Genomic DNA, 71,476 nt, shown 5'->3' on the forward strand with positions numbered 1-71,476 from the left:
CCTCTGCAGAGTGTATATTAAATCTATCGATAGTCGCGCCCGCGGATAAGGGCCCAGTTCGTGTCGGTCACACCATGAGTCAACAGTATTAATAATAACTTGATTAATGACAACCCCGGTTTGATGATGAGATAAGTTGGTTGTGATCGCCGGAAAGATCACCGTTTAAGACCAAGTGTTGGTCATGGTTGTGATCGCCGGAATGATCACCGTGGTATTGAGGATACCGAGTTGTTGGATATTCGTGATGTTGTGCGAGAATCATGGGTAAAGATCAAGCTCCTTATGGTCATTTGATGATTACTACAGTATTATTTATACCAAGCTTGATTTGATCCTGAGATGATCGTGTAATGTCCGAGGTTGGTAAGTGATGCATGTGATGGCTACGAGGTAACCCGAACAGAATAAATGGTGCATATAGTGTCATCATGTCGCATGCTAGTATCATCAGATTTATATGTTCATGCCATGATCATATTGTTCTAGCGATATTACGTTTATGTTATGTTATCCTGATGATCTCATGATAATTCCTGATTAACCTGTAATTGTCATGCTGTTGTTTGTCTTGAATGCTTCTAGTTATTGTGGGCTTGCAAGTACATTCAATGTACTGACCTGGCGTGTCATGCTAGTTTGCAGGTCGTGCATGGATTGCTTGCTTGTTTGGTGTTGTTCCCGTTCGTGCGAGTTAGTATCAGCGTTCCAGCCAGAGTCCCTGTAGAGTGGAGTTCACCGCCGCCGTCGTTGTTCCACTGCTAGATGATTTTCCGCTGCTTCGAGTTGTTCTGCTGCTTGCATAGAGCAACTGAGGATGACGTAGTGTCGCCGTGCCGATGTTATCCATTGTAATATCGAAGACCTTGTATTCATATTCGTATAATAATAGAAAGTTGGTTTGTTCTATGCTAAGCAGTGTCGTATTCCAGAAGACTTCTCCTCGATCTCTGGGCTGGAATACGGGGCGTTCCGGTTTCTCTGAGCCGGGGTGCCACACATGGCTAGCTTTATTATGGATTAACTGGAATTACATCGTCCATAAGTTTGGAGAAGACATGCCCGGGCCTCGTTTGTCCAATTACTAGAAGTTTTATTACAAAAATTATTGCTAGCTAGCGCATACGCCGCTTGATTACACGAACGAACACAACGATATTCCATTATTGTCAAGGAATCCGATTCCGCTTCCACCCGAGAAAACCCTAGTGAGTTTGCATCTTGCATAGCCAGAGCCTCTGTTGTAACTATATCCGCCACATGGGAAATATAAAAACATTGAGATGCTAGAAAATTCTCTTTGTTATCTCTTAGTTCTGCAACTGTAGCACCAACTCCATCAATATGGAAAGCCGCATCAACATTGAGTTTCATAAACTTAGGTTCATGTTTACTCCCTCCGTCCGGGTTTATTAGGCCTCTCAGCATCACAAGCATGTCCCCTTTTATAAGGCCCCGCATTGGAAAGGTGCATGCATGCAACCATTTCATTGGTTGTATTGAAAGCTATTGTTGTTGGTGCCATGGCTGAAAAGTTAATACACTTCATGTGTGCTTTTTCATTGGCTGCATGCATGTGAGAGAGTGCATTGGGAGTGGAATGGAATAATTAATGTGAGCAAATTACTATGTGTCTTGGTCCAAGAGAAGTTGTCTTTAGGCCTAATAAACCCGGACGGAGGGAGTACTCCTTTGTTCTTCAACATTATGCTTCTTCGGGACTAAAAACATATACGTCAAACAACGACCAAGCGACACGAGCGACTTGGGAAGCGAGCCAGCTAGCTGAGTTAATGGACCAGCCAATATGCATGCGCTTCAGGCAAGATATGGCTCTCACGCGAATCACACTCGCGGTGTGAATCATTCAATCAACGGGCAGGTGATGCAGGCTAGCGGAATGGGCCGTGAATCTATAGGGAGCTCCTATCTGTCGCGCTTTGTGGCAGAATGTCGACTGCACACACAGGTGGATTTCCTGACTGGGTCATCCCATGTGGCTAGTGACCAGTACGGAATGGAAACAGTAGCGCTCGAAAAAAAAAGATTGTGCTCCGCAGGGATCAAACCCGACACCGGGTGCTTCAGGCGTATTGCTGCTAGCCAGTTGAGCTAGCGAGCTATCTTACGTACATTGCAGCACAAAAACTTAAGAACCAAACCGAGCGCAGGTCCGAATGTTTTATAAATTTTGAATGCAATTTTTTTTCTAAAAAAATGTTACTCCCTCTAGTCCCTTATACAAGGTCATTATGAAAAATACATTTTGCATCTATACAAGGCCACTAACAGTAACCGAGGAAAAATTTAGTAATGTTTTCTCGTACTAGCAAATTGTTTAATACCAAATTGTTTAATACGTGCATGCATGTAGTCATAATGACATTGTGCTATTTTTTTCTCATTCCTTCTTTGCATGCATGTGGGCATATTAATGATCCCAGTTAACAAGAAGAAGTGTTGACTTGCAAAGTAGTCATTAAATTTTACCTAGGTACTCCCTCCTTTCCGATTTATAGGGTTTATCTCAAAATTTTAGTTTTTCCATTTTATAAGGCTCAATTTGGTTGTTCCCTATCACATGTTCAGACTTCAAGGTGCATTAAATCATTGCATGCAAGTATTAAGAGAAAACTGACCAATGCATGCACTTTATGCATGCATGCATTGCAATTAATGCATTCGTAAACATAATTTTTTGAGGAAAACAAGAGCATTAATTGGGTGTTTTTGTAAACTACAAAAAATATTCCACCACTCATCATCTACATTGGTTGGTGAGATTTTTGAATTGAGCTTTATAAACTGGAAAGGAGGGAGTACCTGTAATTTGAATTTGTGGCCTTGTATAAGGGAATGGAGGGAGTAATGTTTTACGAAACTGTGAACACTTTCAAAAATTATGAATAATAATTGGAAAAACTCAAAATTTTGAAAAATGACAAACAGTTTTTGAAAAGTGGGGATCTTTTTAAACTACCCGAAAAATTGAAAACATGATTTTTTTTTCAAAAACTGGAACATTTTTCAAATTCCAAAATAGATTTTCGGATACGCAACCATTTTTTTAAACCTGTGAACAAAATTTGGAAAAACATTTTTTAAAAAAATTTCCGAATATTTTTTAAACTTCCAAACAAAATTTAAAACATGATCATTATTTGAAATTTACAAACAATTTTTGAAAACTGGAAACATTCTTTGAAACTCCCATTTAAAAAAAAACAGAAACATTTTTTAAATTTTTTGATTTTTTTTAATTGGGAACATTTTTGGGAATGCCAAACATTTCTTGAAAAGTTTTGAAAAAATCAAACAGGAATATTCTGAACAATTTAAAAAAATAGGATCATTTTTTCAAATTTCCAAACAAATTCTAGAAAATGCAAACATTTTTGGAGTTTATTGTTAAAACATGACTTTTTTTGAAAATTTGAACATTTTTAAAAAGTGAGATTTTTTTTTAATTTTCAAACAATTTATGAAACTTGAACTTTAAAAAAGGAAAATAAACTTGAAAATAGAAAAGAAACGAAAAAGGAAAAGGAAAAGAAAAAAAGAAAGGAGGACAAGAAAGAAAAAGGACAAAAAAGGATAAACCCGTGAAAAACCAAAAGAAACAGGAAAACCGGTAAACAAAAAAGGGTCCTGAAACCAGAAAAAACCGACAGTGAAACTCTAGATGGTTCCCCAAAACCGGAGACGCTACAACACGTTAATGGGCCGGCCCATATCACCGCTCGATGTGTTGGATCGACACAATGGCGGCCACAGCGACGTCGTTGGGAGGATTTGTGTTTGGAGACACGGGTGGTTCCCAGTCGCTCTCCTCCGTTGTTCGTCGTTGTCCTGCTTGATCCTCGGTGGTGCTATGGACGCCCATCGTCGGTGCATCCAAGATGGCGTCTTTCTCGGATTGGATCGTGTCCTTCCACCCACTTACAACTTCCTCTTAGGCGATGAGAGTGGATGGTGTGTCGACAGTGAAGTTCTGCGGAAGTTTGGTCTTCTGAGGTGTCTGGCATCGGTCGAGACGTGATTTTGACGTTTTAGATTAGAACATGTTTTTTTTTTTTGCATTGTAGCTTACTTTGCGGTGTTGTCTTTTTAGTTTCCTATAACTGAAATTCTAACTTCTATGAAACTATGAAACACGTAGGCGTGCTCTCAAAAAAGTCACCGCTCGATCGTCAGCTTTTTTTAGGATCTGCTCGATCGTCAGCTGTGCAGAAGGTACAGTTGGACACAGGTCAAATAGGTCACGGCCCATCACATCACTGGTCAAACTACGGAGATATGGAGCGACAACTGGATACCGAAGGAGATGACGCCACGGCCCATCACATCACTGGTTGCTCAGCCTCCCAGGTATGTGTCGGAGTTGCTCTCCCCGGCGACAGCCTCCTGGAACGAGACCACAGTCCGGTCAGTGTTCTTGCCCACAGATGTTGATGCTATCTTGAAAATCCCAGTTTGTACACGCAATGTTGAGGACTTTTGGGCATGGTACCTGGACAAGAAAGGCAAGTTCAGTGTTAGTTCGGCTTATAAGTTTTTGCTTAAGACAAAAATGCAGAGGGAGGAGTGGCTGAACGGAAATAGCGGTTCATCTCACACCGAGAAAGACGAAAAAGCTTGGACATCCTTGTGGAGACTTAAAATCCCGTCGAAGGTGAGGATCTTTCTTTGGAGGCTAGCTCATCACTCACTCCCCACAACTGATGTCTTGAAGAGAAGAAATATGTCAGATAGAGATGTGTGCCCGCTTTGTGGCTGCGAGGACTCATGGAGACATGCGTTGGTAGCATGCACGATGTCCTGGTGCGTGTGGGCGCTGTCGGACGAAAATTTGGTGTCTCTCATGGCTGAGAACGAGGAATCCAACGCAAGAATTTGGTTATTTGATCTTAATGAGAAATTGGACCATGCTAGTTTCACAAGGATGGTCATCACGCTATGGTCAATATGGTATGTTAGGAGAAAGGCTATTTATGAATCCATATTTCAGAGCCCCCATCATACAACATCCTTTATCAATAATTACATTGACGAGTTGGAGCACAATGTTGCTGGTCGAGTGCAGCAACATACTGTTGCTGCACCACCACAACTGAACAGGTGGCTTCCTCCACCAAGTGGCATCGCGAAGATTAATGTTGATGGGGCTGTGGTACGATCGCGGAGAGGAGGCGCAGTTGCTGCCCTTTGCCGCGACCATGAGGGGCACTATTTGGGCTCTTCGGCGATGGTTTACCATGGGATCACGGACCCCCTAACCTTGGAGACGTTTGCATGCCGTGAGGCTCTTGCTTTGCCGGATGACCTGGGACAACAGAGAATTTGCGTGGCAGCGGACTACCAAGAGGCGGTTAATGATATCAATGGGGGAACAGGAGGCCCCAATGCTGCGTTGGTACATGAAATAATGAACCATTGTAATAGTTTTATCACTTGCACTTTTATTTTCGAGCGTAGGAACTTTAATTTTGAAGCTCACCATCTCGCCAAGTTTGCTTGTAATCTACATATAGGTAGACATGTTTGGTTGGGCATCTCCCATGACCCCAATCTTGTACCTATGACAATTACTTCTGAATAAATAAATCAGGCGAGATTTCTCAAAAAATAGGATATTCCGAATCTAAACCCCCGTGTCAAGGTCGGCCTTCGTGCATGGGCTGTGCCTTGCACAGCGGGGCCAGGTGCGGAACTGGCCCACCAAGGCAATACTGGGCCGGCCGGCAAGCCCTACACTCGGATGCCGGAGCCTCGTGCGTTCGCCCAAAAGGGAAAAAAAAACCGCGGCTAGCATAAACGGTGGGCGCGCGGCGGCGGCGGCGGCGGCGGTTGGCCCTCTCGAGTCATGGTGCTACCCGCCACCCTCTCGCGCGACGCCAGAGCTCACTCGTGCCCTGCACAGGACGGCCAGGGGGAAGCGGGGCCGCCGCGCCCGTGCAGACCGCCCGCGTTCTACAGCTCCGTGTTCGCGCAGGTACGCCACCCGTTCGACGAAATGCCGCACCGGGCGTGGCCGTTAGTTTTCTCGCTTTCTGCTCCCTGCGAGTGGCGTGGTAGTCTGGTAGGTGATCCCGCGTTACCGTTTCATGCTCGCAGATCGAAGAGGTCGGGTGGGGGCAGCTAGTGAGCGCCACAGGCGACGACGGCGTGTCGTGCATCACCTTCCGCGTCGTGTAAGGGATTTCTCGCCTTGCCTGGCTGACGTTTCCGTGATGCCTGAATTTTTTGCATTTGATGTTTTGATGGTCTGGAGTTAAGTATTGTTGTTCGGTGACACTATGATCATCAGACTTAGCGCACCTGTGCACGAACAACTAACCGAATTACCCCCTCCCAAAAAAAAACCTAACTGAAGTTCAGCAGTTTCATGCGTTGTTCCTTATCAGGTTGACGGGTTACCGTTTATCAAGAACTTTGAGCTGTAGCTTGGATAGGATGATACCATGAAGTTCCTTTGACAATGCATGCAGTGTTTCTGTTCTGTGATTGCATTTGCATTACATAAACTTATGGCTTGTGGCATCTCTGATTGTCAGGGATGAGCAGCGATGGCAACATTTACTGGAGATCACACTGCCCATGAACTACCCGGCATGCCCTCCTTCAATTGCTGCGGTACATTTCATCTAATTTTCAAAGCATCTCTCAGAACTGTTTTCACCGTATTGTGCAATGTCAGATATTTCGGAAGGATCACACAAGCTATATGGCTGTCTACTTCTTACAGGATGTTCCTTATCTCCCCAAATTACAGTGGTCAAAAAGCTCGAGACTGAAGGATGTTCTCTGCCAGTTCCAAGCGGTTGGGGAGATATTATTTCCCATCTTTTCATTAGTTCCACTTCTTACACTTCCACCTCATGAGCTGCATATCTATGGGTAATAACCTATCAACTTAATATGTTTTGTGTAAACAATTAGCACCTGAAGGTATTGCAAGATTACTGGTCTACAATGGATGGCATTGACAAGGCCCTTTGGGTTGTCGATCCTACAAAGCCGACATATGCTATGTCTCATCGTCGCATAGCTTTGGGTGATGATTGCTATATTTTACTACATGTTGATGCGCACAAGCCCAACTCCTTACCAGAGTAAGCTCAGATGTCAAGTCTGTACATGAAAATGCAAGCATCATTGTTGATCGTCAACAAATTTTCCAGGTGCCGCTTCCTAGGCACAGATGGGAAACTGGAAAGGCTGATAAAGAATTGGAGAAAAAATCGTAAGAGATGATGGTATATTGTCAGGTTTCCTGCATTAAGTGACCTGTTGTACCTTTTCTACTTATTTATTACTCCCTCTGTCCCTAAATATAAGACGTTTTTGCAGTTCAATTTTAACCACAAAAACGTCTTATATTTAGGGACAGAGGTAGTACTATTATATGCTATTGAAATATGTCATATTCAGATATTTTATAGCCTGTTGAAGTTAGTTCTGCATAACTCTGCTGCTCCTAGTATCTTCTTTTCTGAAATCCCCATGAGTGTGTTCTTGCGGAATAATATTAAACTAGAGAGTGTATAAATGAAATTGAAATTTCTCTAGTGTTACATTAGAGGCATGCGAGAGGTGTTACAGACATCATTTTTCTGATACTAGGAGCGCTGACGGAAAGTTCCATGAGAACCTGGCAACCGTCTTAGATTTTGCTCTGCCGCAACCCCCTTCTGTGAGTATCAAAGATGACCAGCAAGCTGATTGTGGGATATGTTACGCGACGCATCTGCCCGTCGGTGAGCCAATCTCTATTCCGCCTCTGGTCGCAACCTTTTCTGCCCATCATGTAGTTTCCTGACCATAATATCTTGCGTCTTTGCTCCTGAATGAAGATGACGAACTCGGTACTCAGAGCGGGTGCGCGGCGGACTACAAGTGCGAAAACCCTAGCTGCAGCAGAGCCTTCCACTCGGTGTGCCTGAGAGACTGGCTGCGCACCATTACTACGACAAGGCAGTACGTAGAAACGATGAAACCCTAAAGAGATTATTCCACCCACCATACGCATTGGATTGATGTGCAATGTACTCCATCTCTGATTGCTCTTGTCATCTGTTCTCTGCAGGTCGTTCGATGTTCTGTTCGGGAACTGCCCCTACTGCAGCGAGCCTGTCGCCGTGAAGAGCACCGACATCTGAACCTGCCTTCTTCGCATTTACAAATCGAGGTGCTGAAGTTGGCTTAATGTGAGCGGTTTGTCTGGATATAAACTAAGTTATGGAAACTGTGTATGCTTGTATAATAGTAGGAGTAGCATGTTTCCACCTTCCAGCGTGCGCTTTTCGATAATGACCTTCAAGCAGGTGTGGTTCCAGGTTTCGGGCGGACCAGTAAAAAGGAAGAGGGAAGAAAACAAGAAGATCTAGGTCGCTACGTGGATGAGCCGGTCGTCATGATCTAGATGTCATCAATGGAGCTGCAAGGGGTCAAAATTCCCGTTGCTTTCTACGAAATTGGCGTCCACTTCTAGAGATGAAAGAAGTGTGCCAGCCTAATTACTGAAAATTGGTGTCTCTTACGCACCCTTCTAGATTTGGGACGAATGAGGAATTGCTGACTGGTATAATTACAGTGGTTTGGATCTCTGAATGTCAATGCGCATTAGTATTTCCCTTGGTTGCTCGCCTAACGGCGACCCTTGAATTAGTTTACCAATTATTCCAAGCCGCCTGATGATAAAATAATAGTTCCAGAAAGCTGAAACGGTCAGTCAAACGGCCCAAATCCACGACGGCAAACGAACGACTATACTATTGCAGATCTAGTAGAGAAGGAAAAATTGCCATCTAGACTTGTAGTTGTCCCCTCTCTTAGAACAGTCCGATTTTATCCCGACACGGCGAACATATAACGGATTGCAGAGACAGGAGCGCATATCAGGTTCTCGTGGAAGAAAAAGGAGAGCTTTAGGAGGCATCATCGCACCAGATCCACCCATGTCGACGACGACGACGACGACGCATCACCCTGCGATTTGATCCCATCACCGGAGGGCAGGAGAAGGGGGAAAAAAGAGAGAAAAAGTAAAGGCTGCTGCCGGTGAGGCGAGCCGGTCCGCGGAGTGAAGTGGTGATCCACCACACCCACAACCACAAACAAACAGAGGCAGGAACCAGAAGCGACCCACCGGGCGGTTGAGCTCCCGCGCCGCCCCCTCGCCTCATCGGCACCCACCTCGCGCCACCGGCGTCACTGAGGAAAGTTCTGGGCGACTCCCCCAGGCGGCGGCGGCGGCGGCGGCCAAGTCAAATCCAAGTAGGATGGCGCCGGGGGAGGGCGGGGAGAAGAAGGGGAGGAGGGGGAGGAGGTGGCTGCCGGCGGCGTGCCTCCCGCGGCCCGGGTGCTTCACGGTGTCCGCCGCCGACGAGGGGCCCTCGGGCTCCGGCTCCGGCGCCGACGAGGGAGGCGGAGACGGGGCCAGCAGGCGGGCGCCCACACATCTGATCGTGACCGTCAATGGGATCGTCGGCAGGTGATTGTTTCCATCTCTTTTTTTACCCCTCCGTTTCTTACTGCTTTTCGGCGCTAACCTCGGACCACTCGCACGCAATCGGTTGGCTCCTTGACTTTTGAACTAAAGGCTATGTGGACAAAATAGTTGGCAGTTTTAGAATCGTTTTTGAATGAATCTATCGGTCAACCTAATGAACCTATGATGGAAAGGAAAACAATCCATTGCAAATCATGAGTATTCAAGGGCTAACTTTCAGTGGATGCTGTTGGAATGTTGGATCCCTGAGGAACAATATAGCTGAGTATTATTTATTTATTTATTGAAATTAGATAGCTGAGTATTTGTCACACTTTCACACTACAGAAGTTGCTCTTAATCTTGTCAAAACTTTGGTTCAAACAAATATAAACATTCGAATCTTCCCTCAAAAAAAATTAAGCATTCGAATCCACAGAAACATAATTTATTTTAATATACACTTGTAAATGTATATTAATTGATACACTTGTTCATGTGAAATGTCAGTAGACCTGCACAAATTGATACATAATTTTTCTTCTAAGTTCTTACCTTCTAATTAGGTTCCAGCGTGCAGTAGTATTACTCTATTACGTTTGTGAGTTCCAGCACGTTTGTGAGTTCCAGCTGCACTCACAAACAGAAGGGCGTGCAAGTGTTCAAGACATGTAATAATGCGCAAAATCCTATATTTTACCTTAGTTTCTTGAATGTGTTGTTAGCTAACATGCAGTTCTACAATGTGTTCTGAGGAAACATCTATTTCCATTTTACCTTAGTTTCTATCATGCAGTGCAGTTGCATTGTGAGGAGACATCTATTTCCACTTTTTTTTTCAAATGTTTGACTTTTCTACTGCAGTGCAGAAAATTGGGGTTACGCAGCAAAACATTTCATCAGAAAACACCCTGAGGATGTGGTTGTTCATTGTAAGTTCAACAGCATTAATTAAAGTATTTTATTATTTATGTGCAAGTACGTTCAACCCCAAAACTAGTACTCTTTCAGTTGGGAATGGACCACTATTTTGGACAGTGAATTAAGTAGTCACACTATCATTAATGGCACATCTCCTGTGGGAGAAAATAAATGGGAACGTTCTGTTGTGTGGTACAGGCAGTGGATGCAACTCAGCAACTCGAACTTTCGATGGTGTTGATGTGATGGGAAGGAGATTAGCGGAGGAGGTGAGTATTGGTAAATTCATGTTGGAAAATTTAATGTACAGAGCTGAGCTAGCCTCAATGATCTTTAATCTACTTTCTTTTCTACTCTTCTCTTTCATGATAAACAACCTTACTATTCCAGGTGGGGAGAGCTAGCCTCAATGATCTTTAATCTACATTTTTTTTTTCTACTCTTCTCTTTCATGATAAACAACCTTACTGTTCCAGGTGGGGAATCCCCCCACCGCTGATTACTGAAAAGCACACCCTTATATGCTTTATCATTATATCAGCTCCTATTACTCTCTGCCTCGTCTTCCTTACTTCAAATTAACCTATATTTTGTGTTTTTAGGTGATTTCAGTTGTTAAGTGTAGACCAGAACTTCAGAAGATCTCCTTTGTTGCACACTCATTGGGTGGGTTGATTGCAAGATACGCCATTGCACTACTATATGAGCCTACTACACAAACAGATTGTCATGAGGAGTATGAGAAGGATGTCAATGATGCTCGTAGCAACCAACCGATGGGTCAAGGCAAGATTGCTGGTTTGGAGCCCATGAACTTTATAACTTTTGCAACACCACACCTTGGCACAAGATCACATAAACAGGTTATTTACAAATTTTGCAGTACATTCTGCCTTTATATCAAGCCTTGGCCAGATGGCAACCTATTGTGGTTTAATTTGAGCTTGCACAACTAGATATCTTTTCTTTTTTGACAAACCAACATATCCCTGCATTATATTAAACCAGAAGGAGTATGGAAGCTCAGATACAAAGTGGATAAATTTGAGTTAATGAATTATGTATATTAATGGCAAATATGAACTTCAGTAAAGGTATTAGTTTGATGTAAATATAGTTACACCATTTTGATTTAAGTTGTTCCTTTTTTCCATTTCATTCACCTGGTTGCTACCATACCTCTCAGTGTTACTTATTTTTTTTTCGATGTATTAAATATGCACAACTTTCTTCCTCCTAATATCCATCACTGGCAATTAGTAGCTTTCTGATTCTAGTGGGTGCATCTCGTACGATGGTGTGACAAACTGGCAGATTGACTGGATATGCAGATTAATTGACTCCATTGTTGATTGCTACACGCAGATGCCCCTTCTCCGTGGTTCCTATAGATTGGAAAAGATGGCTTTTGGTATGTCCTGGCTTGCTGGGAGAAGTGGAAAACATCTTTTTCTAAAGGATGTTGAAGATGAGAAGCCACCATTACTTCTTCAGATGGTTACTGATTACGGGGATCTCCATTTCATGTATGCCATATAAATGTTGTTTTCGATGAATAACTACAAAAATAGATCTCCTTATTTCAGCGTATCTTATACTTTGTTTCTTTGTGCAGATCAGCTCTTCGTTCTTTCAGGCGCTGTGTTGCTTACTCAAATGTTTGTGGTGATTGTATCCTTGTGCCATGAATATTTGTACTTAGCAGATCAATATAAACATATTGGCTATCTATTTACCAATTCAGAATTTAAAGCACTTTGTTTTATGGCCTTGACTGAAGGGGAGCCTTGGCGCAGTGGTAAAGCTGCTGCCTTGTGACCATGAGGTCATGGGTTCAAGTCCTGGAAACAGCCTCTTACAGAAATGTAGGGAAAGGCTGCGTACTATAGACCCAAAGTGGTCGGACCCTTCCCTGGACCCTGCGCAAGCGGGAGCTACATGCACCAGGTTGCCTTTTTTGTTTTTTTTTGTTTTATGGCCTTGACTAAAAGTTCAGTCGTTGTTGGCTGGAAGACATCTTCAATACGCCGTCAACATGAGCTTCCCAAGGTAATGATCTATTTATTATCAGCCCATATTTGGTCTGTAACAGGGTTCTTATGTTTCAAAATCCTCTGGCATCAGAAAGAAGATTTTGTGGATGATGTAAGATATCCACATGTTGTATATGTGGAAAAACCAAAGGCTCGGGATGTTGATTTTTCGGATGAAATGATTTATCAGGCAAAAACTACAAGTGAAATGGAAGGTAAGATACTGAGTTGGAGTTATAGTAGTACCAGGCTTTCCATGATGATGTGCTGTTTATTGTCAAAGGACTTGATAAACCAGCAGAAACCATAGATGCCGAGTTTCTAATGACGAAGTCTTTACGCTGGTTAATGTTTGCATTGGAGCTAAAGTTTTGTTTTTATTTAGCGTGTTTTGTATTATATCCAATACCATTCCATACTTCCATTTCTCCAGGATGATTAAGATCATATGTTCTGTAACTGAATTAACCTGTCTTCAATTTCAGAGGTAATGCTGAAAAGCCTAAATAGAATTCCCTGGGAAAGGGTAGATGTTAGCTTCAAGAGAAGTAGACAAAGGATTTTTGCCCATAGCACCATTCAGGTTTGTTATAAACCCCATGGCCTTCTGGTTCTTATTCTTCATGTCTGTTGGATAAAAGTTTCTACACTGTGATTACTTTACATGTTGGCACCAAAAAAGAGCCCCCCTTTGAAAGGCTACATTTTGAAGTTTCATTAGCATCTGTCTACTGAAAGCTCTTGGCTACATTAATTTTCTTTAAGCATTGCCATTTGTTCTAGAATTATTTTACCAGTCAATAGAATTTGCTTATGTCTAGGACAAGAATGTCAGTGCAAGACATTAGAAGAATGGTCACACTTTAATGATTAACTGCAAGACTGTCAGTGCTTGCACTGCTGATTTTAGGAATGCTGCAGATTCTTACCCGATGATATCGTAGTAGTTGATCATGTGGGGCGTATGGCTCCAACGACACAAGAGCTAGAAAAGGCTACCATTTAAGTTGGTAGGTAGGTTATCATGGACCAAATACGGATGCAGTCCTTGCTGTCAAAAACAGCAGGCCCTCTCTCCATTTTATGCCTATTCAGGATAGCTTTGCTACCTATGCGTTATAAGTTGCTGCAAGCTCAGGAACACAAGGTTTAGCCCAACTTGCATGGCTGGCTAGCAGGGTAGCTCTATCCACTTTGTTTCTTGAAAACAAAAAGGGAAAAAAAAAACAGAGCTATCCTTGTCCGTATGAGTTGATGCTTGTGTAATAAGCTGCAATGCCAAAACTGAAATGTGATATGCAATGCACAAGTCAGTTATTGATAAGTGTGTCGATGAAGCAAATTTACCAAGTTGTCACCGTCTGAAAAAACTCATGCATTCTTTCTCATTTCTTTCGTGTCGCAGGTGAAGACATATTTCTTCAACTCTGATGGGGCTGATGTGGTCTTCCACATGATCGACCATTTTCTCTACTAACATGGAGCGATAACGTGGTGGCGGTGCCGATTTCTTTCTCTTCTTCTATCTGGATACCAATTTCTTTCTCTTCTTCTATTTGGATTATTGGGTACCAATTTCAATTGGATAGGAAAAGGATAGGGGCAAAAAGTGTTGGAGATATACTACAGTGGAACAGGCAGAACCACCCGCTGGGCCTATGTAGGCTTCCTGTAAAGTCTGTCTGGGGCTCGGTAGGTTCTTTTCTTTTCTCTCTTGCATCCATGCTTCAGTGTGCATGCATGCATGTAAATGTTTAATGGACCACAGGCTGTTGATTCATCAGTGTAATAAAATAAGATAAGATCCGCTGTGTGTTTGCGTCTCGAGCAGAGAACTCGTAGCGAGAATTACGGGTATTGACCTCTCTTGCCGTCAGTGCATGCATGTCTCCAGCTTGACCTGAAAACCTCTTTAATTTCCCAAGCACTTTGACTGGCTACACCAGTATATTATATACCACCAGCAGAAAAAAAAACAGTATTATATACCACTACTATACTGAAGCTACGATTATTGCTTGTGACATTATTGGGATGCACAGTGTATGGCTGCGCTAATGGGGATTCAAGCCGTGTCGTCCGGTTTAGAAACACCTTAACTCGTGTGAGTTAAAAGAGATCCCATCTTCAAAACATGAGATTTACGTACTTGGAGCAATGGTCAGAGCGAGCGTGCTTTGTGACATGGAGTTTGGTTCTCAAATCATTCACTCCCCCTCGTCCTCTCTGATCACCGCCCGCTTTTGCTCGCTAATGAAAATGGCATCAAGCGCTCCAAATGCTTCCGCATTGAGAACTTTTAGATTAATATGCCCGGTTTTCAGGAGACGTGGAATGAGGATCACAACCATGTTGAGCCCTACCAGGTGCTACACCACAAGCTCAAGAAGACTAGCATCAGACTAAATGCTCTTTTCTCCAATGCGGAAGTTCAACTCCATATGGCCCTGAAGATAATTCTTTGCCTTGACATTGGACAAGAATCTCGAACCTTGAGCCCGGCAGAGCTTGACCTTCGAAGGAGGCTCAAGCGGCGGGTGGTTGGCTTGGTTATGTTTGAGAAGGCTAGAAATGGGCAAAACTCAAGAATCACAAATATCAAAGGAGGAGATGCAAATACAAGATTCTTCCACCTAAGAGTTAATCGTTGCGAGAGAAAAAAATATTCACCGCCCAAAGCATAATGTGGGATGGGTGGCGATCACAGTCACAAGAAGGTCATTGTCCACCGTCACTTCTCCTCTATCGTCAAGAAGGGGCCTCGTCGACATAAGTACCTAAATTGGAATAGCATATTCCCGTCCCAGCTTGTGATCTCAATGACATCGGAGCTCTTTTTACCATGGACGAGGCTAGGCATGCGGTATTTGATTCTGCAAGTGATAAGACGCCGGGGCCTAACGGATTCTTGACGTCCATGGCCTACAAGATGCAATTCGAGGGGCTCTTCATCACGCCTCTGCTAAAGACCGCTTGAAAGGCGTGGGCTACTCCAAAATGCAAGTTATCTGCTTGGTTGATCATTCACAATAGAGTTTGAACGGCCGATTGACTTCATCTTAGGGGATGGCCAAATTTCGGTATGTGCCCCCTCTGCAACCAAATTCAAGAAACGATGGCCCATCTCCTTTTCCAATGCTAATATTCCGACTGCGGTTTGGAATGCAGTCAAGGCACGGATCGGCTTGGGCGATATTAGGACAAGTGATTGGCCGACTATATATGGTCGTTGTCAAAGATTGGTGGAACAAGATCGTCGTCCTCGCGATGAATAGCCCCCCTCCTTATGCTTATTTCCTCGGAGCTTTGCAAGGAGAGGAACGCTATGGTCTTCTGGAACATCTCCACTCCTTCGATGATCATTGTGCATAGGGTCCTTGAGGAGGCTAGGTTGCGGGTAGCGACGGGTGCCAGGGGATTAGATGCCATTTTACCTCGCGGGTAACTGCTCTATTTTGGCTTGGAACTCATGAAACCATCGGTCTCTTCTTAACTAACGAAATGGCAAGTCTTTTGGCTCGTTTCAGAACAAAGAAAAAAGGCAACCGCATGAGCCTGAAATGCACCGAGAGAGAAAGAGAACGGGGCATCTGACATCACCATCATCGCCATCGGGGGTGTGGACTGAACTGAAGATCAACAAGTACTAGCATCGTTATCCATCCCAGCTATAGCTGCCTGTCCGGCTGAAATTCTTGGCCCGCCCTATTTTCCGATCCCCGTTCCGCTTGCAGTTGCAGGGAAGAAGGGCCTGCACAGGGGCACAGGCGGGTCCCCGCCATTTTGGAAACGAGCCCAGCTCCACGCAAGCGCTCTGCTCCCCGTCGCATCGCATCTCATCTCATCTCCCCTGCTTCGTCTCTCTCTCTCTCTCGAGCTGTACTCCTCTTTTCTCGCATGGCCGGAGCGAAGGACCTCGCTAATCCGTGCCCCTGCTGGCGTGCATGCAGTGCAATGTGAAGGAGGGAGGGAGGGAGGGAGGGAGGGAGGGAGGTTAGGCAGGCATGCGTCGCTGTCTCTGCCCCCAGCCCTTGTGCCCTCCTGCCGCCTCTCTCTCCTCCCAACTCTTGTGCTCCCCCCTCTCCCTCCCGCTGGCTCTGACGCCGCTGCACGAAGCCTTTAATGGCTTCAGAGCTCAGCCACATTCAATGGCCATCGTCCGTGCTGGTGCTGCCACACCACACCGCTGTAGATAGACAGGGCCAACCCCTCTCCCTCTCTCTCTCTGTGGACCATTTATTCCCAGCGCCACAGCTACAAGGAACGCCTGCCCATGTGAGCGCGATCCCTGATATAAGTAGCAGGCTAGCAGCGGTACCCTACTCCCCGGCTGCTTCCCTCATTCATTCATCAGTGAGTGCTTAACTACCTCCAAGCTCCAGTCGAGCCGATCGAGCTGAGGGAACTCCCGCCCTCCCCCATGAAGCTCCTGCTACTTTACTCCTCGCTCCTGCTTCTCCTTTTGCTACTATCCTCCCAGGGCCTAGCCTCTACTACTCAAGGTGCGTGCGTGCCAAGATCTTCTTACCGTCTCCACTACTCCACACCGCCGCATCTTCCTCGCTTTCTCTGCCTCTAGCTGATGTATCATGTTGCCGTCGCGCGCTTTGTTGCAGGTAGAGGGCCGCTGCATTACCAGCTCAAGGAGGCAGCTCCAAAGGTGGCGGAGGGCGCGGAGGCGATGTCGGCGGTGAGGATCGGGTCGAGGCCGCCGCGGTGCGAGGGGCGGTGCGCCCTCTGCGGCCGGTGCGAGGCGGTGCAGGTGCCGGTGGCGCCGCGGCGCAAGGGGGGGAGCCACTTCCGCCTGTCCGGAGCCTTGGGCGGCGGGGACGACGACGAGGGCTCCACCAACTACAAGCCGCTTAACTGGAAGTGCCGGTGCGCCGACAGGAGGCCGATCCTCAACCCGTGACGGCCGACGCCTGCTCAAGAAGAAGATGCTTGACGAGCCTCCGGCATCTTTGGTCCATCCCATCACAGATCACATGGCTGCTGTAAGTTGTTGGGAGAGGCTGCATGCGCTAAGATCAACTACACTACTGTACATGGCTGTGCAAGGAGTGGTTGTTGGGACAAGTTTTGGTCAGTTTGTTTAGGTATAGAGTTTATGATGATGATGATGATGATGCTGGATGATCAACTACATGCTGCTAGTAATTTGGAGGTGTTGCACTAACTGATCAGCTGCTTCTGAGTTCCCCTATATTGTACTATAAGCTTGGTGGTGTAATTAAGAGACTGATATCACTTCGTGTTGTCGCTCTGATGGACTAACAAGGTCCTGTCAACACATTGGTACTACTAAACATACGCGACCTTTTCTGGATCGTCTGGAAAAACAAAAAAGATGAATGTCGGATGTAAATCGAGTTTTATTTACAAGAAAAATGGTACGTGTCCTTTTTTTTGTTTGGAGATGATAAAGGCTCTGAAAAGGGGGGGCCAAACAGCGAGACAAGAGCTTTTTTGGAGCCCTTGGAGCTACGCTCATCATTGCTGTGGCCTTGTCTTTTCCTCCGAAGAACTTGTGCCCGTAAGCAAAAGCATGTGATTCGCTCCCAGGACATGTCCTCCAGGCCCAGGGATTCGCCACCATCTCCTTGCACACAGACAGGCCCTAGCAGAGGACTCCAATAAGAAGATTACCTACTCGCGTCAGCCAACAAGATACGTGGTTTGATCGTGTGATTTCTCTCTTCTGCTCCCGGTTAGGGTAATGAAGTGGAGTTCGTTTTTGCCCATTGATGATCTCTTATTTTTACAGAATTTCAAGTTCAGTGAGAGAGTACAAGCGGATATTGCCTCTATAGCCTGTGATGTGGTGTGGTGTGCATGCATGGCTAACTCAAGCCTTGAGCAAAGGTTACTAGAGTAGTAACTTGGCGTCTGCATTCAACCAAGAGCCCTGACTGTCACGTGCAGATATGCAAAATCCTGCCTACCAACCTGAGTGCGAGAAAAGGACAGTGCTGAGCCAACATTCAATACTCTACTTTGCTCCAGTGAGTGAATGTATGACTGTGCGCGAGCTAGTCCTCCTCTCCTCTCGGCGAGGTCTAGCGAGTGACAAGTCATGTCTCGTGTCCATGGGCATTCAAGCGTCTGTCTCCTCTGCCCCCATTTTTTACTCTTCCTTTCCTTTTCTTTCTTTTTTCACACAAGGAGAGCAGTCAGAACATTTATTACTGTATGACAAAGCGTAAGGACACAGCTTAACAGCAAGAGGGAGGCCAGGCCACGGCCACACCCACAGCAGCAGTCAAACCTCAAAACAAGTCGGCCACACAAACTATAAGCAAGAACCAAAATACAGAAGAGAGAAACCAAAAGAGACGTCAAGCTAGGGCACAACACGCGTGTTGCTTGAGTGAGGTGAATGCGCTCGACCGGCAATGGGAAATGCACAAGAGATAAACCAGAAAGACATTTCTCAAAAGAGATGAGAGAATATACAGCAGCGATCTGCCCAGCCGAGTTGGTTTCAGAGGAGAACCTCCAACCCAAGAATTACTACCTGTATATGTGTATTTACCCAATCATCTATATCCCCGACTGCCTGGGATTTCAGCAGCATCTAACCATGTATCTTACAGAGGACGTATATATGCCACCATCCACCAACCAACCACAAGAGCGACGACAAGAGAAGATCCAGGACGGCTTCGAGAGCAAAAACAAAACGAAGCACCAGGCTAACTAACATGACGTTGTCTCTTGTCTTGCCAGCTGGGAAACAACCTCACACCTGCACAAATTTCCCAGTCTGGTTTGAGGGAGCAGACTGCTTTTTTTTATGACGACCGCAATCCTGCCCTCTGGTAGGAATGGGATATGGAACATCTACGACTGGGAGTTTTCGCGCAATTTTGCCCTGGCGAAAAATACTCCTGCTAATAGCCCTGCGGGGTGATGGCATGTATGGTTTCTTTCGTTAGTGAAATGCAGTATATGTCAGCAGCCGTAAGGCAATATGGTCATAGACGAAACATACCGAACAGAATGCTGATGGAATTCTCCATGCTCGTGCGGACTTTGAAGAGAAGGATTCCGGCAATGGAAAGTGGGATCTTGTTGAGGGAACCTACAAGGCTGCAGGGCAATGTTGGCATTAGAAGCTCAACAAGAGTGAAGGGCGACGAATTTTGAGAGGCTTATCAGATTCATTTGGTACCTATATGTTGTTGCGCTTGTCTGACGAAGAAACCACATCGAAGTGAAGCTGATAGCGAGCCCCAAAACCCCGCTAGCAGTGATGACTAGCCAAAACGTAGGCATCCTCAGGAGAGGCCTGCAAATTCACTTCCCATAAGACACAAGTAGCATTTGCAATTACAACTAATTGTTCCGTCAGATGTGCTAGCTGCAGTAGTTGTATCTTTTTTTTAGAGATGCAATAGTTGTATCTTGATAGGAGCTTAAGCAATATTTTTTTACCAGCAGATAACACATTTAAGCCTATACACCACTTTCCTGTCAATAGTTGTATGTTGGAGGAGGAACCACAGTTTGCATTTAGTTATTAGGTTCATGCTAGAACATAAAACAAGTGAACGAGTGAAGTTTGAAGCTTACGTTTCCAACAGGTACTCCACTTCATTAAAACCAAGCACGAGGATAACTCCCAATGGTAGTGAAAGAATATTATTCAGTAAAACCATCGAAAGCTCATTCAAATTCCCAGATCTGGTGGCTTCCTTCGCACTATCCATTACATGCCTCAATGTAAGCTGGAAGCAAGTAGTTCATTTGTTAAAATTTATATGGAGGTACCTCACAACTGAAGATATTTGTCCTATAAACTAGAGTGTGAATCTTGGAACTGAATGTAAGAATCTAAAACATTTGGGAAGAGTAACAGTTTGATAATTGGCTGCATATTGTAAATTTTCAGTGGCATTGAGAAGAACAATACCGAATATGATGCTGTTAAAAAACAGTTTAAGATCTGCCATGTATAGCCGACTGCATGAAATGACAGATCTGTTACTCCTCCTGCAATGGCTGAGATTATCTACAGAAACAGAGAGACGAGTCAGGTCTTTAAGGGCCCAATAGTGTGTTAATTTAAGTCATGTTTCATGAACATCTATGATTAGATATATAGCAATGAATTGACTACATGCAATTATTCAGCAACAGAAGAAGAAAATAAGCCCCCTCAAGCATTCAAATCCTGCCCAAACATTCATAAATTCATGACATACCATCAACATTAGAGAAATCCAAACTTGTCTATCATGCTGCTTCTTAAAGAAGTAGGTTTCCCCAGAAGCAGTAAGAACATTGGCGACATTCTTCAATATAGTCAACATCGCAACATTGATGTACTTCAAACTGAAAGGTACAGAAAATGTTAAAATGTGCAGTGCTTATCTGGAATTTCCTTATTACAAGTTGAGGAACAATTTCTTCACAACTCATATGGAAATGCTCAACTCATAATGTTCAGAAAACTTAGAAATTTTCATAGTCTGAACAAACTAATTGAACATGAACAGAGAAAGAGCAAACGAGCCTCAGCACAACAAAATTTTACCCTTAAATGAAATCTATGGGCTATCAAACATTATTAAGCATCAATACTAATTTAAGGAGGAACAAGCTATATCCCATGTGTGTTCCTTTATGCATGGCTCTGAGAGTGGGGGCAAATGAATAGAGAGCAGTATTCATATTTTCCGAAATGGAGACTATACAATAGAAACATAAAATAATTGCTTAAATTTGATAAAAGATGCCCCGATACCGAAAGGATATAAGTACAGACCAGCATAAACTGCGCAGAAAACAGTCCTCAGATCAAAATGATTTGAAAATTTGATACATACCTAAACATGCTTGTAATTAGCATTCCGACAAATATGATGTTCACAGGCAACCAAACTTTGATTAACTTCCATGTTAGTGGTTCAGTTGAGATAACACCGGAGAGGGACAGTGTGGAAACTATGGTCACCGATACAATGTTCTGCAGCATAACATGATGAAGAAAATACTATCAGTGTTACCCACGCAGCAAATATCTATGAGAAGGAAAACAAGATTGCATAAGAAGTATATGGTCAGCCATAGCAATATACCTGGTAAAGCATCAGAAATATTCCAGCATTAAAACCATAGCCAGACAAAACAAACTTGTTAACCAAAATCATGCTGCAGGATGCTATACAGTAAGCAAGACCAGATAGAAGAGACTGATTCTGAATGTTTGGGAGCCTGAGGAAGTGTGACGGCCTATCTCTATCTTTTGAGGCCTCAACATCTTCCAAGTCAACGTCATCAACAGAGAAGGACCTCATCAAAGATCTGGAGAAAATATGAGACAAAAGCACAGTGCATTGTGTTAGCTCAGGCCATAAATGCTTCCTTGATATTTTCATTTGAGGAGGCGACAATGAGGTCCATAAATGCCTGCAAAATAACACATAGATCAAGAGAAGCTTACATGCCTGTTCCCAATCTCTCTCCTCATGGGACTTGCAAGTGCACCTTGTCCTCCAATCCGATCCCAGAGTTTACTCTTTTCTCCGTTCACGAGTGGACTAGTTGTAGTAATCTCCGGTGATTTTCTCCCGGTAGGGGTGCCAGGATCCACATGATTGCCTAAGTGTTGGATTCTACAAGGTAAAACAGTGCTCACAATCAACAATAATCCAATTATTTAATGCATGAATCTCTTATGTACTATGTTTAACAGTAGGTCCCATTTTTGTACTCTGGTCAAGCATGCATATGAAACCTATGATACTTCGAAACGCATCATAGTGGAGCAAAATTATAAGCATTAACAGTTTCCAAAAGAGTTCTGCGCATGTTCATACTATATACTTAAAAATGCATCGTAGTGGAGCAAAATTATAAGCATTTGCATTTTCCAGAAGAGTCACCACATGCCCCTACTCTACATAAAATCAAACTAAAAGGATCGGTTTCCACAAGAGTTTTCATATATCCGTACTATAAATAAAATCTGCTACAAGGGTTACTTCCAATATTTGCTCAGGATTTTCTGCCTGCGTGACACATTTTAAAATGTAGGGAGTTGAGATGAGCCCGGTTGAGACATTGAACAAGCCAATTTTCAAGCATCGTGAAATTACCCTGTGAAAATATTTTTCAGACATCACTGTGATTCAGACATTTAATTACGGGTTGCAGCATAACAGCGACATTTTGGGCGCTCTAATCACTCGTAGCACATACAGAGCACATGAACTTGGGATGCACCCTAGAACAGGGCCAAAACAAAACAAAAACTGTATACTGACATATTGCGCAGGGACAGAGCAAAATGAGTCCTCCTCGACCGAATCCACGGTTAACAATTTAACATATACACAAACTTACAGGTCCCTCCCAAACCTACCCTCAATCCATGGGAAATACACATATGTGGAAAACTAGACATGCTGGTTGGGAGGAAACCAGGCCGCGTGATTGATAGATAAAGGGGGAAAGAAAGGGAGTGATTAGGCGGAACCCTTCGCGTTACCTCATTCCGGGGGTCGCGAGCTTGGGGGTGTCCGGCGGCGACGAGCTGGAGAGGGCAGAGGTGGGATCCGGCGGTGAGGGCGCGCAGACGCTCCAGGCCCGACTTGCTCCGGCGAGAAGGCGGGCGGACAGGTGGAGGCGAGGGAGCTGGGAGGTCCGTGGTCCGTGGAGCAAGTGGGGGGAGGAAGAGGAGGAGCGGGAGCAGGAGGCGAAATGGTCGCCGCTGGCTCGGCTCGGCGGCTTGACGAGTCAGCGAGACCGAAACCCAGTGCCTCGGTTTATCCGGCCGTACGGTAGGCGGGCTGTCGCAGGGACTGCCGGCTGGCGAGGTCAACGGCGCAGCGGCAGCGGCAGCGAGCGAACACGCATCACCCCATACACTTTCCACATACCGCCGCTGGGTACGGCACGAGAGCGTCAGGTGTACCGGATGGTCATCCTGTGCGTTCGGTTTATTCGGTTTACATGGTTCGGTTTATACGGTTTTTTAATTTGTATGGTATTAATACTTCGATAAATGCGGTATAAAATTAAATACAGTTCGGTTTTAGTATATACCAAATTATTTTGGTATGGTTTCGGTATATACCATAAAAACCAAAGTTGACGCAAATTTGAAAATGACGTAATAATAATTTGCAAATTTATGACTCAAAACACATACTATTTTGCACAAATAGTATATGACTATATATATATAAGTATATATGCATGCATTAATTCGTCTGTTGATGGTTATGGACGTGCTTAGCATTTTAAAAAGAGAAAAATGACTATGTTACAAGAAAATTTTACATGCTTATTAGTGAATTTGACTCATGTATAAGAAAAATGACAACTTGTATGGTTGTTCATCTCAAAAAATATAAATTTATTTTTACTTTGGTTTATTCGGTTAACCGTTCGGTTTTTCGGTATATACCATAAAAACCAAAGTTCAAATCGGTATGAAAAGTTCATACCATACCAAAACCAGAAACCATAAAAACCATAAAATCGGTTCGGCTCGGTTTATTTTCGGTATGGTTTTTCGGTTCGGTTTTGAAATGCACAGGGTGACCGGATAGGCAGATGCCGGAGGTTTGGAGTCAAACCTCTTTAAATTTGATCGAGTTTATAAAGGCATTGCTTGTTACGCAGGGGCAGAGTATTTTTCTACATGTATTTGGTCAAACATAAGATTTTAAGTATTTTGGAACGGAGAAAGTACACCGGATCAAGATTGCTCGGTTCGTCAATATCCTCACGGATCTTAATTCTCTCACACACTTTAATCTACTTCTAAATGTTTTCCACGGCAACACCAAGTTTTTTGCTATGTTTCATCAAGAAAAGTGTGTGCAATGTGAGGCCAAAGCAATTACAACTGCTCTCCTGACATTATCACCCTCAAAATGTTTAGGGCAACTCCAGCGACGTGTATCAAATCAGACACATCAAACTGCAGACATGTCTGACGACTGTGTGTGCGGACGTTTGACTACCCGTTGCATTGTAAAAAAAAAAGACGAACCACGCGGTTCAAACATTTAGGGGGCGCTTTGATGTACCGCGTGCGTTGGAGATGCCCTTAGGTCTTGATTGGATTGTTGTTTTCCAGCGCTTTACACCTGTAAAAGATACACACCTCCATCCATCGTTTTTCTTTCTCAGTGGAAATTACATACAGCCAGTCAAATACACTTGTAGAATAAATATGGTTGTAAAAAGATCCACCGATTCGAAGCAGGGCCTTAGCCTCCGCAACACTCTGCGACTCCATCTCTCTTCCGATGTTAGCGAAGCTAATTGATGGCACGGTAGATATTTTCCGGAAGCGAGACCGTGGCCGGAAGAGCTCTTTTGATCCGAACTCACATTCTCCCTGATGAACAGTAAAATTCAAGAAAATGATAAAAAAACAGTATTTTATGATAAACATTGCTGAAAGTCTTAACTTCCTGCAAATTTTCGTGATGAAATAACATTGGTGGAGGTCTGGACCAAAAGAACAAAATCGATGCTCTAAAATGCTCCCAACAATAGTTTTTTGGAGCATCGTTTTTTTCCCAGACCTCATTTCATCACAAAAAATTCCACGAAGTAAAAACTTTCATCAATGTTTATTACAAAAGAAATTCAGATTTTTTTTACTATTTTACGGATTTTACTATTCATCAAGGAGCATGTGAGCTCGTGTTCAAATACTCCGCATCCAACCGTGGCCTTCTTCATCCTCCTCATGGTTGACCACCTCAATCCGCCAATGTTTCACGGGGTGAATTTATGCCAAGCTCCAGGATTGATATCCTAATGACCAAACCAATTGTTTACCAAACCAAACTACAACTATCTATGAAATGAGTGTCAAAATATCAAGTGCAATGAAAACAGGGGCAAATCACCGAAGTGCAAAGAAACCTATGGCAAAAGAACAATGTAGAGAACCACATGCACATTTGTGAAATATAGCTGTAGTTTAGACATGCATTCTGTGCCCCTTTTGTTGTTTTAGTACAGTTTAGATCAGTCAACATATTTGTTTCTCTCTTTTTGCAAGCAATCATCAATTGTGAATGTCTCCTTGTTCCACGAAAAAAAATTGACATGAGAACTCACTCTACATAGTGGTTACCAAAGAGGCAAATAGGTAGGGCGTATGACGCGTGAGCTCGTAAAGCAATCAATTCCAATATGTACTGTACATTGTTATGTTCCGCAGCAAGGTACAAGTTTCTTATCTACCATGTATAAACGCATAATTCTATCAGAATCGGGCTCACACACGACGAAGGTCAACCATATCAAACTTCACACTGGGGTTCATGTACACATGAGAGCAATGCTCGTAGATTGAAGTGCCATCTAGAGGCTCCTCGTGAGGATGGAAACCAGTCTCCTGGCAATCGTGGATCACCCCCATGCCACCTGGATCCGTGAGGTGAAATATGCCGTGCTTCCTGCTCAGAGAAAATATAGACCATTGTCATGAGATCGTCTAATCAGATGAACAGACAGCACCTATTGTAAATAATTTATTCAAGACAATGAAGAACAGTATGCGTATTTTCCAAGGATTTGTTTCGGGAAGGATTAAGCAACATTGCTTGGTAGTACTTGTTATTTTAGGTTCAACGGATTCACTGAAACTGAGGACCGAGGAATAACTGCAGGGGAGGAACGTAAAGCATGTGCGTGTCTACATAATCATTTGCAGATTCATGGTCTTAACTAGGAACTACTCTTTCCTCCAGCTATCAAGGAAATTATAGCATTTAGTTAATCTATGGCTAAGAAATACAGAAATGAAGGATAATAATATACAGCAATGTAAATTCAAACCACAAAATCTGCACTAATTTGCCCAAAAAACTGCATGCGAGTCCAATGTAACATATACCTTGTTGTATCGGTAGGCGCCATGACAATTGCAATTGCTTCAGGAAGCATGACCTGTTGAAGCCAACAATGCCAAACACAGGATCAAGTTAAGAATACTAATGAATTTGCTGGAGTAGTTTATGAAATATACTTGTAAGAAGCAAGCAGTTGACAAATGATATTGGCACGGTCTGCTTTTGACTGCAAGATGTATGTATGTAGATCCTCACAACATCTCCACTAACATAAAAAGCACCAGCTGTGGCTGATCCAAAACATCCTAACTGCTTGGCTATCCACATCTAAAGGTCCATATTGATTCCATCTTCAGCGCAGCACAACACAACTAATACCCCTAGGCTTGTTGTAAATTACGAATCACCCACCACTGCCTCCTGAATAGCATGCTGATGCACCCCTCCCAAACGTTCATTGCACGTGTTTAGTTACTACTAGTTTAGTGATAAGGATTTCAGAAACAATAAAGAATTTCATCAATTTTGGCTCAGCAACAACATTTCAGACTGGACCAAAAACATACAAGAAAATGCCATGACTACCGTATACAAATTCATTACCAATGCTGCAATCGTAGCCCGGTGCCAGGGAAGTTGTGCCGAAGCATAGAAATCCTTGCCCATAAAGTTAGAACTTAAGGAATTAGAGATAAGTCAGTAACAGAGACATCACAGTTAGCTGAATTCTATCTTCAGCACTAACCCTTCTACTTTAGGTGAGTAAATAATGAATAAAGGGAAAAAAAATACAAGAATCATCTCAAAGGGAGCCGCCAGCAGTCACTTGTTACACTCTCAATCTCAGGGATGTAACGTCCCAACGAACCCAGTTTCAAGATATTTGTGTCAAGCAAAATCATACAAGAAACACAACAATAATTTTTCTATTGATCGAGAAATTACAACCCAATTTCATTGCTATAGTGCATTCAAATTCCGAGACTTTGGGCCACTACTGAACAACAGCCATATATTGAGAAACCTTTTTTGGCTCAGATCAACTAGTTGCTGGACATGGCATCAGTGAGTGCAAAGCACAATACAAACAACAATTACTACAACAGAAGTATGGCACATGGGGATTACCTGATACGAATAATGATTATGAAGATCAATGGAAGATAGAAAGCAGGTCTGTGTCGGATGTGTCTGAAAAAGAACATAAAATTGTGAAAAAAGAGTTTAATTGTCAATATATCATAGGTTAGGATACAGAGACACCAAATGGTGCTTTCGGCACAACTGAGCATCACGAAACTCCCAGTGAGTATTAAACTGTAGCAATTTAGAGTACAGAATGAGTTAACAATAACCTTAGCCTCAACAAGTTCCCAATAGATAACCCCATCCGCTCAAATATATTTGATAGGACACAAATTCTTTAAGCATAGGACTGATACTTTTGAATTTGGTAGGTGTGCTCCATGTGTACTACATCCATGCAATTTCTTGGGTGCTTTTGAACAGTGCACAATGGACTTAACGCAGATGGGGACATGGGCACTAATATGCATCAACAAACAAATACTCCCTCTGTAAACAAATGTATGACGTTTTAGGTCACTACTTTAATGACCTAAAATGTCTTGCATTTGTTTATGGAGGGAGTAAAATTCAACTATGAATAGGCTTTCAAAATATATATAGTCACAATATGGACCCTTTTCACAGTACTTAATTTCACAGTACTTAAGCAGAGTAGCGACAGTCATGATAGTTAAGTGTGTTTTGCTGTCTTTAATAGTCCGAGTAGTCACAGTTAGCCATTCTAGATCACTGTCTTAAATAGACATCATTGGTAGAAACTAAAACAGGAGGACAAATTATAGTTCACATTTTGTTTAGGTACAATCATTAAAATACAGGACAAATGAACAGGACACTCAAAAGTCTGAATATAGCTTGATCAGTCAACAACAACAATTTGTCAAGTTGAACTTACATGAATCCAACCAAGGGTGAAAAGTGAGCCTTTGTCCTGAACTTCAAATATTTCCTCTTCATTCGTAGCTTGACACTGGAAAAGGAAAACAAGTTATTTCTTAAAATGCTAAATTTGGGGTACTGCACTGTAATATGTAAACTTGGAGTAAGAAGAGAAAACCATAGGCTCCTTGCATGAGCTTATAGCGGGTGCAGCATTAGCCACTAGCCACTAATCAAATCAATTTACTAAAACTCAAGCATGGACATGAAACCTCCAGTTCTCACTGCCCTCAGACTCCAAGCCATATGACAGTAAATCATAAAGAGCATCTAAATCAAAGTTACATTCCAATTTATTTTAATAAAAGGAAACTCCTTCGCTGGTCACATTTTCTTCTGATAAGGTATATAAACTTGTTAGGGTGCTCTGTAACATGTACAGTTTAGAGTTTACAATCATGAGCGTCAGTCCAAATTGTTCAAATGTTTTGCTAAGCAATCACCAGTCCCTGTGAACTATGGATACAGAATATATATGAAGAAGGTATAAGAGCAGCAAGAATTACAAAAGGCTCATCAACCTGATAAATTGCTTAGAGAAAGGACTCGATTGACTTGAGGGTTAACATCTGATGAAAGAAATAAAAAACAGAAAGAAAAACAACTTACTGAATCAGACGTTGATTCCTGCTTAGGAATTATCAGTGTCGTCACATAAAAAGTTCTCTTTTTCTACATAAGCATATAGAAATGTTAGTGATGTAAACAAATATAATATTCCTTCTATTTTCTTTGTGGGGAGGTATATACCAGGTTACCAGCAAGAATGCCACATGTTTCCAGATTTTTTGCAGTATTTGCCTCAGCAAGTCTCAGAAAAGACTCCATTAATGCCACCGGCTGTCAAGGTAAAACAACATAACGGTCAAGAGGTACAGGTCTACATTTGCTACAGATGAAATATGGATAAATAATCATGCTTAAGAACACAACGGATCTGGAAAAATACCATGACAAAGTAAAGAACCTGCAATTTGAATTTAGTTTATTTACCACATGCAAATTTTGAAAACGCCCTGTGTCACAGGGAGCAAGTCCTGGTCTTGGATCAGCTACTCTTGATGGAGAAATCGGTCTACGCTCAGGATGTACTTGTGCCAGGACTGGTGGGGGGTTAGGCTGTCTGATATTCAGCTGCGAGAATTCTTCCTCGAAACTAGCAGGAGACACAGAGGCTGGCTCTTTTACTGGTAAAGACCATTGACCATCATCAAGTGAGAGAACAGACTGCATATCACCATTGTTATTTGTCAATCCATCCAGTGATGTTGTATTAGGACCATGTGAGTCATTTTGGTTCAAGATTGCTGGAATTAAACTGCAGAAGCAATGGAACAAAAGGGGCATATAATCAGAAATAGTTATACCTACATTAGCTGTATTGGCTGGTATCTATACAAAGAAATGGAGAATAATACGAGTCCTCACCTAGGGATATTGCTTTGGTTCAGTTCGGGGTAACTTGGATACTGGACCTGTAAAACAAGCAATTATAAAACTCATAATCAATAGTTTCATGTCATTAAATAAAACATGTAAAGCAAATTGAGAACATAATAATTATACCTTGACACCACTAACAGGCCTTGTCCATTGGCCATGAAGCCCATTCGGTCCTAGTATTGAATGTCTGGATAGTGTTTCATCTTTTGGATATGGCAAACTGGCATATCTGCATAAGTTACACAGAGGAAGCAAATTATTTCTCCCTAATTATTAAACCAAAGCATTAGCCAACGACTATACAGTATGTAAACAGCTGTATATGACAGTTCATGTGCTTATAGCAGTAAAAAGAAGCAGAGGCCCATCTATTGCAAGTTGGATCAAATAACCAAAGAGATTAGATGAGTTACAGATGAATAGAAATTAGAACATGATTTTCAGTAGCTATGTAAAAAACAATTGGGACGATTTTTCATTTCATTATCGAGAACAGTTTCAGAAAAGGAAGATACATGTTAACCAAATGCAGTCAAACAAAATCTTATTTTTAAGAAATACCAAGACCAATATCAAATCACCGATTCCGGAATCAGTCACGTACAGGGCTCGACACCCTGTGGCCATTTCCGAAATAAGATTGGTCTTGGTATAACATGGACATTAATAGGATTGAATGATAAACGTACGATTTGACTAGATGCCTATCAGGTTCAACACCCTGTGGCGAAGCCTCTTGATGGTTCCACCTAGAGGATGATTTCTGCAATGGTCCTGTTGAGCTTCCAAACACTGGCTGCATGAGAAAAAAGTAAATTCCATGGAAAAAGAAATAAAACAATAGTATAAGAAAAATGCCAAGAAATATGCATTATATAACCCTTTGTTAAAAAAGGTGGCATAAAAACTTCAAGATGGGAAATAAAGGGTATACCTGCACCATATATGGACTTGCAGCAAGCTGATCTGTCCTACTGCTTGCACCATTTCCAGCATAGGTTTCATGTGGACCATTACGTTCTTCTGCAGCCCTTCTATTAAGCTCAGCAATTTGCTGTTTCACAATCGGCTTCAAAGACTCTAGCTCACTGATAACGTTCAAGAGTTTCTGCACGAAATTTGAGCTAGTCAGCATAAGCATTTGACATATTTCCATTCCAAATTCAAAAAACTCTCATACTACACTTCTACGTTACTCATTAAGCAATCTAATAAATGCTGAAGCACTAGGAGAAATATTCATTAAGCTTAGAGAGGTAATACATCGGAGTTATGCGGCCCTCTCTTCAGGAATTCCTTTTCTCTTGACTTGAAAGCATGATAATCACGATGCTTCGGGATCGTCTCAGACAACAGGCTGCCAGTAAACAGAGGTCAGCATACCATCAACACCAAGCTTAAGATATTGTAACAAGCTAATATAAGATATACCAACACAGCACACCCACCTCGAGTATCTCAGGAGGATAATGTACAGGTCGATGAGGTTCTTTTCCTCTCGATATATGTTCGCCTGTGCACCACATAAAACGACCCAAATGTTACACGCCCGCGAGCTAATTGACAGTATGTACGCTGATTGCGTAGCAAATACAAACGGATTCAGCGTCCCTGAACCCGAAACTGCCGGTTACATGCAGAGGTATCAGCACCAAAATACGGGATCGCGGAGCAGAGACTCTGAATCTCGGGTTAGGGTTTGACCTGGCGGAGAAGATTGTCGGCGATGCGGAAGTAGTAGGGGAGGCTGATGCGGTGGTCCACCGCGACCGGGCGCGCCATCCCCTCAATGTTTATGTATCTCCCAGCTTGCCAAGGTGATGCCATGGCCATATCCGGCGACGCCTAGTTCTGTGCCGACTCCTCCGGCGAGATTTTGCGGCCAAGATGGTCCGGGCGGATCTCTGGGTCGCTCCGACGGTGGGAGGATGTGACCACAGAGGCAGACGCGGGGAGGCGGCGGAGACGCGGCGAAGAGACGATGGAGTAGGTGGGGGGTGGGGGGTGGGGCGCAGAACTGTAGAGGCAGCAGGAAGCGCCAAGCGCGGTAGCGGCGGGGCGCGTCGGTCAGTGGGGGCAGTTGCCGGATGAGCCGATCGAGGAAGAGAGGGGGCGCGAGTAGGAGAGGGGGACGAGGACGCCGGCGAGGGGCGGAAGCGGCGAGAGGGATGCCGTGTGCGATGAGGAATGTGACTAAATCTGTGATTAAGTTTATTACACTTTTTTGATTGAAACTCAGTTTATTACACTTGTAATACTACTAAAAGATATTTTTCTTCGTTATAAGTGTTGCTTCAATCCCCACCTAAAGTCCAATTTTTAGTACACAATCATATTAACTCATTAGAAATATATTTTTTACGCGTAGAAATATTGTATTACTCAAGCCAACAAAAAGTTACAATCAGCGGTGACTAGCTCAAGCACTCTCGGGGGTCCAGAGCCAATCCAAGTCATGGTTCTTCCCTCCGTACGAGCAAAATTTACTAGACTGTCGCTAACCTGATTTTGAGTACGGTTTACATGAGTAATACAACTTTCATGAAGATGTAAGAGATATCTAATCTCTTTGACTAATGAAGCATAAATAGACCTATCTTTCTCTTGCCCTTGGATCAACTTTATAGCAACAAGTGAATCCATCTCAATGGCTACTGGGCGATCACTTCGCTGGATCGCTAGAGGTAACCCTTCCATGCAAGCACACAACTCTGCCTCCAAAGCTTCACGACACGAGTAAAGTGTTGTGCATGCTGAAAAGATTAAGCCTTCCAAAGGGTCCCGTAATACCATACATGCTCCTGCCCTGCCAGCATCAAAAGATCTGTCCGTGTTAAGCTTTACGCACCCCTTCGGTGGTGCAGCCCACTTGGGGACGACCGGTGAGGGCGCTATATAAGCCTGAAGTAACATGCGGTCATAAGAGATGATTGATTTCACCTTGGCTGGGTCCATATGTGTGTTCATTTTAATAGCAATTAGCGACTCCAAATAGCTAATAAGGAACCTCCTCGATACTTCAAGAGGCGGCGGAATCTTGTTGTGCACTATCTCATTACGTATGAATCAACACCTCCACGGTGTCATAAGAAGCATGGACCTCTCTATTTCATGTAGTGGTTGTAGCACTTGGAGCAACCATTCCTTCCCAACATTCGCCACAGTATCCACCGGTGGAAGGCTCCAAACTTCCGACATATACATCCATAATTCCCGTGCTCTAGGGCAGCGACATAACGGATGGAAGTTGTCTTCTGGTTCCACGCCACACACCAGGCATATGTTGGTGATTTCCAAGGTCCTCTTGTGCTTATTAACCCAAGTAGGAAGGGAGTCTGAGACCACTCTCCAAGCAAAGTTTTTGACTGTTGGGGGAATATCCGTTTTCCATATCAGGTTCCAGATGGTCCGGCAGCTCTCCGGATTAGTGCTAAATGCAGGTTGAGATTCTCTGTTGGCTTCATCAAAAGCAAACCCATACGCCGACTTCATCAATAATTGTCCAAACCTCCCTGGTCCCCATGCAATTGTATCCTCCTCATGCCTTGGAGACGCTATAATTTTAATGATTTCCTCCACATCACAAGGCCAAAAGTAATTCTGCAGCAAGTTCATATTCCACGAACCATTGTCATTGAGTACTTCAAACACATAGGGGATACGACAATTACCTCTTGGAGAGACCGGTTTGAAAGAGTGGGGTCTAGGTATCCAATCGTCTCTCCATACACGAATGCTTGCTCCATTGCCAACTCTCCAGACTAGGCCTTTTTTCAGAAGCTCTAGTCCATAACTTATGGCTTGCCAAGACGGGGACGCATTACCAGAAAAGACCGTGTCCTCAATCTGACCATCCGGGTAATAACGAGATTTTAACAGTCGAGCACAAAGGCTCTTCGGCCTATCAATAAGTCTCCAAGCTTGGCGTGCGAGGAGTGCTTGGTTGAACAGTTTGTAATCGCGGAATCCAAGCCCTCCTTTACATTTTGGCTGTAACAAATAATCCCATGACTTCCAATGTACTTTTATGCGTCCATCTTTAGAGCCCCAATAGAAGTTTCTAACCATCCTTGTTAGGTCATCACAAACTGAGAATGGAAGTTTAAAAACGCCCATGATGTATGTTGGAGAGATTGTGCAACTGACTTGATTAGAACTTCACGGCCCGGTTGCGCCAGCCACCCATATTCCCACTGTATAAGTCTCTTAGTGAGACTAGCTTGCAAATTTTGGAACCGTCCCTTAGACATCCGACCTTCAGGTGTAGGAAGACCCAAATATTTTTCTTCAAATTCTGCCTTAGTAACTTCAAGGACAGTTCGGACTACATTCTGGGCAGCCTCTGGGCATGCATGTCCGAATAATATGGAGCACTTATTTATATTAATGTTCTGGCCAGTAGCACTTGCATACAGGTCCAATATATCTTTGACTTTCAAGGCTTGATCCTGTGTTGCTTCAAAAAGCAGTAAAGAGTCATATGCGAATAAAATATGTGATATTCTCGGCGCCCTTCTACAGATTTTTACAGGAGTGATATTTCCAATATTAACTTCATGCTTCAGAATGGCAGAGAGCCTGTCAGCAACAAGAAGGAATAAGAAGGGTGATAATGGGTAACCTTGCCGTAGCGCACGCGACGGTGCAAACGAATCTAGAAGGGTTTCATTAAGTTTTACCGAATACCTCACCCAAGTGACACATGTCATAATCCAGTCCACCCAACGATGAGAGAAACCCAATTTCTGCATCATTTGCTTTAAGAAAACCCAATCAACTCTATCATATGCCTTTGATAAGTCGAGCTTATAGGCACAAAAACTTCTGGTAGGATCTTTCTCTTGCTTTATATGATGGGTGCACTCGAAAGCAATGAGTGCATTATCCGTAATCATCCATCCGGGGATGAAAGCACTTTGCTCCGGCGATATAATATCATCTAGAATTGGCCGCAGCCGGTTAACCAAACACTTTGATATGACCTTATAGATTACATTACATAAGCTAATAGGCCTAAAATCGGTCAACTTTGAAGGATTAGGAACTTTTGGGATAAGAACGATTGAGGTTGAGTTAACCCCTTCCGACATCACACATGAGTTGAAAAAATCCTTCACTGACGAGATTACACTATCCCGCAACGTACTCCAGTTGTGCTGAAAAAAACGTGCAGGAAATCCATCCGGACCCGGGGCCTTCAACGGTCCGATCTGAAAGAGGGCATCCGCAATTTCCTTGTCACTGAAAGGAGCACATAGCTTAGCATTATCATCATCAGTTATCAATGCATCAAACAGACTCAAACCCGGAGTGTGGATGAGGTTAGGATCAGCCGTGTACATTCCTTGGAAGTACTCATTAGCCATCTTTCTCATTATCTCCTCATCTGAATGGGGAACCCCACTATCATCAACAAGTTCACGGATTTTATTCTTGCGAGCTCTCCAAACTGCCTTACTCTGAAAGTATTTCGTGTTCCTATGATCATGTCCCCCTCTTTCAACCAATTTATTCTCGACCTTTGGAGCCATAACATCTCTTCCTGATATAGTAACTCGTTCATTCTATCAGTTACTCGCCGGATATCCTGATGGTCAGCGTTCATATTCATCAATTCCTCGAGTTGTGACCTGGACTTGGCAAGCTCACGGGTGATATTACCAAACTTCTTCCTACTCCATATGCCTAAAGTAGACATGGTCTTCTTCAGGGCTGACTGTAGTTGTTCAAGGTTCCCAATTGATCCTGCTGACTCCCATGCTTGCTGCACCAACTCGGGTAGCTCACCACTTCGCTCCCAGAAAATCTCATATTGGCGTCGGCGTCCTGCACTTGGTCCAGGGTCCGGTGCACCCTTAATATGTGACACCCCGATAGTTAAGCTACAGTAAACCCCTATTAATGATGCCAGGTCATCGTAATTAAATTTTTGCTAAACCACACTTGTTTCAAAATTAGTTCAAACACAAATTCAAAAACAAGTCAAAGTATAGTTTCATAAAATAGTGAATTAAAAATGTTCGTTAGGTTGCAAATATTCACTAAGGAATTACCATGTAAAAACCAACATCATTTGAATCACAGATAAAACCCTAGGAAATTAATAAATGCTCCAACAGTAAATAAAATGGCCTTTGCAAAATTATTAGTTATTTATTTAACTCCAATTGCCTCTAAACTTTATGTGCCACTCTAAAATATTGTGCTTGAATTAGGTGCCAAGTTTCGTATATAACAAAAATCATTTGATGGCCCAACCTAATTCAAAATAGGATCTAAAAATACAAAGAAAAGGGAAAAGGCGAAACAGACCTAAACTAAGGTGCCACTGGGCCATAAGTGGCCACACGGCCCAGCCCACCCAAACCTTCTCCTGCCTCCCGCTACAGAACAGAGCATGTGTGTGGCACACATCCACGACGACCATGGCCGTGGATGCCCTCCACGTCGCCCGCCTAGGCTTATAACTACGTCGACCGAAACCCTAGCCCCCACTTTGTCCAGCCCCCTGGATCCCCCTTCGCCCCCCTCCTTATCTGCTCGTTTTCGAGCTTGAAAGCTCTGCGGTCACCATTGGCTCGCCCTTGTTACCACGGCCACCATCATCGTCGTCCCTCGGGAGCACGTCCAGGAGGTCCACCAAGGTCGCCTTCGTCCGTTCCGGGCATCGATTCGAGCCGAGGCGCTGCGTAGCCGTCGTCATCTTCATCTTCTCCGCACGGCCGCCACCACCTCGTCGTCATTGCCGCTGCTGCGAGACTCTCCCGACCTCCTAACCTCATCCACAAGAACCAGGGTGAGCTCCTCCTCCCGGTTCCCCTTCCCCCGCTTCGATTCACTCGCCGCCATCCGTCCCCGAGCTTGCCATGACCGCGCACGTCCTGAGCCCCGTCGCGCGAGCCACCCCGCACCCACGCGCGCCTACTGCCGCATGCGCACGCCCACACACGCTAGCGCGCGGCCGTCCACCCGTTGTCCCCCCCCCTCGCGCACCCGTCCACCCGCTGACGCCCGCGCTATGCCTAGCTGATGCCGCTGCTCTTGGTGCTACTCTGCTTGTACTCGTTGCTGCTACTTTGTTTGCTGCTGCTTGGCTTGTGTCGCCGCCATCCGTAGCTCGCCCGGTTCCCCGCGCCCGCCGTTCCCCCCACTCCAACGGCGCGCTCGGTGGCCCTTTCGTGCAACCCCGCACCGGTGCCAGGTCGCGCCCCTCTCTCCCGCCCCTCGCCCCTGCAGCAACTGTCGCCGCTTCCTGCTCCGCCCGCTGTTGCTCGCTTCCTCTACCGCCGCGCGCCGCTGGTCGCCCCGTGTCGCGCCTGCCCTTGCCCGCCTCGGAGGCGCCCTGCCGCACCCGCCGGTCCTCGCATCGCCCAGCTCCCTCGCCCGCTTCCCACCCTGGCCGCACTGGCTCCGCCCGATCACGCCCGCGCTAGGCCAGCGCGTGCCGGCAGCCACGCCCTAGCCGCCTAGCCATGGCCTCGCCGCTGCCATCTCCGGCGCCTGCGCTGCTTCGGCGCCCCTCCGCGCCCGCTGGTCGTCGCCTGGGTCGGGCACCTGCAACGCCCGTGCGCCCGTTAGGCCCCGCTGGGCCTATGACATATGGGCCAGAGCGCCCTAGAAAATAATAAAAAATGTGAAAAACAAAATGTAATATAAAAACATAATTAATTAATTAATTAACTTAATTAATCTAGTTTATAACCCAATTAAACTTAATTAACCTAAATATCTGATTAAAACTAACTAATCTGTTAGTTAGGATAATGTGTCTATGACAGACGGGACCCACCCATCAGTTGACTGGTCAAAGGTCAACTTTGACCGCTGACGTCATAAATGCTTTTCGATTTAAATTAATTCTAATAATTAAAAGAAATGAATTAAAACTTTAGAAATTAATATTAAACAATCCGTAGCTCGAATGAAAAAACTTTGTACATGAAAGTTGCTCAGAACGACGAGATGAATCCGAATACGCGGCTCGTTCATCCGCCACACATCCCTAGCATAGTGAACATGCAACAACCCCCCTCCGTTTCATCTGTCCGAAAATGCCTAACACCGAGAATACTTTCCCGGATGTTTCCCCCCTTTGCCGGTATCACCTAGTACTGCGTTAGGTGACCCCTAGCACCGTGTATTGCCATGTTATGCTTTGTGATGCTTTGATTGCTCTGTTATTTATTGTGTTCCCCCTCCATTACTTCTTTCCGGTAGACCCCGAGACCGCTGACGATACCCCCGTGATCGACTACATCGACGACGACTCCTCCTTCTTGCCAGAGCAACCAGGCAAGCCCCCCCTTGATCAACCCAATATCGCCTATTCTTCTCTCTACTGCTTGCATTAGAGTAGTGTAGCATGTTACTGCTTTCCGTTAATCCTATTCTGATGCATAGCATATCCTTGCTACTACTGTTGTTACCTTTACCTGCAATCCTAAATGCTTAGTATAGGATGCTAGTATTCCATCAGTGGCCCTACATTCTTGTCTGTCTACCATGTTGTACTATCAGGTCGTGATCACTTGGGAGGTGATAACAGGTATATACTTATATACATAATAAGTGGTACATGTGGTGACTAAAGTCGGGTCGGCTCGTAGAGTACCCGCAAGTGATTCCTATGTGGGGGCTGAAGGGGCAGGTGGTTCCATCCCGGTAGTGGTGGGCCTGGGTTCCTGGCGGCCCTCGATCGTTACTTTGTGGCGGAGCGACGGGGCAGGTTGAGACCACCTAGGTGAGAGGTGGGTCTGGCCCTGGTCGGCGCCCGCGGTTACTTCAAAATAACACGCTTAACAAGATCTTGGTATTTGATCTGAGTCTGGCCACTGGCCTATACGCACTAACCAACTACGCGGGAACAGTTATGGGCACTCGATGTCGTGGTATCAGCCGAAGCCTTCTTGAGGTCAGCGACTGAGCGGGCGCGCCTGATTGGACTGGAACGCCTGCTCTTGTATTAGGGAGGCTGGGTCTACTTCCAGCCGCCCATGCAACGTGCAGGTGTGCAATGGGCGATGGGCCCTGCTACCTCTTCAGCACTATGTTGGTTTTCCCTTGAAGAGGAAAGGGTGATGCAGTAAAGTAGCATAAGTATTTCCCTCGGTTTTTGAGAACCAAGGTACTAATCCAGTAGGAGATCACGCTCGAGTCCCACGCACCTACACAAACAAATAAGAACCTCGCAACCAACGCGATAAAGGGGTTGTCAATCCCTTCATGGTCACTTTCGAGAGTGAGATCTGATAGATATCATAAGATAATATTTTTAGTATTTTTATGATAAAGAGAAATAAAGATGCAAAGTAAAATAAACGGCAAAGGAAATAGCTAAGTGTTGGAAGACTAATATGATGGAAGATAGACCCCGGGGCCATAGGTTTCACTAGTGGCTTCTCTCAAGAGCATAAGTATTACGGTGGGTAAACGAATTACTGTCGAGCAATTGATAGAATTGAGCATAGTTATGAGAATATCTAGGTATGATCATATATATATATATATATGTCGGGGAACGTAGCAGAATTTTAAAATTTTCTACGCATCACCAAGATCAATCTATGGAGTCATCTAGCAACGAGGGAGAGAGGAGTGCATCTACATACCCTTGTAGATCGCGCGCGGAAGCGTTCAAGAGAACGGGGTTGATGGAGTTGTACTCGACGTGATCCAAATCACCGATGACCAAGTGCCGAACGGACGACACCTCCGCGTTCAACACACATACGGTTGGGAAGACGTCTCCTCCAACTTGATCCAGCAAGGGGGGAGGAGAGGTTGATGAAGATCCAGCAGCACGACGGCGTGGTGGTGGAAGCAACAGTGATCTCGGCAGGGCTTCGCTAAGCGCAAGGAGACGAAGGAGTGTCACGGGAGGGAGAGGGAGAGGCCAGGGGCTTGGGTGCGGCTGCCCTCCCTCCCCCCACTATATATAGGGTGCCTAGGGGGCGCCGGCCCTAGGAGATCCAATCTCCTAAGGGGGGCGGTGGCCAAGGGGGTGCCTTGCCCCCCAAGGCAAGGGTGGCCCCCCCACCCCTAGGGTTTCCAACCCTAGGCGCAGGGGGAGGCCCAAGGGGGGCGCACCAGCCCACTAGGGGCTGGTTCCCCTCCCACTTCAGCCCATGGGGCCCTCCGGGATAGGTGGCCCCACTCGGTGGACCCCTGGGACCCTTCCGATGGTCCCGGTACAATACCGATTACCCCCGAAACTTTCCCGATGGCCGAAACTTGACTTCCTATATATAAATCTTCACATCCGGACCATTCCAGAACTCCTCGTGACGTCCGGGATCTCATCCGGGACTCCGAACAACTTTCGGGTTACCGTATGCTAATATCTCAACAACCCTAGCGTCACTGAACCTTAAGTGTGTAGACCCTACGGGTTCGGGAGACATGCAGACATAACCGAGATGACTCTCCGGTCAATAACCAACAGCGGGATCTGGATACCCATGTTGGCTCCCACATGCTCCGCGATGATCTCATCGGATGAACCACGATGTCGAGGATTCAATCAATCCGTATACAATTCCCTTTGTCAATCGGTACGTTACTTGCCCGAGACTCGATCGTCGGTATCCCAATACCTCGTTCAATCTTGTTACCGGCAAGTCACTTTACTCGTGCAGTAATGCATGATCCCGTGATCAACTACTTGGTCACATTGAGCTCATTATGATGATGCATTACCGAGTGGGCCCAGAGATACCTCTCCATCATACGGAGTGACAAATCCTAGTCTCGATTCGTGCCAACCCAACAGATACTTTCGGAGATACCTGTAATGTACCTTTATAGTCACCCGGTTACGTTGTGACGTTTGGCACACCCAAGTCACTCCTACGGTATCCGGGAGTTGCACAATCTCATGGTCTAAGGAAATGATACTTGACATTCGGAAAAGCTACAGCAAACGAACTACACGATCTTTGAGCTATGCTTAGGATTGGGTCTTGTCCATCACATCATTCTCCTAATGATGTGATCCCGTTATCAATGACATCCAATGTCCATAGTCAGGAAACCATGACTATCTTTTGATCAATGAGCTAGTCAACTAGAGGCTCACTAGGGACGTGTTGTAGTCTATGTATTCACACATGTATTACGATTTCCGGATAACACAATTATAGCATGAATAATAGACAATTATCATGAACAAAGAAATATAATAATAACCATTTTATTATTGCCTCTAGGGCATATTTCCAACAGTCTCCCACTTGCACTAGAGTCAATAGTCTAGTTACATTGTGATGAATCGAACACCCATGCAGTTCTGGTGTTGATCATGTTTTGCTCTAGGGAGAGGTTTAGTCAATGGATCTGCTACATTCAGGTCCGTATGTACTTTACAAATCTCTATGTCTCCATTTTGAACACTTTCACGAATGGAGTTGAAGCGACGCTTGATATGCCTGGTCTTCCTGTGAAACCTGGGCTCCTTGGCAAGGGCAATAGCTCCAGTGTTGTCACAGAAGAGAGTCATCGGGCCCGAAGCATTGGGTATGACTCCTAGGTCGGTAATGAACTCCTTCACCCAGACTGATTCTTGTGCTGCCTCCGAGGCTGCCATGTACTCCGCTTCACATGTAGATCCCGCCACAACGCTTTGCTTGCAACTGCACCAGCTTACTGCCCCACCATTCAAAATATACACGTATCCGGTTTGTGACTTAGAGTCAGCCAGATCTGTGTCGAAGCTAGCATCGACGTAACCCTTTACGACGAGCTCTTCGTCACCTCCATACACGAGAAACATGTCCTTAGTCCTTTTCAGGTACTTCAGGATATTCTTGACTGCTGTCCAGTGTTCCATGCCGGGATTACTTTGGTACCTTCCTACCAAACTTATGGCAAGGTTTACATCAGGTCTGGTACACAGCATAGCATACATGATAGACCCTATGGCCGAGGCATAGGGGACGACACTCATCTTTTCTCTATCTTCTGCCGTGGTCGGGCATTGAGCCATGCTCAATCTCGTACCTTGCAATACAAGCAAGAACCCTTTCTTTGACTGATCCATTTTGAACTTCTTCAATATCTTGTCAAGGTACGTACTCTGTGAAAGACCAATGAGGCGTCTCGATCTATCTCTATAGATCTTGATGCCTAATATATAAGCAGCTTCTCCAAGGTCCTTCATTGAAAAACACTTGTTCAAGTAGGCCTTTATGCTTTCCAAGAATTATATATCATTTCCCATCAACAGTATGTCATCCACATACAATATGAGAAATGCTACAGAGCTCCCACTCACTTTCTTGTAAATGCAGGCTTCTCCATAAGTCTGCGTAAACCCAAACGCTTTGATCATCTCATCAAAACGAATGTTCCAACTCCGAGATGCTTGAACAGCCCATAAATCGAGCGTTGGAGCTTGCACACCTTGTCAGCATTCTTAGGATCGACAAAACCTTCCGGCTGCATCATATACAATTCTTCCTTAAGGAAACCATTAAGGAATGCCGTTTTGACGTCCATTTGCCATATCTCATAATCATAGAATGCGGCAATTGCTAACATGATTCGGACGGACTTCAGCTTCGCTACGGGTGAGAAAGTCTCATCGTAGTCAACCCCTTGAACTTGTCGATAACCCTTAGCGACAAGCCGAGCTTTATAGATGGTCACATTACCATCCGCATTTGTCTTCTTCTTAAAGATCCATTTATTTTCTATGGCTTGCCGATCATCGGGCAAGTCAGTCAAAGTCTATACTTCGTTTTCATACATGGATCCTATCTCGAATTTCATGGCTTCCAGCCATTTGTCGGAATCCGGGCCCGCCATCGCTTCTTCATAGTTCGAAGGTTCACCGTTGTCTAACAACATGATTTCCAAGACAGGGTTGCCGTACCACTCTAGTGCGGAACGTGTCCTCGTGGACCTACGAAGTTCAGTAGTAACTTGATCTGAAGTTTCATGATCATCATCATTAACTTCCTCTCTAGTCGGTGCAGGCACCTCAGGAACATTTTCTTGAGCTGCGCCATTTACCGGTTCAAGAGGTAATACTTCATCAAGTTCTACTTTCCTCCCACTTATTTCTTTAGAGAGAAACTCTTTCCCTAGAAAGGACCCATTCTTGGCAACAAAGATCTTGCCTTCGGATCTGAGGTAGAAGGTATACCCAACAGTTTCTTTAGGGTATCCTATGAAGACGCATTTTTCCGACTTGGGTTCGAGCTTTTCAGGTTGAAGTTTCTTGACATAAGCATCGCATCCCCAAACTTTTAGAAACGACAGCTTAGGTTTCTTCCCAAACCATAATTCATGCGGTGTCGTCTCAACGGATTTCGACGGAGCCCTATTTAAAGTAAATGCGGCAGTCTCTAAAGCATAGCCCCAAAATGACAGCGGTAAATCGGTAAGAGACATCATAGATCGCACCATATCCAATAGAGTGCGATTATGATGTTTGGACACACCATTACGCTGAGGTGTTCCAGGCGGCGTGAGTTGTGAAACTATTCCACATTTTCTTAAGTGTGTGCCAAATTCGTGACTCAAGTATTCCCTCCCCCCACGATCTGATCGCAAGAACTTGATTTTCTTGTCACGTTGATTCTCAACCTCACTCTGAAATTCCTTGAACTTTTCAAAGGTCTCAGACTTGTGTTTCATTAAGTAGACATACCCATATCTACTCAAGTCATCAGTGAGGGTGAGAACATAACGATAACCACCGCGAGCCTCAACACTTATTGGACCGCACACATCAGTATGTATGATTTCCAATAAGTTGGTTGCTCGCTCCATTGTTCCTGAGAATGGAGTCTTGGTCATTTTACCCATGAGGCATGGTTCACACGTGTCAAATGATTCGTAATCAAGAGACTCTAAAAGTCCATCTGCATGGAGCTTCTTCATGCGTTTGACACCTATGTGACCAAGGCGGTAGTGCCACAAGTATGTGGGACTATCATTATCAACCTTACATCTTTTGGTATTCACACTATGAATATGTGTAGCATTACGCTCGAGATTCATTAAGAATAAACCATTCACCATCGGAGCATGACCATAAAACATATCTCTCATATAAATAGAACAACCATTATTCTCGGATTTAAATGAGTAGCCATCTCGAATTAAACGAGATCCTAATACAATGTTCATGCTCAAAGCTGGCACTAAATAATAATTATTGAGGTTTAAAACTAATCCCGTAGGTAAATGTAGAGGCAGCGTGCCGACGGCGATCACATCGACCTTGGAACCATTCCCGACGCGCATCGTCACCTCGTCCTTCGCCAGTCTCCACTTATTCCGCAGCTCCTGCTTTGAGTTACAAATGTGAGCAACCGCACTGGTATCAAATACCTAGGAGCTACTACGAGTACTGGTAAGGTACACATCAATTACATGTATATCACATATACCTTTAGTGTTGCCGGCCTTCTTGTCAGCTAAGTATTTGGGGCAGTTCCGCTTCCAGTGACCACTTCCCTTGCAATAAAAACACTCAATCTCGGGCTTGGGTCCGTTCTTTGGCTTCTTCCCGGCAGCTTGCTTACCGGGCACGGCAACTCCCTTGCCGTCCTTCTTGAAGTTCTTTTTACCCTTGCCTTTCTTGAACTTAGTGGTTTTATTCACCATCAACACTTGATGTTCCTTTTTGATTTCCACCTCTGCTGATTTCAGCATTGAATACACCTCAGGAATGGTCTTTTCCATCCCCTGCATATTGAAGTTCATCACAAAGCTCTTGTAGCTCGGTGGAAGCGACTCAAGGATTCTGTCAATGACCGCGTCATCCGGGAGATTAACTCCCAGCTGAGTCAAGCGGTTATGCAACCCAGACATTCTGAGTATGTGCTCACTGACATAACTATTTTCCTCCATCTTACAGCTGAAGAACTTGTCGGAGACTTCATATCTTTCGACCCGAGCATGAGCTTGAAAAACCATTTTCAGCTCTTCAAACATCTCATATGCTCCGTGTCTCTCAAAACGCTTTTGGAGCCCCGGTTCTAAGCTGTAAAGCATGCCACATTGAATGAGTGAGTAATCATCAACACGTGATTGCCAAGCATTCATAACGTCTTGGTTCTGTGGGATAGGTGCGTCACCTAGCGGTGCTTCTAGGACATAATCTTTCTTGGCAGCTATGAGGATGATCCTCAGGTTCCGGACCCAGTCCGTATAGTTGCTGCCATCGTCTTTTAGCTTGGTTTTCTCTAGGAACGCGTTGAAGTTGAGGACAACGTGGGACATTTAATCTACAAGACATATTGTAAAGATTTTAGACTAAGTTCATGATAATTAAGTTCATCTAATCAAATTACTCAATGAACTCCCACTCACATAGACATCCCTCCAGTCATCTAAGTGAAACATGATCCGAGTTAACTAGGCCGTGTCCGATCATCACGTGAGACGGACTAGCCAACATCGGTGAACATCTTCATGTTGATCGTATCTTCTATACGACTCATGCTCGACCTTTCGGTCTTCTGTGTTCCGAGGCCATGTCTGTACATGCTAGGCTCGTCAAGTCAACCTAAGTGTATTGCTTGTGTAAATCTGGCTTACACCCGTTGTATTCGAACGTTAGAATCTATCACACCCGATCATCACGTGGTGCTTCGAAACAACGAACCTTCGCAATGGTGCACAGTTAGGGGGAACACTTTCTTGAAATTATTGCGAGGGATCATCTTATTTAAGCTACCGTCGTTCTAAGCAAATAAGATGTAAAACATGATAAACATCACATGCAATCAAATAGTGACATGATATGGCCAATATCATTTGCTCCTTTTGATCTCCATCATCATGATCTCCATCATCGTGTCTTCTTGAAGTTGTCTCGTCATCTATTACTTCTACTACTATGGCTAACACTTTAGCAATAAAGTAAAGTAATTACATGATGTTTATGTTGACACGTAGGTCATAAATAAATAAAGACAACTCCTATGGCTCCTGCCGGTTGTCATACTCATCGACATGCAAGTCGTGATTCCTATTACAAGAACATGATCATCTCATACATCACATATATCATTCATCACATCCTTTGGCCATATCACATCACAAAACACTTGCTGCAAAAACAAGTTAGACGTCCTCTAATTGTTGTTGCAAGTTTTTACATGGCTGCTATAGGTTTCTAGCAAGAACGTTTCTTACCTACGCCAAAACCACAACGTGAATTGCCAATTTCTATTTACCCTTCATAAGGACCCTGTTCATCGAATTCGATCCGACTAAAGTGGGAGAGACAGACACCCGCCAGCCACCTTATGCAACTAGTGCATGTCAGTCGGTGGAACCAGTCTCACGTAAGCGTACGTGTAAGGTCGGTCCGGGCCGCTTCATCCCACGATGCCGCCGAATCAAGATAAGACTAGTAACAGCAAGCAAATTGACAATATCGACGCCCACAACTGCTTTGTGTTCTACTCGTGCATAGTAACTATGCATAAACCTGGCTCATGATGCCACTGTTGGGGAACGTAGCAGAATTTTAAAATTTTCTACGCATCACCAAGATCAATCTATGGAGTCATCTAGCAACGAGGGAGAGAGGAGTGCATCTACATACCCTTGTAGATCGCGCGTGGAAGCGTTCAAGAGAACGGGGTTGATGGAGTCGTACTCGACGTGATCCAAATCATCGATGACCAAGTGCCGAACGGACGGCACCTCCGCGTTCAACACACGTACGGTTGGGAAGACGTCTCCTCCAACTTGATCCAGCAAGGGGGAAGGAGAGGTTGATGAAGATCCAGCAGCACGACATGCTGACCTCTCTATTATGCCTAGGTGGGGCTGCGACGTGTTAATCTTCTGAGGCCGGGCATGACCCAGGAGTGTGTGTCCGGCCAAAGGGGATCGAGCGTGTTGGGAAATGTGGTGCACCCTTGCAGGGAAGTTTATCTATTCGAATAGTCATGTCCCTCGATAAAAGGATGACCCGGAGTTGTAGCTTGACCTTATGACAACTAGAACCGGATACTTAATAAAACACACCCTTCCAAGTGCCAGATACAACCCGGTGATCGCTCTCTAACAGGGCGACGAGGAGAGGATCGCCGGGTAGGATTATGATATGCGATGATACTTGGTTAACTTACCATCTACTCTCTTCTACTGCTTCAAGATGGAGGCTGCCAGAAGCGTAGTCTTCGATAGGACTAGCTATCCCCCTCTTATTTTGGCATTCTGTAGTTCAGTCCACAGATACTATCCATTTCATTGATACCAATGCATATGTAGTGTAGATCCTTGCTGGCGAGTACTTTGGATGAGTACTCATGGTTGCTTTGCTACTTCTTTTCCCCCTTTCCCGGTTATTGCGATCATCTGATGGAGTCCAGGAGCCAGAGGATCCTGAGGATGATTCTACGTGGAGTTCGACTTCGAGGAGTAGTTAGGAGGTCCCAGGCAGGAGGCCTTGCCTTTTCGATCGTTGCTACTTTTGTGCTAGCCTTCTTAAGGGAAACTTATTTAACTCATGTCTGTACTCAGATAATGTTGCCTCCGCTAACTTGTTTGTATTCGAGCCCTCGAGGCCCCTGGCTTGTAATATAAAGCTTGTATTATTTTAATTTGTGTCTAGAATTGTGTTGTGATATCTTCCCGTGAGTCTGTGATCTTGATCGTACACGTTTGTGTGTATGATTAGTGTACGATCAAATCGGGGGCGTCACATAAGAATAAGAACCACGTGATCAGAACAGGGTGACACCACATGGGACACCGAGGAGAAAGCGAACATATTACACCATGCACTAGAGGCCACAGCACGATCCAAACATACACGCACGTTTGTTGTCCCGCTTCTCTTGTTATCATATGTGAACGACACACCTGAGAAACCGATATCCACCAGCTGACATACCTCAAGCACATCACAAAAAGGCGTCATTTGTATTTCAGGTCTTGGTGTTGCCGACAAATGCTCGAAATCCCATAGACACTCATTGAAATCCCCAATTACCAGCTAGGGAAGATCCGAGGTGGTGAATAGGGATTGAAGTTTCTGCCACATAAGATGACGGTTCTCAACACGCGTCTCCCCGTACACAAAGGTTACCCTCCATGGTTCGGCGTCGGCATGTAAACGAACCGCCACATCGATGTAGCGATCATCCTTGTCCAGAGTATCAACTAGCAGACTTTCATGTCAAAAAAGAGCAAGGCCCCGCTGAGGCCATTGCTGTCCACACTAGTAAAGCCTTCTAGGCCCAGCCGGCCTCTCAACCTTCTCATTTTATCTTCTTTCTGTCTTATCTCACACAAAAACACCATCCTGGGGGAATGCGACTGCACAAGCGTCGCTAGCTCGCGAACTGTCCGGGAATTCCCCCCTCCCCGGCAGTTCCAACTCATGAGATACATTAATTCCGGTGGCGCTCCTCAGGGGAGCCCGCCAAAGATGAAGCATTCTTCTACACATTGGTAACAACCACGGTCTTATTTGAGTTATCTGACTTCGATCTCTTCAAATCTTGCTTTGGCGGCTGATACGTCTCCAACGTATCTATATTTTTTGATTGTTCCATGCTATTATATTATCAACCTTGGATGTTTTATATGCATTTATATGCTATTTTATATGATTTTTGGGACTAATCTATTAACCTAGAGCCCAGTGCCAGTTTCTGTTTTTTCCTTGTTTTAGAGTATCGCAGAAAAGGAAAATCAAACGGAGTCCAATTGACCTGAAACTTCACGGAACTTACTTTTGGACCAGAAGAAGCCCACGGAGTATCGGAATTGGACCAGGAGAGTCCCGGGCTGCCCACGAGGGTGGGGGGCACGCCCACCCCCCTGGGCGCGCCCCTGCCTCGTGGACAGCCCGGAGATCCATCGGCGTACTCCTTCCTCCCATATATACACATATACCCTAAAAACATCAGGGAGCACAATAGATCGGGAGTTCCGCCGCCAGAAGCCTCTGTAGCCACCGAAAACCAATCTAGACCCGTTCTGGCACCCTGCCGGAGGGGGTAATCCCTCTCCGATGGCCATCTTCATCATCCCGGTGCTCTCCATGACGAGGAGGGAGTAGTTCTCCCTCGGGGCTGAGGGTATGTACCAGTAGCTATGTGTTTGATCTCTCTCTCTTGTGTTCTTGAGGTGGTACGATCTTGATGTATCGCGAGCTTTGCTATTATAGTTGGATCTTATGATGTTTCTCCCCCTCTACTCTCTTATAATGGATTAAGTTTTCCCTTTGAAGTTATCTTATCAGATTGAGTCTTTAAGGATTTGAGAACACTTGATGTATGTCTTGCGTGGGATACCCGTGGTGACAATGGGGTATTCTATTGATCCACTTGATGTATGTTTTGGTGATCAACTTGCGGGTTCCATGACCTTGGGAATCTATGCATAGGGGTTGGCACACGTTTTCGTCTTGACTCTCCGGTAGAAACTTTGGGCACTCTTTGAAGTACTTTGTGTTGGTTGAATAGATGAATCTGAGATTATGTGATGCATATCGTATAATCATACCCACGGATACTTGAGGTGACATTGGAGTATCTAGGTGACATTAGGGTTTTGGTTGATATGCGTCTTAAGGTGTTATTCTAGTGCGAACTCTAGGATAGATTGAACAGAAAGAATAGCTTCGTGTTATTTTACTACGAACTCTTGAATAGATCGATCAGAAAGGATAACTTTGAGGTGGTTTCATACCCTACCATAATCTCTTTGTTTGTTCTCCGCTATTAGTGACTTTGGAGTGACTCTTTGTTGCATGTTGAGGGATAGTTATGTGATCCAATTATGTTATTATTGTTGAGAGGACTTGCACTAGTGAAAGTATGAACCCTAGGCCTTGTTTCAACGCATTGCAATACTGTTTGTGCTCACTTTTATCATTAGTTACCTTGCTGTTTTTATATTTTCAGATTACAAAAACCTTTATCTACTATCCATATTGCACTTGTATCACCATCTCTTCGCCGAACCAGTGCACCTATACAATTTACCATTGTATTGGGTGTGTTGGGGACACAAGAGACTCTTTGTTATTTGGTTGCAGGGTTGCTTGAGAGAGACCATCTTCATCCTACACCTCCTACGGATGGATAAACCTTAGGTCATCCACTTGAGGGAAAATTGCTACTGTCCTACAAACCTCTGCACTTGGAGGCCCAACAACTTCTACAAGAAGAAGGTTGTGTAGTAGACATCAAGCTCTTTTCTGGCGTCGTTTCCGGGGAGGTGAGTGCTTGAAGGTATATCTTTAGATCTTGCAATCAAATCTTTTTGTTTCTTGTTTTATCACTAGTTTAGTCTATAAAAGAAAACTACAAAAAAATGGAATTGAGTTTGCCTCATACGCTTCATTTTTTAATATCTTTCGTGAGTATGATGGAAAGGAAAATTATGCCAAAGTATTAGAAGAAGAATGCATTAAAATGTTTGGCACTAAATCTTTGAATGATGAGCATGATTGCAATGTTGTTAGTACGAACTCTTTAAATATCCATAGTACTAATGATGATTGCACTAGTTATGATGAAAATGTCTCCTACAAACATGTCAATTATTGTGGAGTGCATTGGGTTTGCAAGTACACACCAAATAGGGAAGATAGATATTGCAAGAGGCATAAGCATTTATAAGCGAAATTGTTGCAAGAAAGGCTAGAAGTTTGTGCTGAAAATTTAAATTTTCTTAGCTGTACTTGTGAACTTTGCAATGAACATGATCATTTCAGTACCCAGTGCAAATTTTTTCATGATCTAATCGTTTCCAAAAATTGTGATGACTTGATTTCCCTTGCACACCATAATGAACTTAGTTTGCTCTTGGGTTATGAAGAAATGAAACGTATAACTAAGCTTATTCCAGAATTTGCCCTTGATAGAGTTCTTCATTTTGATCTAGAGGAAATTTATATGTATTGTGCGGTGAATTGTATTGAAAATCCTTATATTGCCAATTACATAAAGAAAAGAAAACAAATAGAAGATGAAGAGAATACTAATGAAAGGGAAGAGACTTCCCAATATCCTCCTAATATTTCTTATGATGAATCAGGTAACGAGGAGGAGCCTTCTATTCAACCAATCCCATTAATAAGGAGCCCCAAAAAGAGGATTGAACCCACACATGATGTGGTGAAGAAGAATAAAAGAAAAGGTAAGAGAGATAAAAAGTCTCTCCCAAATAATGTTGCTCCTATTATTGGTGTGCCTAATGAAAATGAATCAAAAAATTTGTGGAAGATGATGCACTTGATGATGATCTCGTTATGCCTATTGCTTGTTGTGATGATTATGATTGGGAAGATAATGATACTTCTTATGATCTTGAAAATCTTTTTGGCACTTGCTTGGAAGAATATGATAATTGCTATACTATTTAGTGCTATCCATACTATTAATGATGAGAGTGATTATGCTTATGATATGAAAAGGCCCAAGCTGGGGGATGCTATGTTTGAAGAAGATGATGTTTTTGAGAATATATTTGCTGAAATTAATGTTTGTCCCAAGCTTGGGGATGCTATGTCTAATGAAGATGATATTTTTAGCCTCTCAAGTTTTGATATGCAAATTTATGATGATGATAGCATGACTCCTACTTATGATAATTATGAAAGTGGATCTGGAGAGGTCATGATTTTATTTAGTGATGATTCCACTGTCTTGGAAGAGGTTTCAATCGATTATGATGAGAACAAAGTTGCTACTTATGATAATTATCGTGATGATACACATGCTATAAAAAGTAGTGATGATTATATTTGTAAAACTTGTCATGATTATCGTTACCCCTTTTCTGAACATTACTCTTTTAATGTGGAAACAATTTATAGTATTCAAGTTTCTTATGATACTCCCACTATTCCGAATGAGAAGAATTCTGCTTATGTGGAGAGTAATAAAATTTCTATGCTTGTAGATCATGAAAAGAATGCTTTAGGTTCTGTTTATATTGTTGAATTTATGCATGATGCTACTGAAAATTATTATTAGAGAGGAACATATGCTTGTAGGAATTGCAATAATATCAAGTTTCCTCTCTATGTGCTTAAAATTTTGAAGTTTTGCTTGCTTTACCTTCCTATGCAAGTTGATTCTTGTTCCCATAAGTTGTTTGCTCACAACATTCCTATGCATAGGAAGTGGGTGAGGCTTAAATGTGCTAGTAATATTCTTTATGATGCTCTCTTTATGTTACAATTCTTATCTTTTATGTGAGCATCATCGAAATCATCATGCCTAGCTAGGGGCGTTAAACGATAGCGCTTGTTGGGAGGCAACCCAACTTCATTTTTGTTCCTTGCTTTTTGTTCCTGTTTAGTAATAAATAAATTATCTATCCTCTATTTTGGTTGTGTTTTTTGTGTTTAATTAGTGTTTGTTCCAAGTAGAACCGTTGGGAAGACTTGGGGAAAGTCTTTTTGATCTTGCTGTAAAAAACAGAAACTTTAGCGCTCACGAGAATTGCTGCCATTTTTATTTGGAGAGTGATATTTAGTTAATTCGTTTTGAAGATGATTAATATCTAAATTCCTCAGGTCCAGAAATTTATTTTAGAATTTTTGGTGTTCCATAAGTATACGTTTGATCCACATTACCACAGACTGTTCTGTTTTTGACAGATTATGTTTTCTATGTGTTGTTTGCTTATTTTGATGAATCTATGGCTAGTAAAATAGTTTATAAACCATAGAGAAGTTGGAATACAGTAGGTTTAACACCAATATAAATCAAGAATGAGTTAATTACAGTACCTAAGTGGTGATTTATTTTCTTATACTAATGGAGATTACAAGTTTTCTGTTAAGTTTTGTGTTGTGAAGTTTTCAAGTTTTGGGTAAAGATTCGATGGACTATGGAATAAGGAGTGGCAAGGGCCTAAGATTGGGGATGCCCAAGGCACCACAAGACAATATTAAAGGACAACCAAGAGCCTAAGCTTTGGGATGCCCCGGAAGGCATCCCCTCTTTTGTCTTCGTTCGTTGGTAACTTTACTTGGAGCTATATTTTTATTTACCACATGTTATGTGTTTTGCTTGGAGCGTCATTATATTTTATTTAATTTTTGCTTGCTGTTTGAATAAAATACCAAGATCTGAAATTCTTAAATGTTAGAGAGTCTTCACATAGTTGCATAATTATTCGACTACTCGTTGATCTTCACTTATATCTTTCGGAGTAGTTTGTTGTTGCTCTAGTGCTTCACTTACATCTTTTTAGAGCACGGTGGTGGTTTTATTTTATAGAAATAGATGAACTCTCATGCGTCACTTATATTATTTTGAGAGTCCTAAACAGCATGGTAATTTGCTTTGGTTATGAATTTAGTCCTAATATGATGGGTATCCAAGAGAGATATAATAAAAACTTTCATATAGAGTGCATTGAATACTATGAGAAGTTTGATACTTGATGATTGTTTTGAGATATGAGGATGGTAATACTAGAGTCATGCTAGTTGAGTAGTTGTGAATTTGAGAAATACTTGTGTTGAAGTTTGTGATTCCCGTAGCATGCACGTATGGTGAACCGTTATGTGATGAAGTCGGAGCATGATTTATTTATTGATTGTCTTCCTTATGAGTGGCGGTCGGGGATGAGTGATGGTCTTTTCCTACCAATCTATCCCCCTAGGAGCATGTGCGTAGTACTTTGTTTCAATAACTAATAGATTTTTGCAATAAGTATGTGAGTTCTTTATGACTAATGTTGAGTCCATGGATTATACGCACTCTCACCCTTCCACCATTGCTAGCCTCTCTAGTACCGCGCAACTTTCGCCGGTACCATAAACCCACCATATATCTTCCTCAAAACAACCACCATACCTACCTATTATGGAATTTCCATAGCCATTCCGAGATATATTGCCATGCAACTTTCCACCGTTCCGTTGTTATGACATGCTTCATCATTGTCATATTGCTATGCATGATCATGTAGTTGACATCGTATTCATGGCAAAGCCACCATTCATAATTCTTTCATACATGTCACTCATGAGTCATTGCACATCCCAGTACACCGCCAGAGGCATCCATATAGAGTCATATCTTGTTCTAAGTATCGAGTTATAATTCTTGAGTTGTAAGAAAATAAAAGTGTGATGATCATCATTATTAGAGCATTGTCCCGGTGAGGAAAGGATGATGGAGACTATGATTCCCCCACAAGTCAGGATGAGACTCCGGACGAAAAAAAAGAGGCCATAAAAAAAGAGGAGAAAGGCCCAAATAAAAAAATAAATAAAATGAGAGAAAAGGAGAGAAGGGACAATGCTACTATCCTTTTACCACACTTGTGCTTCAAAGTAGCACCATGATCTTCATGATAGAGAGTCTCCTATGTTGTCACTTTCATATACTAGTGGGAATCTTTCATTATAGAACTTGGCTTGTATATTCCAATGATGGGCTTCCTCAAAATGCCCTAGGTCTTCGTGAGCAAGCGACTTGGATGCACACCCACTAGTTTCTTTTATTGAGCTTCCATACATTTATAGCTCTAGTGCATTCGTTGCATGGCGATCCCTACTCACTCACATTGATATCTATTGATGGGCATCTCCATAGCCCGTTGATACGCCTAGTTGATGTGAGACTATCTTCTCCTTTTTGTCTTCTCCACAACCACCCTTCTATTCCACCTATAGTGCTATGTCCATGGCTCACACTCATGTATTGCGTGAAGATTGAAAAAGTTTGAGAACATCAAAAGTATGAAACAATTGCTTGGCTTGTCATCGGGGTTGTGCATGATTTAAATATTTTGTGTGGTGAAGATAGAGCATAGCCAGACTATATGATTTTGTAGGGATAGCTTTCTTTGGCCATGTTATTTTGAGATGACATGATTACTTGGTTAGTATGCTTGAAGTATTATTATTTTTATGTCAATATTAAACTTTTGTCTTGAATCTTATGGATCTGAATATTCTTGCCACAATAAAGAGAACTACATGGATAAATATGTTAGGTAGCATTCCACATCAAAAATTCTGTTTTTATCATTTACCTACTCGAGGACGAGCAGGAATTAAGCTTGGGGATGCTGATACGTCTCCAACGTATCTATAATTTTTGATTGTTCCATGCTATTATATTATCAATCTTGGATGTTTTATATGCATTTATATGCTATGTTATATGATTTTTGGGACTAACCTATTAACCTAGAGCCCAGTGCCAGTTTTTGTTTTTTCCTTGTTTTAGAGTATCGCGGAAAAGGAAAATCAAACGGAGTCCAATTGACCTGAAACTTCACGGAACTTATTTTTGGACCAGAAGAAGCCAATGGAGTATCGGAGTTGGACCAGGAGAGTCCCGGGCTGCCCACGAGGGTGGGGGTGCGCCCACCCCCCTGGGCGCGCCCCCTGCCTCGTGGACAGCTCGGAGATCCACCTGTTGGGGAACGTAGTAATTTCAAAAAAAATCCTACGCACACGCAAGATCATGGTGATGCATAGCAATGAGAGGGAATAGTGTTGTCCACGTACCCTCGTAGACCGAAAGCGGAAGCGTTAGCACAACGCGGTTGATGTAGTCGTACATCTTCACGATCCGACCGATCAAGTACCAAACATACGGCACCTCCGAGTTCAGCACACGTTCAGCCCGATGATGTCCCTCGAACTCCAATCCAGCCGAGTGTTGAGGGAGAGTTTCGTCAGCACGACGGCGTGGTGATGATGATGTTCTACCGATGCAGGGCTTCGCCTACGCACCGCTACAGTATTATCAAGGTGGACTATGGTGGAGGGGGGCACCGCACACGGCTAAAAGATCAAACGATCAATTGTTGTGTCTATGGGGTGCCCCCTGCCCCCGTATATAAAGGAGCAAGGGGGTGCGGCCGGCCTAGAGAGGGGCGCGCCAGGAGGAGTCCTACTCCTACCGGTTGTAGGACTCCCCCCTTTTCCTTGTTGGACTAGGAGAGAGAGGGGAAAGAGGTGGAGGAGAAGAAGGAAGGGGGGGGGGGGCGCCGCCCCCCTCTCCTTGTCCTATTCGGACTAGGGGGGAGGGGTGTGCCCATGCCCTGGCCGCCTCTTCTCTCTTTCCACCAAGGCCCACTAAGGCCCATTAAGTCCCAGGGGGGTTCCGGTAACCTCCCAGTACCCCGGTAAAATTCCGATTTCACCCGGAACACTTTTGATATCCAAACATAGGCTTCCAATATATCAATCTTCATGTATCGACCATCTCGATACTCCTCGTCATGTCCGCGATCACATCCGGGACTCCGAACAACCTTCGGTACATCAAAACATATAAACTCATAATGTAACTGTCATCGAAACGTTAAGCGTGCGGACCCTACGGGTTCGAGAACTATGTAGACATGACCGAGACAGGTCTCTGGTCAATAACCAATAGCGGAACCTGGATGTTCATATTGGCTCCCACATATTCTACGAAGATCTTTATCGGTCAGACCGCATAACAACATACGTTGTTCCCTTTGTCATCGGTATGTTGCTTGCCCGAGATTCGATCGTCGGTATCTCAATACCTAGTTCAATCTCGTTATCGGCAAGTCTCTTTACTAGTTCTGTAATACATCATCCCGCAACTAACTCATTAGTTGCAATGCTTGCAAGGCTTAAGTGACGTGCATTACCGAGAGGGCCCAGAGATACCTCTCCGACAATCAGAGTGACAAATCCTAATCTCGAAATACGCCAACCCAACAAGTACCTTCGGCGACACCTGTAGAGCACCTTTATAATCACCCAGTTACTTGTGACGTTTGGTAGCACACAAAGTGTTCCTCCGGTAAACGGGAGTTGCATAATCTCATAGTCATAGGAACATGTATAAGTCATGAAGAAAGCAATAGCAACATACTAAACAATCGGGCGCTAAGCTAACGGAATGGGTCAAGTCAATCACATCATTCTCCTAATGGTGTGACCCCGTTAATCAAATGACAACCCATGTCAATGGTTAGGAAACTTAACCATCTTTGATCAACGAGCTAGTCAAGTAGAGGCATAGTAGTGACACTCTGTTTGTCTATGTATTCACACATGTATTATGTTTCTGGTTAATACAATTCTAGCATGAATAATAAACATTTATCATGATATAAGGAAATAAATAATAACTTTATTATTGCCTCTAGGGCATATTTCTTTCAGTCTCCCACTTGCAATAGAGTCAATAATCTAGATTACACAGTAATGATTCTAACACCCATGGAGCCTTGGTGTTGATCATGTTTTGCTCGTGGAAGAGGCTTAGTCAATGGGTCTGCAACATTCAGATCCGTATGTATCTTGCAAATTTCTATGTCTCCCACCTGGACTAAATCCCGGATGGATTTGAAGCGTCTCTTGATGTGCTTGGTTCTCTTGTGAAATCTGGATTCCTTCGCCAAGGAAATTGCACTAGTATTGTCACAAAAGATTTTCATTGGACCCGATGCACTAGGTATTACACCTAGATCGGATATGAACTCCTTCGTCCAGACTCCTTCATTTGCAGCTTCCGAAGCAGCTATGTACTCCGCTTCACACGTAGATCCCGCCACAACACTTTGTTTAGAACTACACCAACTGACAGCTCCACCGTTCAATGTAAACACGTATCCGGTTTGCGATTTAGAATCGTTTGGATCAGTGTCAAAGCTTGCATCAACGTAACCGTTTACGATGAGCTCTTTGTCACCTCCATAAACGAGAAACATATCCTTAGTCCTTTTCAGGTATTTTAGGATGTTCTTGACCGTTGTCCAGTGTTCCACTCCTGGATTACTTTGGTACCTCCCTGCTAGACTTATAGCAAGGCACACATCAGGTCTGGTACACAGCATTGCATACATGATAGAGCCTATGCTGAAGCATAGGGAACGTCTTTCATTTTCTCTCTATCTTCTGCAGTGGTCGGGCATTGAGTCTTACTCAACTTCACACATTGCAACACAGGCAAGAACCCTTTCTTTGCTTGATCCATTTTGAACTTCTTCAAAACTTTGTCAAGGTATGTGCTTTGTGAAAGTCCAATTAAGCATCTTGATCTATCTCTATAGATCTTGATGCCCAATATATAAACAGCTTAACCGAGGTCTCTCATTGAAAAACTCTTATTCAAGTATCCCTTTATGCTATCCAGAAATTCTATATCATTTCCAATCAATAATATGTCATCCACATATAATATTAGAAATGCTACAGAGCGCCCACTCACTTTCTTGTAAATACAGGCTTCTCCAAAAGTCTGTATAAAACCAAATGCTTTGATCACACTATCAAAGCGTTTATTCCAACTCCGAGAGGCTTGCACCAGTCCATAAATGGATCGCTGGAGCTTGCACACTTTGTTAGCTCCCTTTGGATCGACAAAACCTTCTGGTTGCATCATATACAACTCTTCTTCTAGAAATCTATTCAGGAATGCAGTTTTGACATCCATTTGCCAAATTTCATAATCATAAAATGCGGCAATTGTTGGGGAACGTAGTAATTTCAAAAAATTTCCTACGCACATGCAAGATCATGGTGATGCATAGCAACGAGGGGAGAGTATGATCTACGTACCCTTTTAGATCGCAACGGAAGCGTTGACACAACGTAGAGGAAGTAGTCGTACGTCTTCTTCCCGATCCGACCGATCCAAGCACCGTTACTCCGGCACCTCCGAGTTCTTAGCACACGTACAACTCGATGACGATCCTCGGGCTCTGATCCAGCAAAGCTTCGGGGAGGAGTTCTGTCAGCACGACGGCGTGGTGACGATCTTGATGTTCTACCGTCGCAAGGCTTCGCCTAAGCACCGCTACGATATGACCGAGGTGGAATATGGTGGAGGGGGGCACCGCACACGGCTAAGGAACGATCACGAAGATCAAATTGTGTGTCTAGAGGTGCCCCTGCCTCCGTATATAAAGGAGCCAAGGGGGAGAGGTGCACCGGCCAGGAGGAGGGCGCAGGAGGAGTCCTACTCCTACCGGGAGTAGGACTCCCCCCCCAATCCTATTCCAGCTAGGATTCCCAAGGGGGAAAGAGGGAGAGGGGTGGCCGGCCACCTCTCCTAGTCCTAATAGGACTAGGGGAGGGGGGAGGCGTGCAGCCCTTATGGGCAGCCCTTTCACCTTTCCACTAAGGCCCAATAAGGCCCATATGACTCTTGGGGGGTTCCGGTAACCTCCCGGTAATCCGGTAAAATCCTGATTTCACCCGGAACACTTCCGATGTCCAAACATAGGCTTCCAATATATCAATCTTTATGTCTCGACCATTTCGAGACTCCTCGTCATGTCCATGATCACATCCGGGACTCCGAACAACCTTCGGTACATCAAAATGCATAAACTCATAATAACTGTCATCGTAACGTTAAGCGTGTGGACCCTACGGTTCGAGAACAATGTAGACATGACCGAGACACGTCTCCGGTCAATAACCAATAGCGGGACCTGGATGCCCATATTGGCTCCTACATATTCTACGAAGATCTTTATCGGTCAGACCGCATAACAACATACGTTGTTCCCTTTGTCATTGGTATGTTACTTGCCCGAGATTCGATAGTCGGTATTCAATACCTAGTTCAATCTCGTTACCGACAAGTCTCTTTACTCGTTCCGTAATACATCATCTCACAACTACCATATTAGTTGTAATCTTGCAAGGCTTATGTGACGTGCATTACCGAGAGGGCCCAGAGATACCTCTCCGACAATCAGAGTGACAAAACCTAATCTCGAAATACGCCAACCCAACATGTACCATTGGAGACACCTGTAGTACTCCTTTATAATCACCCAGTTACGTTGTGACGTTTGGTAGTACCCAAAGTGTTCCTCCGGTAAACGGGAGTTGCATAATCTCATAGTTATAGGAACATGTATAAGTCATGAAGAAAGCAATAGCAACATACTAAACGATCGGGTGCTAAGCTAATGGAATGGGTCATGTCAATCAGATCATTCAACTAATGATGTGACCTCGTTAATCAAATAACAACTCATTGTTCATGGTTAGGAAACATAACCATCTTTGATTAACGAGCTAGTCAAGTAGAGGCATACTAGTGACACTTTGTTTGTCTATTTATTCACACATGTATTATGTTTCCGGTTAATACAATTCTAGCATGAATAATAAACATTTATCATGATTATAAGGAAATAAATAATAACTTTATTATTGCCTCTAGGGCATATTTCCTTCAGTCTCCCACTTGCACTAGAGTCAATAATCTAGATTACACTGTAATGATTCTAACACCCATGGAGCCTTGGTGTTGATCATGTTTTGCTCGTGGAAGAGGCTTAGTCAACGGGTCTGCAACATTCAGATCCGTATGTATCTTGCAAATCTCTATGTCTCCCACCTGGACTAGATCCCGGATGGAGTTGAAGCGTCTTTTGATGTGCTTGGTCCTTTTGTGAAATCTGGATTCCTTTGCCAAGGCAATTGCACCAGTATTGTCACAAAAGATTTTCATTGGACCCGATGCACTAGGTATGACATCTAGATCGGATATGAACTCCTTCATCCAGACTCCTTCGTTTGCTGCTTCCGAAGCAGCTATGTACTCCGCTTCACATGTAGATCCCGCTACGATGCTTTGTTTAGAACTGCACCAACTGGCAGCTCCACCGTTCAATGTAAACACGTATCCGGTTTGCGATTTAGAATCGTCCGGATCAGTGTCAAAGCTTGCATCAACGTAACCTTTTACGGTGAGCTCTTTGTCACCTCCATATACGAGAAACATATCCTTAGTCCTTTTCAGGTATTTCAGGATGTTCTTGACCGCTGTCCAGTGATCCACTCCTGGATTACTTTGGTACCTCCCTGCTAAACTTATAGCAAGGCACACATCAGGTCTGGTACACAGCATTGCATATATGATAGAGCCTATGGCTGAAGCATAGGGAACATCTTTCATTTTCTCTCTATCTTCTGCAGTGGTCGGGCATTGAGTCTGACTCAACTTCACACCTTGTAACACAGGCAAGAACCCTTTCTTTGCTTGATCCATTTTGAACTTTTTCAAAATCTTGTCAAGGTATGTGCTTTGTGAAAGTCCAATTAAGCGTCTTGATCTATCTCTATAGATCTTTATGTCTAATATGTAAGCAGCTTCACCGAGGTCTTTCATTGAAAAACTCTTATTCAAGTATCCCTTTATGCTATCCAGAAATTCTATATCATTTCCAATCAATAATATGTCATCCACATATAATATCAGAAATGCTACAGAGCTCCCACTCACTTTCTTGTAAATACAGGCTTTCTCCGAAAGTCTGTATAAACCCAAATGCTTTAATCACACTATCAAAGCGTTTATTCCAACTCCGAGAGGCTTGCACCAGTCCATAAATGGATCGCTGGAGCTTGCACACTTTGTTAGCTCCCTTTGGATCAACAAAACCTTCTGGTTGCATCATATACAACTCTTCTTCCAGAAATCCATTCATGAATGCAGTTTTGACATCGATCTGCCAAATTTCATAATTATAAAATGCGGCAATTGCTAACATGATTCGGACAGACTTAAGCATCGCTATGGGTGAGAAGGTCTCATCGTAGTCAACCCCTTGAACTTGTCGAAAACCTTTTGCGACAAGTCGAGCTTTATAGACAGTAACATTACCATCAGCGTCAGTCTTTTTCTTGAAAATCCATTTATTCTCAATTGCTTGCCGATCATCGGGCAAGTCAACCAAAGTCCATACTTTGTTCTCATACATGGATCCCATCTCAGATTTCATGGCTTCAAGCCACTTTGCGGAATCTGGGCTCACCATCGCTTCTTCATAGTTCGTAGGTTCATCATGATCTAGTAGCATGACTTCCAGAACTGGATTACTGTACCACTCTGGTGCGGATCTTACTCTGGTTGATCTACGAGGTTCAGTAGTATCTTGTTCTAAAGTTTCATGATCATTATCATTAACTTCCTCACTTATTGGTGTAGGTGTCGCAGAAACAGTTTTCTGTGATGTACTATTTTCCAACAAGGGAGCAGGTACAGTTACCTCATCAAGTTCTACTTTCCTCCCACTCACTTCTTTCGAGAGAAACTCCTTCTCAAGAAAGTTTCCGAATTTAGCAACAAAAGTCTTGCCTTCGGATCTGTGATAGAAGGTGTATCCAATAGTTTCCTTTGGATATCCTATGAAGACACATTTCTCCGATTTGGGTTCGAGCTTATCAGGTTGAAGATTTTTCACATAAGCATCGCAGCCCCAAACTTTCAGAAACGACAACTTTGGTTTCTTGCCAAACCATAGTTCATAAGGCGTCGTCTCAACGGATTTTGATGGTGCCCTGTTTAACGTGAATGCGGCCGTCTCTAGAGCGTATCCCCAAAATGATAGCGGTAAATCAGTAAGAGACATCATAGATCGCACCATATCTAGTAAAGTACGATTACGACGTTCGGACACACCATTACGCTATGGTGTTCCGGGTGGCGTGAGTTGCGAAACTATTCCACAATTTTTCAAATGTACACCAAACTCGTAACTCAAATATTCTCCTCCACGATCAGATCGTAGAAACTTTATTTTCTTGTTACGATGATTTTCCACTTCACTCTGAAATTCTTTGAACTTTTCAAATGTTTCAGACTTATGTTTCATTAAGTAGATATAACCATATCTGCTTAAATCATCTGTAAAGGTGAGAAAATAACGATATCCGCCACGAGCTTCAATATTCATCGGACCACATACATCTGTATGTATGATTTCCAACAAATCTGTTGCTCTCTCCATAGTACCGGAGAATGGTGTTTTAGTCATCTTGCCCATGAGGCACGGTTCGCAAGTACCAAGTGATTCATAATCAAGTGGTTCCAAAAGTCCATCAGTATGGAGTTTCTTCATGCGCTTTACACCGATATGACCTAAACGGCAGTGCCACAAATAAGTTGCACCATCATTATCAACTCTGCATCTTTTGGCTTCAACATTATGAATATGTGTATCACTACTCTCGAGATTCAATAAGAATAGACCACTCTTCAAGGGTGCGTGACCATAAAAGATATTACTCATATAAATAGAACAACCATTATTCTCTGATTTAAATGAATAACCGTCTCGCATCAAACAAGATCCAGATATAATGTTCATGCTTAACGCTGGCACTAAATAACAATTATTTAGGTCTAATACTAATCCCGAAGGTAGATGTAGAGGTAGCGTGCCGACCGCGATCACATCGACTTTGGAACCGTTTCCCACGCGCATCGTCACCTCGTCCTTAGCCAATCTTCGCTTAATTCATAGCCCATGTTTCGAGTTGCAAATATTAGCAACAGAACCAGTATCAAATACCCAGGTGCTACTGCGAGCATTAGTAAGGTACACATCAATAACATGTATATCATATATACCTTTGTTCACCTTGCCATCCTTCTTATCCGCCAAATACTTTGGGCAGTTCCGCTTCCAGTGACCAGTCTGCTTGCAGTAGAAGCACTCAGTTTCAGGCTTAGGTCCAGACTTGGGTTTCTTCTCTTGAGCAGCAACTTACTTGCCGTTCTTCTTGAAGTTCCCCTTCTTCTTCCCTTTGCCTTTTTTCTTGAAACTAGTGGTTTTGTTAACCATCAACACTTGATGCTCCTTTTTGATTTCTACCTCCGCAGCTTTCAGTATTGCGAAGAGCTCGGGAATAGTCTTGTTCATCCCTTGCATATTATAGTTCATCACGAAGCTCTTGTAGCTTGGTGGCAGTGATTGGAGAATTCTGTCAATGACGCAATCATCTGGAAGATTAACTCCCAATTGAATCAAGTGATTATTATACCCAGACATTTTGAGTATATGCTCACTGATAGAACTGTTCTCTTCCATCTTGCAGTTATAGAACTTATTGGAGACTTCATATCTCTCAATCCGGGCATTTGCTTGAAATATTAACTTCAACTCCTGAAACATCTCATATGCTCCATGACGTTCAAAATGTCGTTGAAGTCCCGATTCTAAGCCGTAAAGCATGGCACACTGAACTATCGAGTAGTCATCAACTTTGCTCTGCCAGACGTTCATAACATCTGGTGTTGCTCCAACAGCAGGCCTGGCACCCAGCGGTGCTTCCAGGATGTAATTCTTCTGTGCAGCAATGAGGATAATCCTCAAGTTACGGACCCAGTCCGTGTAATTGCTACCATCATCTTTCAACTTTGCTTTCTCAAGGAACACATTAAAATTCAATGGAACAACAGCACGAGCCATCTATCTACAATCAACATAAACAAGCAAGATACTATCATGTACTAAGTTCATGATAAATTTAAGTTCAATTAATCATATTACTTAAGAACTCCCACTTAGATAGACATCCCTCTAATCCTCTAAGTGATCACGTGATCCAAATCAACTAAACCATGTCCGATCATCACGTGAGATGGAGTAGTTTCATCGGTGAACATCATTATGTTGATCATATCTACTATATGATTCACGCTCGACCTTTCAGTCTCCGTGTTCCGAGGCCATATCTGTATATGCTTGGCTCGTCAAGTATAACCTGAGTATTCTGCGTGTGCAACTGTTTTGCACCCGTTGTATTTGAACGTAGAGCCTATCACACCCGATCATCACGTGGTGTCTCAGCACGAAGAACTTTCGCAATGGTGCATACTCAGGGAGAACACTTCTTGATAATTTCGTGAGAGATCATCTTATAATGCTACCGTCAATCAAAGCAAGATAAGATGCAAAAAAGATAAACATCACATGCAATCAATATAAGTGATATGATATGGCCATCATCATCTTGTGCCTGTGATCTCCATCTCCGAAGCACCGTCATGATCACCATCGTCACCGGCGCGACACCTTGATCTCCATCGTAGCATCATTGTCGTCTCGCCAATCTTATGCTTCCACGACTATCGCTACCGCTTAGTGATAAAGTAAAGCATTACATCGCGATTGCATTGCATACAATAAAGCGACAACCATATGGCTCCTGCCAGTTGCCGATAACTCGGTTACAAAACATGATCATCTCATACAATAAAATTCAACATCATGTCTTGACCATATCACATCACAACATGCCCTGCAAAAACAAGTTAGACATCCTCTACTTTGTTGTTGCAAGTTTTACGTGGCTGCTACGGGCTTATGCAAGAACCAATCTCACCTACGCATCAAAACCACAACGATAGTTTGTCAAATAGACTCCGTTTTAACCTTCGCAAGGACCGAGCGTAGCCACACTCGGTTCAACTAAAGTTGGAGAGACAGTCGCCCGCAAGCCATCTATGTGCAAAGCACGTCGAGGGAACCGGTCTCGCGTAAGCGTACGCGTAAGGTTGGTCCGGGTCATCTCGTCCAACAATACCGCCGAACCAAAGTATGAATGCTGGTAGGCAGTATGACTTGTATCGTCCACAACTCACTTGTGTTCTACTCGTGCAAATAACATCAAACCATAAAACCTAGGCTCGGATGCCACTGTTGGGGAACGTAGTAATTTCAAAAAATTTCCTACGCACACGCAAGATCATGGTGATGCATAGCAACGAGGGGAGAGTATGATCTACGTACCCTTGTAGATCGCAACGGAAGCGTTGACACAACGTAGAGGAAGTAGTCGTACGTCTTCTTCCCGATCCGACCGATCCAAGCACCGTTACTCCGGCACCTCCGAGTTCTTAGCACACGTACAGCTCGATGACGATCCCCGGGCTCCGATCCAGCAAAGCTTCGGGGAGGAGTTCCGTCAGCACGACGGCGTGGTGACGATCTTGATGTTCTACCGTCGCAAGGCTTCGCCTAAGCACCGCTACGATATGACCGAGGTGGAATATGGTGGAGGGGGGCACCGCACACGGCTAAGGAACGATCACGAAGATCAACTTGTGTGTCTAGAGGTGCCCCCTGCCTTCGTATATAAAGGAGCCAAGGGGGAGAGGTGCGCCGGCCAGGAGGAGGGCACAGGAGGAGTCCTACTCCTACCGGGAGTAGGACTCCCCCCCCCCAATCCTATTCCAACTAGGATTCCCAAGGGGGAAAGAGGGAGAGGGGTGGACGACCACCTCTCCTAGTCCTAATAGGACTAGGGGAGGGGGGGAGGCACGCAGCCCTTATGGGCAGCCCTTTCACCTTTCCACTAAGGCCCAATAAGGCCCATATGACTCCCGGGGGGTTCCGGTAACCTCCCGGTAATCCGGTAAAATCCTGATTTCACCCAGAACACTTCCGATGTCCAAACATAGGCTTCCAATATATCAATCTTTATGTCTCGGCCATTTCGAGACTCCTCGTCATGTCCGTGATCACATCCGGGACTCCGAACAACCTTCGGTACATCAAAATGCATAAACTCATAATAACTGTCATCGTAACGTTAAGCGTGCGGACCCTACGGTTCGAGAACAATGTAGACATGACCGAGACACGTCTCCGGTTAATAACCAATAGCGGGACCTGGATGCCCATATTGGCTCCTACATATTCTATGAAGATCTTTATTGGTCAGACCGCATAACAACATACATTGTTCCCTTTGTCATTGGTATGTTACTTGCCCGAGATTCGATCGTCGGTATTCAATACCTAGTTCAATCTCGTTACCAGCAAGTCTCTTTACTCGTTCCGTAATACATCATCTCACAACTACCATATTAGTTGTAATGCTTGCAAGGCTTATGTGATGTGCATTACCGAGAGGGCCCAGAGATACCTCTCCGACAATCGGAGTGACAAAACCTAATCTCGAAATACGCCAACCCAACATGTACCATTGGAGACACCTGTAGTACTCCTTTATAATCACCCAGTTACGTTGTGACGTTTGGTAGTACCCAAAGTGTTCCTCCGGTAAACGGGAGTTGCATAATCTCATAGTTATAGGAACATATATAAGTCATGAAGAAAGCAATAGCAACATACTAAACGATCGGGTGCTAAGCTAATGGAATGGGTCATGTCAATCAGATCATTCAACTAATGATGTGACCTCGTTAATCAAATAACAACTCATTGTTCATGGTTAGGAAACATAACCATCTTTGATTAACGAGCTAGTCAAGTAGAGGTATACTAGTGACACTTTGTTTGTCTATTTATTCACACATGTATTATGTTTCCAGTTAATACAATTCTAGCATGAATAATAAACATTTATCATGATTATAAGGAAATAAATAATAACTTTATTATTGCCTCTAGGGCATATTTCCTTCAGCAATTGCTAACATGATTCGGGCAGACTTAAGCATCGCTACGGGTGAAAAGGTCTCATCATAGTCAATCCCTTGAACTTGTCGAAAACCTTTTGCAACAAGTCGAGCTTTATAGACAGTAATATTACCGTTAGTGTCAGTCTTCTTCTTGAAGATCCATTTATTCTCAATTGCTTGTCGATCAACGGGCAAGTCAACCAAAGTCCACACTTTGTTCTCATACATGGATCCCATCTCAGATTTCATGGCCTCAAGCCATTTTGTGGAATCTGGGCTCACCATCACTTCTTCATAGTTCGTAGGTTCATCATAGTCTAGTAACATAACTTCCAGAACAAGATTACCGTACCACTCTGGTGCAGATCTTACTCTGGTTGACCTACAAGGTTCAGTAACAACTTGATCTAAAGTTTCATGATCATCATCATTAACTTCCTCACTAATTGGTGTAGGTGTCGCAGAAACCGGTTTCTGTGATGAACTACTTTCCAATAAGGGAGCAGGTACAGTTACCTCATCAAGTTCTACTTTCCTCCCACTCACTTCTTTTGAGAGAAACTCCTTCTCTAGAAAAACTCCGAATTTAGCAACAAAAGTCTTGCCTTTGGATCTGTGATAGAAGGTGTACCCAATAGTCTCCTTTGGGTATCCTATGAAGACACATTTCTCCAATTTGGGTTTGAGCTTATCAGGTTGAAGCTTTTTCACATAAGCATCGCAGCCCCAAACTTTTAGAAACGACAACTTTGGTTAGTTACCAAACCACAGTTCATAAGGCGTTGTCTCAACGGATTTCGATTGTGCCCTATTTAACGTGAATGCGGCCGTCTCTAAAGCATAACCCCAAAAAGATAGTGGTAAATCAGTAAGAGACATCATAGATCGCACCATATCTAGTAAAGTACGAGTACGACGTTCGGACACACCATTACGCTGTGGTGTTCCGGGTGGCGTGAGTTGCGAAACTATTCCGCATTGTTTCAAATGAAGACCAAACTCATAACTCAAATATTCTCCTCCATGATTAGATCGTAGAAACTTTATTTTCTTGTTACGATGATTTTCAACTTCACTTTGAAATTCTTTGAACTTTTCAAATGTTTCAGACTTATGTTTCATTAAGTAGATATACCCATATCTGCTTAAATCATCTGTAAAGGTGAGAAAATAACGATATCCGCCACGAGCCTCAACATTCATCGGACCACATACATCTGTATGTATGATCTCCAACAAATCTGTTGCTCTCTCCATAGTTTAGGAGAATGGCGTTTTAGTCATCTTGCCCATGAGGCACGGTTCGCAAGTACCAAGTGATTCATAATCAAGTGGTTCCAAAAGTCCATCAGTATGGAGTTTCTTCATGCGCTTTACACTGATATGACCTAAACGGCAGTGCCACAAATAAGTTGCACTATCATTATCAACTCTGCATCTTTTGGCTTCAATATTATGAATATGTGTATCACCACTATCGAGATTTAGTAAAATAGACCACTCTTCAAGGGTGCATGACCATAAAAGATATTACTCATATAAATAGAACAACCATTATTCTCTGATTTAAATGAATAACCGTCTCGCATGAAACAAGATCCAGGTATAATGTTCATGCTCAACGCTGGCACCAAATAACAATTATTTAGGTCTAATACTAATCCTGAAGGTAGATGTAGAGGTAGCGTGCCGACCGCGATCACATCGACTTTGGAACCATTTCCCATGCACATCGTCACCTCGTCCTTAGCCAATCTTCGCTTAATTCATAGCCCATGTTTCGAGTTGCAAATATTAGCAATAGAACCAGTATCAAATACCCAGGTGCTACTGCGAGCATTAGTAAGGTACACATCAATAACATGTATATCACATATACCTTTGTTCACCTTGCCATCCTTCTTATCCGCCAAATATTTGGGGCAGTTCCGCTTCCAGTGACCAGTCTGCTTGCAGTAGAAGCACTTAGTCTCAGGCTTAGGTCCACACTTGGGTTTCTTCTCCTGAGCAGCAACTTGCTTGCTGTTCTTCTTGAAGTTCCCCTTCTTCTTCCCTTTGCCCTTTTTCTTGAAATTGGTGGTCTTATTGACCATCAACACTTGATGCTCCTTCTTCATTTCTACCTCCACTACCTTTAGCATTGCGAAGAGCTCGGGAATTGTCTTATCCATCCCTTGCATATTATAGTTCATCACGAAGCTCTTGTAGCTTGGTGGCAGTGATTGGAGAATTCTGTCAATGACGCTATCATCCGGAAGATTAACTCCCGGTTGAATCAAGTGATTGTAGTACCCAGACATCTTGAGTATATGCTCACTAACAGAACTATTCTCCTCCATCTTGCAGCTGTAGAATTATTGGAGACTTCATATCTCTCAATCCGGGCATTCTTTTGAAATATTAACTTCAACTCCTGGAACATCTCATATGCTCCATGACGTTCAAAACGTCGTTGAAGTCCCGGTTCTAAGCCGTAAAGCATGGCACATTGAACTATTGAGTAGTCATCAGCTTTGCTCTACCAGACGTTCTTAACATCGTCAGTTGCATTAGCAGCAGGCCTGGCACTCAGCGGTGCTTCCAGGACGTAATTCTTCTGATCAGCAATGAGGATAATCCTCAAGTTACAGACCCAGTCCGTGTAATTGCTGCCATCATCTTTCTACTTTGCTTTCTCAAGGAACACATTAAAATTTAACGGAACAACAGTATGGGCCATCTATCTACAATCAACATAGACAAGCAAGATACTATCAGGTACTAAGTTCATGATAAATTTAAGTTCAATTAATCATTTTATTTAAGAACTCCCACTTAGATAGACATCCCTCTAATCCTCTAAGTGATCATGTGATCCATATCAACTAAGCCATGTCCGATCATCATGTGAGATGGAGTAGTTTCAACGGTGAACATCACTATGTTGATCATATATACTATATGATTCACGCTCGACCTTTCAGTCTCCGTGTTCCGAGGCCATATCTGTTATATGCTAGGCTCGTCAAGTTTAACCTGAGTATTCCGCGTGTGCAACTGTTTTGCACTCGTTGTATTTGAAGAGCCTATCACACCCGATCATCACGTGGTGTCTCAGCACGAATAACTTTCGCAACGGTGCATACTCAGGGAGAACACTTATAATTTGATAATTTAGTGAGGGATCATCTTATAATGCTATCGTCAATCAAAGCAAGATAAGATGCATAAAAGATAAACATCACATGCAATCAATATAAGTGATATGATATGGCCATCATCATCTTGTGCTTGTGATCTCCATCTCTGAAGCACCGTCATGATCACCATCGTCACTGGCACGACACCTTGATCTCCATCGTAGCATCATTGTCGTCTCACCAATCTTATGCTTCCACGACTATCGCTACCGCTTAGTGATAAAGTAAAGCATTACAGGGCGATTGCATTGCATACAATAAAGTGACAACCATATGGCTCCTGCTAGTTGCCGATAACTCGGTTACAAAACATGATCATCTCATACAATAAAATTTAGCATCATGTCTTGACCATATCACACCACAACATGCCCTGCAAAAACAAGTTAGACGTCCTCTACTTTGTTGTTGCAAATTTTACGTGGCTGCTACGGGCTTAGAAAGAACCGTTCTTACCTACGCATTAAAACCACAACGATAGTTTGTCAAGTCGGTGCTGTTTTAACCTTCTCAAGGACCGGGCGTAGCCACACTCGGTTCAACTAAAGTTGGAGAAATTGACACCCGCCAGCCACCTGTGTGCAAAGCACGTCGGTAGAACCAGTCTCGCATAAGCGTACGCGTAATGTCGGTCCAGGCCACTTCATCCAACAATACCGCCGAACCAAAGTATGACATGCTGGTAAGCAGTATGACTTATATCGCCCACAACTCACATGTGTTCTACTCGTGCATATGGCATCTACGCATAAAACCAGGCTCGGATGCCACTGTTGGGGAATGTAGTAATTTTAAAAAATTTCCTACGCACACGCAAGATCATGGTGATGCATAGCAACGAGAGGGGAGAGTGTTGTCCACGTACCCTCGTAGACCAAAAGCAGAAGCGTTAGCACAACGCGGTTGATGTACTCGTACGTCTTCACGATCCGACCGATCAAGTACCGAACGTACGACACCTCCAAGTTCAGCACACGTTCAGCCCGATGACGTCCCTCGAACTCCGATCCAGCCGAGTGTTGAGGGAGAGTTTCCTCAACACGACGGCGTGGTGACGATGATGATGTTCTACCGACGCAGGGCTTTGCCTAAGCACCGCTATAGTATTATCGAGGTGGAGTATGGTGGAGGGGGGCACCGCACACGGCTAAAAGATCAAACGATCAATTGTTATGTCTATGGGGTGCCCCCTGCCCCCATATATAAGGAGCAATGGGGGTGAGGCCGGCCTAGAGAGGGGCGCGCCAGGAGGAGTCCTACTCCTACCGGGAGTAGGACCCCCCCCCCATTTCCTTGTTGGACTAGGAGAGAGAGAGGGGAAAGAGGTTGAGGAGAAGAAGGAAGGGGGGGGGGGGCGCCGCCCCCTCTCCTTGTCCTATTCAGACTAGGGGGAGGGGCGCGGCCCATAGCCTGGCCGCCCCTCCTCTCTTTCCACCAA

General features: G+C 43.7%; 4 protein-coding genes across 9 annotated transcripts; 2 read left to right on the top strand and 2 right to left on the bottom strand.

The window, feature by feature from the left end:
* The first annotated feature begins 5,796 nt into the window (after window positions 1-5,796).
* On the top strand, window positions 5,797-14,257 carry LOC119286808 (E3 ubiquitin-protein ligase FANCL-like). 5 transcript variants are annotated; one of them, XM_037566268.1, is made up of 12 exons: window positions 7,938-7,977; window positions 8,087-8,188; window positions 8,337-9,493; window positions 10,355-10,422; window positions 10,610-10,680; window positions 11,014-11,274; window positions 11,777-11,937; window positions 12,027-12,082; window positions 12,408-12,460; window positions 12,536-12,659; window positions 12,930-13,027; window positions 13,850-14,257. In XM_037566268.1, the coding sequence occupies exons 3-12, from the start codon at window positions 9,282-9,284 to the stop codon at window positions 13,919-13,921; spliced, it is 1,176 nt and encodes a 391-aa protein (XP_037422165.1). In that variant the 5' UTR covers window positions 7,938-7,977; window positions 8,087-8,188; window positions 8,337-9,281; the 3' UTR covers window positions 13,922-14,257. The 5 variants fall into 5 exon arrangements, with proteins under 5 accessions (XP_037422168.1, XP_037422165.1, XP_037422163.1 ...); XM_037566266.1 differs by having other exon boundaries at window positions 7,958-7,977; window positions 8,087-8,207; window positions 8,325-9,493; XM_037566269.1 differs by lacking the exon at window positions 7,938-7,977 and having other exon boundaries at window positions 8,325-9,493.
* Window positions 14,258-16,430: 2,173 nt separating this feature from the next.
* Window positions 16,431-17,805, top strand: LOC119289158 (EPIDERMAL PATTERNING FACTOR-like protein 2). The gene is made up of 2 exons (XM_037568556.1): window positions 16,431-16,946; window positions 17,061-17,805. Exons 1-2 carry the CDS (start codon window positions 16,865-16,867, stop codon window positions 17,354-17,356), a joined length of 378 nt encoding a protein of 125 aa, XP_037424453.1. The 5' UTR covers window positions 16,431-16,864; the 3' UTR covers window positions 17,357-17,805.
* Window positions 17,806-18,855: 1,050 nt separating this feature from the next.
* LOC119286809 (GDP-mannose transporter GONST1-like) lies at window positions 18,856-23,242 on the bottom strand. 2 transcript variants are annotated; one of them, XM_037566272.1, is made up of 10 exons: window positions 22,937-23,242; window positions 21,894-22,061; window positions 21,525-21,750; window positions 21,273-21,412; window positions 20,649-20,778; window positions 20,357-20,455; window positions 20,017-20,171; window positions 19,616-19,732; window positions 19,436-19,533; window positions 18,856-19,343 (listed from the first exon to the last, which is right to left on the bottom strand). In XM_037566272.1, the coding sequence occupies exons 1-10, from the start codon at window positions 22,939-22,941 to the stop codon at window positions 19,285-19,287; spliced, it is 1,197 nt and encodes a 398-aa protein (XP_037422169.1). In that variant the 5' UTR covers window positions 22,942-23,242; the 3' UTR covers window positions 18,856-19,284. The 2 variants fall into 2 exon arrangements, with proteins under 2 accessions (XP_037422169.1, XP_037422170.1); XM_037566273.1 differs by lacking the exon at window positions 22,937-23,242 and having other exon boundaries at window positions 21,890-22,020.
* Window positions 23,243-25,561: 2,319 nt separating this feature from the next.
* On the bottom strand, window positions 25,562-31,911 carry LOC119286811 (AMSH-like ubiquitin thioesterase 3). The gene is made up of 14 exons (XM_037566274.1): window positions 31,446-31,911; window positions 31,190-31,254; window positions 31,005-31,098; window positions 30,676-30,849; window positions 30,431-30,537; window positions 29,865-29,970; window positions 29,727-29,773; window positions 29,292-29,616; window positions 29,049-29,138; window positions 28,908-28,970; window positions 28,255-28,329; window positions 27,399-27,461; window positions 26,315-26,367; window positions 25,562-25,874 (listed from the first exon to the last, which is right to left on the bottom strand). The coding sequence occupies exons 1-14, from the start codon at window positions 31,572-31,574 to the stop codon at window positions 25,694-25,696; spliced, it is 1,572 nt and encodes a 523-aa protein (XP_037422171.1). The 5' UTR covers window positions 31,575-31,911; the 3' UTR covers window positions 25,562-25,693.
* Window positions 31,912-71,476: the final 39,565 nt, after the last annotated feature.

This window comes from Triticum dicoccoides, chromosome 4A (assembly GCF_002162155.2).
Source record: "Triticum dicoccoides isolate Atlit2015 ecotype Zavitan chromosome 4A, WEW_v2.0, whole genome shotgun sequence".
Lineage (NCBI taxonomy): Eukaryota > Viridiplantae > Streptophyta > Magnoliopsida > Poales > Poaceae > Triticum > Triticum dicoccoides.

What these genes read in the sequence shown, in the direction of transcription:
- LOC119286808 (XM_037566268.1), top strand. Translation starts at nt 9,282, where the DNA reads ATGGCGCCGGGGGAGGGCGGGGAGAAGAAGGGGAGGAGGGGGAGGAGG. An exon ending in GTCAATGGGATCGTCGGCAG is followed by an intron (nt 9,494 to 10,354) that starts GTGATTGTTTCC and finishes TTTCTACTGCAG; the next exon opens with TGCAGAAAATTGGGGTTACG. An exon ending in GCACAAGATCACATAAACAG is followed by an intron (nt 11,275 to 11,776) that starts GTTATTTACAAA and finishes TGCTACACGCAG; the next exon opens with ATGCCCCTTCTCCGTGGTTC.
- LOC119289158 (XM_037568556.1), top strand. Translation starts at nt 16,865, where the DNA reads ATGAAGCTCCTGCTACTTTACTCCTCGCTCCTGCTTCTCCTTTTGCTA. An exon ending in CCTAGCCTCTACTACTCAAG is followed by an intron (nt 16,947 to 17,060) that starts GTGCGTGCGTGC and finishes GCTTTGTTGCAG; the next exon opens with GTAGAGGGCCGCTGCATTAC.
- LOC119286809 (XM_037566272.1), bottom strand. An exon ending in GTGGAGTACCTGTTGGAAAC is followed by an intron (nt 19,733 to 20,016) that starts GTAAGCTTCAAA and finishes GTGAATTTGCAG; the next exon opens with GCCTCTCCTGAGGATGCCTA. An exon ending in TTCCATCAGCATTCTGTTCG is followed by an intron (nt 19,344 to 19,435) that starts GTATGTTTCGTC and finishes ATCACCCCGCAG; the next exon opens with GGCTATTAGCAGGAGTATTT.
- LOC119286811 (XM_037566274.1), bottom strand. Translation starts at nt 31,574, where the DNA reads ATGGCCATGGCATCACCTTGGCAAGCTGGGAGATACATAAACATTGAG. An exon ending in AACCAAAGCAATATCCCTAG is followed by an intron (nt 29,617 to 29,726) that starts GTGAGGACTCGT and finishes TTGCTTCTGCAG; the next exon opens with TTTAATTCCAGCAATCTTGA. An exon ending in TCACCCTTGGTTGGATTCAT is followed by an intron (nt 27,462 to 28,254) that starts GTAAGTTCAACT and finishes GTTCTTTTTCAG; the next exon opens with ACACATCCGACACAGACCTG.